The sequence below is a fragment of the Schistocerca americana genome, chromosome 5, assembly GCF_021461395.2.
Source record: "Schistocerca americana isolate TAMUIC-IGC-003095 chromosome 5, iqSchAmer2.1, whole genome shotgun sequence".
NCBI classification, from domain to species: domain Eukaryota; kingdom Metazoa; phylum Arthropoda; class Insecta; order Orthoptera; family Acrididae; genus Schistocerca; species Schistocerca americana.
Window position 1 is genome coordinate 716031089 of NC_060123.1, and position 72089 is coordinate 716103177.

Here is a 72089-nt window from a genome sequence, read left to right on the forward strand (position 1 = left end):
CAATGAAGGGCTGTGTTTTGAATATAACTCCCTAACTATAAAAATACGTGATAATGCCTACACACAGGCAAAGCTGAAGGGTGGATCAGATATCCTTTCCCCGAAATACTTTTGGAAATTGTTAAGAATGTCACATTAAATAATCGTTGCTGTTCTAATGACTTTAGTAGAATAAAGGGAATACAAAGCACTTGACAATTAACTAACCACGAAAAATAAAACTGCAACGAATAATCGTTCCAGAGGCATCCAGAATACACCCCCCCACCTTGAAATATGTTTCTTGCTGACAGTAACAACTGGCTCTGAGCACTATGGGACTTAACATCTGAGGTCATCAGTCCCCTAGAACTTAGAACTATTCTAGCCAACCTAAGGACATCACACACATTCATGCCCGAGGCAGGATTCGAACCTGCGACCGTAGCGGCCGCGCCGTTCCAGACTGTAGCGCCTAGAACCGCTCGGCCACTCCGGCCGGCGGGTCGCGCCAGAGATATGATGGTCAACTTTGTTTTTTTTTTAAATAGGATACTATAGTTTGGTACTTATTTTTTGATAGCGGCTATCGAGACGAATCCAATGATGTGTAACAATAAGGTCTTTGAAGGTCAACGAAGGTAAAAAAGGTGGCATGAAGGTGTTATACAAGGTGTTCGAAGTGATGGTTCAAATGGCTCTGAGCACTATGGGACTTAACATCTTAGGTCATCAGTCCCCTAGAACTTATAACTACTTAAACCTAACTAACCTAAGGACATCCGACACACCCATGCCCGAGGCAGGATTCGAACCTGCGACCGCAGCAGTGGCGCGATTCCGGACTGAAGCGCCTAGAACCGCTCGGCCACCACGCCCGGCGTTCGAAGTGATGACCATCGGTATCAATACAGTGCTGCAATCTTCTTATCGTGGATTAAGTGGTATTCCTTATTACTTCGGCACTTATCGAAGCACATGCTCTGACAATTCTTTCTCGTACATCCTGCAAATAGTAAATGTTCGCCGAAGACGGCGTATCCAACTAACGTGCCATTGACATGTAAACACCATTCGACGGTTTCGCAATACAACACTAATAGGAACAGTAACACTAGTATCGTCGAATCAAGTGAATTTGAATGATGTATTCCTTCGAAGAACAAGTCGATATGCTTCTCATTTACGGAGCATGTCAACGAAATTCAGTGAGAGCTGGAGACTTACACGCTGAAAGAGATCATCAACGTACTCACCCGACACGTCGTACATTTAAATATGTGTATGATAAATTGAGAACAAGTGGATATTTAACGCATCGGAAACATATGCGGCAAAAGAAAGTTACTAACGAGGAAACGGAAACTGGTACTCTTGCCACTGTGGTTCGAGATCCTTGTGTTAGACCGCGTCAAATCGCAAGGGAATCTGGCATGAGCCAGAGTAGTGTTGTTCGTGTTCTACATCGCCATGAATATCGTCCTTACCGTATCAGTCTCCTTCAAGAATTGACTGGCACGGATTGTATGCGTCGCACTGAATTCTGTCGATGGGCTCAACTTAGGATTCAGAGGGATGACACATTTATTAGTTTACTGACGAGGCTACATTCACGAACCATGGATGTTAATTCGCATAACATGAATTATTGGGGAACTGAAAATCCATGTCGGCTCCGGCAAGTTGCACACCAAAAACCGTGGTCAGTGAATGTATGGTGTGAGATTCTGGAGGACAGAATTATAGGCTCCCTATTTCATCGAAGGAAATCTTAATGGTAAGGAGTATACCACATTCCTGCAAGAAATATTAGGTCTGTTATTGGAAGAAATACTTTTAGGAACAAGGAACAGAATGTGGTATCAACACGATGGGTGTCCGGCACATTTTTTCGCTGATGGCTAAAATGAGTTGCACAGACTATTCCCAAAGTGTTGGATTGGACGCTGAGATGTGTCGTGGCCGTCTCGTTCGCCAGACTTGACGCCTCTGGGTTTTTTCTTGTGAGGATTTGTAAAAGACATTGTTGATAAAGACGTTCCAACTACTTCTGAAGATATGCGAGAGAGAATTGTCAGAGCATGTGCTTCGATAAGTGCCGATGTGATAAGGAATTCTACTCAGTCCATCATAAGAAGATTGCAGCACTGCATTGATACCAAAGGTCATCACTTTGAATACCTTCTGTAAATGGACGTTCTGTCGCCTTTGTGAACTTCGTTGACCTTACTGTTGCACATCGATAAGCGCTATCAGAAAATAAGCACCAAACTATAGAATCCCATTTAAAAAAAAAAAAAAAAAAAAAAATGATCTTATCTCTGAAGCGACCCCACCTAGCAACAAACGTCATATTGTGGCCCCTTTGCCCCGTGAAACTTTTGTCCCACAAACTTTTCAGCTCCTATCATACTTTCGGAGCTACTCTTGGTGGCAATAGTTAGTGGCTCACCCTGTATAAAGGGTACCTAGTCACCACTTTGTAGCTGAGATACCTTCTCGCACAACTGTGTTTTGATTTGTTATTCTTGGACCTACTACACGAAGCAGCGTCAAGAATTTCGTCTCGCCTGTCCTCAGAAAATTTTTGTTTGATTCCCTGTGCTCCAGCCTCAGTTCATCGTGTAATGGACTGTACATTTTCCGACGGCTGTCGTCTTAAAATCCAAGGCCTACTCTACCACTTTCTGTTAGGCTAAATTTTTCTGTCGACGTCGCCGAGATATTATTGCAGATGACTGCATAAACAGCAGCTGCCACTCTGAGTTCATCATCAGCCATTTTATAAAATAAAGTTGCGCCATCTGCAGTCATTGTGTGCACAAACGCTGCCAGCAGATGGCGTGCCAGCTCTTGGGGCAGGAAGTGGTACCGTCCTATTGCACTATTAGTGGCGCAAGATGTGTACTTGTCTGTACAGGGCTTTACGGACACTGGCAAGCAAGTCGCCGTGTTGGCGTCCCACCGAAAGACTGGCGGCGGGCCGTTGAGCCGCACGGACGGCCTAGGATGTGGGCGGGGCCGCTGGTCTTAGCGTAGCCCACTGCGCCCACACGACACGGCACGACTAGTTCATTTCAGAGTAACGATGTTATTCGCCCGCTCGCTCGCTCCACTTTGCTCTGATGTATATCCACTAATGAGTTTATATTAAGTACCTGTTGGTTAAATTCCATACAGCAAATGTTCACCTCCATTACCAAATCAAAACCGGCTTGTATACAAAAAAATTAATGCTTTCCGTCGTTTCAGACTATTTAAAACATCCAAGTGCCTTACATGTGTTTTCCACCCTATAGAAAATTGCAAACTGTGTTAAATCATCAATAAATATAGCCCCATAACTGTTTGCGTTGTACGATATGGCAGTAATATGATTTAACGACATAACTGTGGATTACTCGCTTATGTGGAAGTCTTTTATCTGTTTATCTTATATGTGGGTTGTACGAGTACAAGCCTCCGATGTCTCAGTGTCATAAACGTTCGCTCCTTCGAGGTATTTCCCAACAACCTTTTGTCCTAATTCAAAAGTCTTAACGTTTGACGCCAGATTTGAATTGCTTCATTCGGACTTTCTGACTAATTATATCGAAATTTCTCAGCAGTTGCCGAAGTTTGTTTTCCTTGTTGAACAATCACTCTATCGTTTTCGCTACCGAGCTGATACTGCAGTGTTCCCATATACAGTGAGGCGACAAAAGTCACGGGATACCAACATGCACGTACGGTATACAGGTGGCGGCAGTACCGACTGCGCAAGGTATAAAACGGCAGTGCACTGGCGGACCTGTCATTTGCAGAAAGGTTTCCGACGTGATTATGGCAGCACGACGGCAATTTTGCAGGCTGTGAATGCGGAATGGTAGTTGGAGCTAGACGCATGGGACATTCCATTTCGTAAATCGTTAGAGAATGCAATATTCCGAGATCTACAGGGTCAAGAGCGTGACGAGAGTACCAGATTTCAGGCATTACCTCTCACCGTGGACAGCGCAGTGGCCGACGGCCTTCACTAAACGACCGAGAGAAGCGGCGTTCACGTGGCGTTGTCAGTGCTAACAGACAAGCAACACTGCGTGAAAACCAGTGTGGGATGTAAGACGAACTTATCCGTTAGGGCAGTACCTGTTATTGGACCATGGCAGCAGACGACCGACGCGAGTGCCTTTGCTAACATCACGACATCGCCTGCAACGTTCTCTCCTGAGCTCGTGACCATATCGCTTGGACCTACTGTAGACGGCCGGAAACAGTGGCTCGGTCAGATGAGTTCTGATTTCAGAGCGATAACAGCTGATGGTGGGATCCACGTGTGGAAAAGGTTCCACAAAGCTATGGATCCAAGTTGTCAACAAGTCACTGTGCAAGTGGTGGCGGCTGTGTAGTGATGTGCGCTGTATGTACATGGAAAGGACAAGGACCTCTGGGCCACCTGAACTGATCAGAGATGTTGTGCCACTTAGAGATCATTTGCAGCCATTCATGGGCTTCACGTTCCCAGAGAACGATGCACCATGTCACCGGGCCACAATTCTCCGCAGTTGGCTTGAACACTATTCTGGACAATTCGAGCGACTGATCTGGCCACCCAGTACGTTTATGGTATATAATCGACGAGTCAGTTGGTGCACAACTTCCTACACTGACAACACTTCCGCAATTAAGGACGTCTGCAGAGGCGGCAGCACTCAGTACTTCTGCAGGCGACTTCCAAAGACTTGTGGAGTCTACACAACGATGGGGAGAAGAAGGTCCGACTTGATATTAGGGGCTATCGCATGGCCTTTGTCACCTCATGCTCTGTGGTATAAGTTGATTAAAATTTTAATCTTTTTCTAGTGCATTTTCAGTAGACCGTACTAGTCTGTCCTTTAATGGAATATCTTGCTCAGTACACAATTTTATAATGATCGTGTGTCTTCCCCTAGGTCACAACGACAATCATATGTAGAACAATGCAGGACTATTGCTCCTGTTTAATTCTCGTACCACTGCAAAGATAATTGACATAGTTATTTGTGTCTGTGTTGTTGTTCAATGAAATCGATAAAATCGAACCCGATGGAATCACTATCACAATCCATACCGAATTTCCGACCGAGTTTACCGCTCTTTTAATCATAATTTGCAGTAGACCACACGAGAAAAAGTGAGCAGTACTTGGAACAAAGCACAGTTCACACCCACCTACAAGAAAGGTAGCAGAAGTGGACCACATAAATAATATCCAAAAATCGTGAGAACCATTTATTGCCGAATCTTATACTTTGAGCTCAAACGAAGGGGGTATCTCGAACCAAATGACCTCCTTCACGCCAAGCAGCATTGATTTCGAAATCAACGACCATGTGAAACTCAACTCACATTCTTCTCACGTCTCATTTTGAAAGACACGGATCAGGGCACTCTAGTAGATGCAGTATTTCTTGGTTTCAGGAAACCGTTTAATTCAGTTGAGACGCCCTGCTAAATTCGCAGGACAGGACAGGTAGTTTAAGTTGTGCAAAGGGGCCAAAACAAGCGGCTGTCAGTTACACTAGAATATACAACCTTTTGTTTCATCAAACACTACAAGAGCCAAGAAAAATTAAAAAAAAACACAGTTTTACTTTTAGAACTTAATTAGTGCCTTAATGCGCCGTACAATGTCATGCCTTAAGGGTAAGACCAATTTAATTTAAAATCGGCTGAAAGCCAATAACATAAACCACAACCAAAATCAGAAATTTAAAAGGCAAAGCGTTATCTTAAAATAGTTCCTTAATTAGGCTGAAGGCCGAAGGAACCTGACACTTTAAGAGCAAAACAACTTAAATTCAAAATCGCCTGAAGGCCCAACACTTAATAACATTAATTTTAAAAATACCAAAGGCTTTACGTAAACAGTTCTTAAATTAGGCTGAAGGCCCAAACCATCTGACAGCTTAAGAGCAGAACAACTTTAATTCAGAATCGGCTCAAGGCCCAAAGAATCTGACACTTTAAGAGCAAAACAACTTAAATTCAAAATCAGCTGAAGGCCCAACACTTAATAAGATTAATTTTAAAAATACCAGAGGCTTTACGTAAAACAGTTCTTAAATTAGACTGAAGGCCCAAACCATCTGACGCCTTAAGGGCAAAACAACCTTAATCTAAAAATCAGCTATAAGCCATAAGAGTACGCACAACAAGTACAAATAAGAAAAGGCAGTACACCCAAGGGCGCTCAGAAGTGTCGGCCTGGAATTCAAATACAGGCTGTCGGCAGAAACATTGTCTATCCGACAGTAGCCCAACCGACAGACAGTCAGTCAACGGACGCACAGACAAGATAACCTCCACCTCACCCTACCAGCACACAACAGGGAGTTCAATGGAACAACGTAGAAGGTGTTGGCGCCCACAACCAATTATACATTGAGCTGTCATAATACACACCGTGCTAGACAGTGACAACATGATGAGCAAAATACATTGCCTGAACTTACGTCAACGGCCAGGACAGGTAACAGGAACGTTAATGGCCACAAGGCAGAAGATTCCGCTGGTGCACTTCAATTCAAATAACCAAGTACAGTTAAACCCCACTGGAGGGTGGCTAAAATTTGCCAACTTGAAAACACACGTTGTTACTCACAGGAATATCCCATCAGCTGACAACGACCTCCAAACGACACAATGTGAACAGTCGTGACCTGCTGGTAGATTAAGTCAAAACTCAACTTTCATGTCCACGATCAGTGAGCCACGAACCTCGTAGCAATGGGAACAGCACCACACTCTCCACCACTGCATAGAGGCCGCCAGCAGGCCTGACTAAATACGCGCCGCAGAGATTTCCTCTGTTCCACGCCAACCGACCAACTGCGCACACACAGCCCAGCCAGAAAACTATAAGTGCCAGGGCAAAGGTAGTCCAAGATGCGAATGTCAATACACATCGCTGCTGCCACCTGCGTAAAAAGAAGATAACAGCATAATCGCGACAACCGCGCGAGACGAAACACAGAACAGCAACCGAGGTTTAATCCATCGCATAACTTCACCCAGCCACAGCTCATCGGTATCACACCCACGCTTATTATCGCATGGGAAATCAAGTGCCGGCTGGTGTGGCTGAGCGGTCCTAGGCGCTTCAGTCTGGAACCGGGTGACCACTATGGTCGCAGGTTCGAATCCTGCCTCGGGCATGGATGTGTGTGGTGTTCTTAGGTTAGTTAGGTATAAGTAGTTCTAAGTTCTATGGGACTGAAGACCTCAGATGTTAAGTCCCACGCTCAGAGCCATTTTTTGGGGGAAATCAAGTGATGTTTGAGAGTAGTTGACGATTTCTTGATAAGGGGGACACAGCAGGGTACCTTGGATGGATAGTCGTGGACAGATGTGAAAGAGACTTCGGGGGTGTGTTGTAAAGGTGCGTTGGAACAATTGTTGTTCATGTTGTATATTAATGATCTTGTGGATACCCTTAATAGTGAACCCAGACTTTGGGAAGATGATGTAGTTATCCGAAATGATACGCTGTCTGCAAAAAGCTGCACAAATATTCAGTCGGATCTTGACAACATTTCAGAGTGGTGCAAAGATTGAGAACTTGTTTTAAATTTCAAGAACATAAAATTGCGCTTTGTGAAGGTATATTCTGTTTGCATTTCTCCACATGGGTCTGTCTTCTTTTATTTTTGAAACATCTTCAGTGGCGACTTCTGACGTTGTTAATCCATGTTTGTGTATTCCTGGAATTGTATGTAGTCCGTCTGCACACACGTACACATTCAGTACACAGTGAGAAGCGGAAGTGAAGTGTCAAATTAAGTGTGGTCTAAACAACGTTGAATAGCGGTTATCTGGAGTGTGTAGAAACAGTATATACATCTTCAGGACGACATACATATATTAACAAAATCAGGCATCGCTTCATAAATAATGGAAGAGAAAAAAATAAACTGCCTTTCATTTAGTAGCAAACACGCAATACATCTCCATGAATTTTAAAGCAACTAAAGAACTACAAAGAAACGTTGTACCCTATGACTAGAAAACCAAAGGGTCACGACTTAAGCAGGTCAATTCATACAAATACCTGAGTGCACCAATTTGTAGGGGTGTGAAATTGAACGATTGGATAGGCTCAGTCTTTGGTAAAGCAGATAACGGACTTGGATTCGTACCAAACAGGGCTAACAGGAGATACTGAATGTTTATATCAGACGAGAGCATGAATGGTAACATGTTTGTTTAACCTATGAGAGAGTAATACGGAGATGCTGAAGAAACTGAACTCGTAAACGCTTGAAGAGAGAGGTAATGCATGGATAGCATGCTTAGGAAGTTTGAAGAACCAGCCTTAAGCGAGGACACCAGGAGTAAAGTAAATCTCACTACATATCTGTTCTGTAGGGATTGCGAAGACAAGATCATAGTAATTACGGCACCCACTGAGGCTTTTAAGGAACCATCCTTCCCGTGTGCCATACATAAAGGCACATACACAATAGACCAAAGGAGGCCAACGAACGACAGACTCTGGAGCCCGGTTCTGTATCTTTCCGCCACTTTGCCGATCGGTTCGGTACTCGAGAGCACCGAACGGTCTTGTTTTCGAAACAGAGCCCCAACATTATTCAGTATGCATTTTGGAAGCGATGCCGAACGGTCATACCGAACCGAAACGCTGTTGTCAGTTCTTGCACTAACCAATGAAAAGCAGTATGCCTCAGATACGCGCATGCGCACTGCAGCGCCATAGCGGCACAAACTTGAAACAGCTAGTAGCCGACACAGGCATGCCAATCTTCACAGTAGCGAAAGTGTGGTTAGAGTACGTAATACTGCTCAAATGTCGCTGACCGCAGGCTTCCATGAATCCATGATAACGATGGAATATTGACTGTGTTCTGGAAACTGTCGTAAATGTCACATTATGTCATTTTATTCTGATTCACATCGATGTGTTGTTTTGGTTTTTACGTTTCGGAATATGAGTTAGGAATGGAATATAGTACCACATTATACAAATACATCCATAGAAACACCCGAAAAATTCATTTTTGTCTGTTTTCCGTCGTTCCTTAGTTGCTTCAAAATTCATGGAGCTACGTTCCTCCTATGCAACTAATTAAAGGCACTTTGTTTATTGCCATATGCGTTTCGCTTCCTTTATTCGTGATGATGCTTCACAAATAAAAGAAGCGAAACATGTATAGGAAAAAACTTCCTTCAATTAGTTGCACAGACGGAACACATCTCCACGAACCCGAAATATTATATAAGAGAGTGTCAAAGAACAAGAAGATGCATAGAATGTGGTTATATCTCACTCCTACAGATCCAAATGATGAAGTAGCCTGCTCCCCTATATGATACATCAACGATTTAGTCCATAAAAACAAAATTTAAAAAATTGCGTTTTCAAGACGTGTGGCGCGTGCAGCTATAGAAGGTCTTTGCAGTTTATAACATGCATCTGATAAACCAAAATCTTTCATATATGGTGGTATAGTCTGAAAATATTGTGGCGGGAACCTTTCATCTCTGTCTATTGTTGCCAACGATTCGATCACAGATAAATACTTGTGATAAGCTAGAGTATAAATACGATTGCTGCTAGTTTCATTTGCAGTAATTTACGTTGAGCTCTTAGATTCCTGTCTGACCACACTCTCGGAAATCGCTACATATTCCGAAAAAAAGGTGAATTATTTGTGAAAAGAAGAAGTATAAATGTCACTGTCAGTTGTTTCGCGCACAGTAATTTCGTCTTTCATTTATTGAACATATGGATGTCACGAAATTGGAGATACTGAGAACGCGCGCTCTTACCTGTAAATGACAACGAATATTTCAGAAAAATGCTTAACTTTAACAATTAACGAAGTCTCAGAATTCGTTGCAGACATGAAGGAGGAAAAGAATATTTTCGCATCCAGCGATATATGAACCTACGTTCTTTGAGACGGCATATATATATATTTTTTTAATAAATAGCCTGAGAGGTCAGGGGCAAAGAGGGCAAAAGAAGACAGGGGTCGTCTTCCGCAGTCTGGCCTTAATGTCCCGTTCCCACCCTCCCAGCGCCAAGGAAAGGAAAGGGTTCGATAGGATGTATATACACTCCTGGAAATTGAAATAAGAACACCGTGAATTCATTGTCCCAGGAAGGGGAAACTTTATTGACACATTCCTGGGGTCAGATACATCACATGATCACACTGACAGAACCACAGGCACATAGACACAGCCAACAGAGCATGCACAATGTCGGCACTAGTACAGTGTATATCCACCTTTCGCAGCAATGCAGGCTGCTATTCTCCCATGGAGACGATCGTAGAGATGCTGGATGTAGTCCTGTGGAACGGCTTGCCATGCCATTTCCACCTGGCGCCTCAGTTGGACCAGCGTTCGTGCTGGACGTGCAGACCGCGTGAGACGACGCTTCATCCAGTCCCAAACATGCTCAACGGGGGACAGATCCGGAGATCTTGCTGGTCAGGGTAGTTGACTTACACCTTCTAGAGCACGTTGGGTGGCACGGGATACATGCGGACGTGCATTGTCCTGTTGGAACAGCACGTTCCCTTGCCGGTCTAGGAATGGTAGAACGATGGGTTCGATGACGGTTTGGATGTACCGTGCACTATTCAGTGTCCCCTCGACGATCACCAGTGGTGTACGGCCAGTGTAGGAGATCGCTCCCCACACCATGATGCCGGGTGTTGGCCCTGTGTGCCTCGGTCGTATGCAGTCCTGATTGTGGCGCTCACCTGCACGGCGCCAAACACGCATACGACCATCATTGGCACCAAGGCAGAAGCGACTCTCATCGCTGAAGACGACACGTCTCCATTCGTCCCTCCATTCACGCCTGTCGCGACACCACTGGAGGCGGGCTGCACGATGTTGGGGCGTGAGCGGAAGACGGCCTAACGGTGTGCGGGACCGTAGCCCAGCTTCATGGAGACGGTTGCGAATGGTCCTCGCCGATACCCCAGGAGCAACAGTGTCCCTAATTTGCTGGTAAGTGGCGGTGCGGTCCCCTACGGCACTGCGTAGGATCCTACGGTCTTGGCGTTCATCCGTGCGTCGCTGCGGTCCGGTCCCAGGTCGACGGGCACGTGCACCTTCCGCCGACCACTGGCGACAACATCGATGTACTGTGGAGACCTCACGCCCCACGTGTTGAGCAATTCGGCGGTACGTCCACCCGGCCTCCCGCATGCCCACTATACGCCCTCACTCAAAGTCAGTCAACTGCACATACGGTTCACGTCCACGCTGTCGCGGCATGCTACCAGTATTAAACACTGCGATGGAGCTCCGTATGCCACGGCAAACTGGCTGACACTGACGGCGGCGGTGCACAAATGCTGCACAGCTAGCGCCATTCGACGGCCAACACCGCGGTTCCTGGTGTGTCCGCTGTGCCGTGCGTGTGATCATTGCTTGTACAGCCCTCTCGCAGTGTCCGGAGCAAGTATGGTGGGTCTGACACACCACTGTCAATGTGTCCTTTTTTCCATTTCCAGGAGTGTACATACATATATGTATATATATATATATATATATATATATATATATATATATATATATATATATATATATATAATTTATTTAGTTATATATATATATATATATATATATATATATATATATTTATATTTATTTATTTAATGGGATGCTACTAGTGCCACCATAAGCTTCCCAATCGTCTTAGCGTAATGAATGTAGGGGGGACTCCCTCTAAACCGTTTGCTCTGAGGATCAATCGTGTGCCGTGAATCCTTCTAAGTGTGCCTTCTAGTACTTGGAACGCCCCAATGGGCAGGAGGATCCCCGAATAAAGCGCCTAAATAGTTCGATATTCGTGTGCAGTACAATGCATGGTGGCGGAACGCCTCATGAGTCGTTGTCAGGTGGACCCACAAGTCCAGAGCGTTTTCGAGAGCGGCTTACAAAATGTAATACAGCACCATGCCCTTCAGCTAGTTGACGACAATCGTTCTTGTATTGGGAAAGTGAGCGGTATCTGGGTGTAGAAGTTCGTCCAGCGTGACAGACTCTGGCTGTCGTCGCAACCGGAGCGCCAGCATACGTTGTACAAGATCCCAGCACCTGCCTGTCACAGCACACGTCAGGCGGTGCGCGTCCGAATCGACAACGGCACAGTGTGGACACAAAGGGTCGTCGGTGAGATGGACGGAGTGGAGGCGCTGGCATGTAGCTAATTTGCCATTCACCACCACATAAAACTGGGAACGAGCTAACTTGGGCAGGCATGGGGTGTGGACGGCTCCCCACATCCTGGTCCAGCGGCTGGTTGGGTGTTGTTGGTCGATTTTGTTACAGAGTTGTCGTGCCTGATAGATGCGGTAGTAATCTCTCGTGCTCAGCGTCCTCGTCGCCGGTAGATCCTCGGTCATGAAGCTCGGTTCGACCAGTAAATCGTGGATGCGGGAAAGAGACGGAGCTATGTGGCCCACGGCGACCGTCTGTAGGTACAATGCCCACGTGCAGTTGTGGACGTGAGTCAACCCTGGCTCCCTGCCAGTGGAGGCATCGTTAAAGTAGTGTAGCAAACTTTGAATGTATGACCTGCACTCACAAATTGTCCATACGCGTCCTGGAGAGTGCGGGCCATGGCGGCTGTTAGCGGAAAAATATGTGCAAAATAATTAAGTTTGGACGCTAGGTAAGTTTTGACATAAAGAGTTTGGAGAATCATATCTATATTGCGGAATCTGCTACCACAGAGGGGTGCCCGTGTCCTTTGTAGTAGCCGGCGATATGTGGCTGTCGCAGTTCGACGAGCTGTACTGGAGAACTGCACCCTCGGTGCTTTCAGTGAGGGAACGTTTTGGAAAGGGGTCGCTGTCGGGTGTAGAAGGCCTCTCCCGACATCCATGTATGCCGTCTTGCGCCTGTTGACGATGCTGTCCGATACTGCGTCGTAGCGTCACAGCCAGTGAAGCATCGCTTAGATTTCGTCGCCCGACCGCACCAACAGCACCACGTCGTCTGCGAAGGTGTCGTCTCGAATGCTGATGCCTTCCAGTCGTTGGCGAAGGCCGTGCAGTGCAGGTTCGAAGGCCGCCGCGAATAAGACTTCTGATAAAGGACATCCCTGTCGCACCGACCGTCCAAGGGTGATGTGTTCAGTCTGGAGTCCGTTGATCATTATTCGGCAGCGCGCCCTGTGGATTAAGCGTAAGCTCACCCTTGCTGACGCCTGCGAAAGGCCCATGCGTTCGAGCACTGCGCGAAGGAAACTGTGGTCGATGCGATCAAAGGCGTTATCAAAATCAACGGCGACAACAGCGCCTCGGTGGCGCTTTCGGTGGCGTCTCTCTCTGATAACGTGATACACGGATGCCACTTCGGTAGGAATGGTATCCTGCACCCTTGCCCGGACTCGGCCTCCATCAAACTGTTCTTTGAGACGATTAGCCGCTGTCTTCCGTTCACCTGATGGCGGCTGGGTCACGATTTCTCTCAGCGCAGTGTAATAAAATTCCGACGTCTTCCGACGCAGCACGCTCTGTCACGGCTATACCCCATGAATGTCCGTCGGAAGGCCGGCTTGGCGCTTTCGTCGCCTTACCAACTTCGCTACTACAGCTTGCATGTTACTGCCTGCTACTGGCGCTTTTTTTTATGTAATACCAGTAGAGGGAGGAGCAGGATGACTTCGTTGCCGAATGATGCTGGCGTAAGCCGTAAATGCATGAAATTTTGGAAGGTTTCCTCTATCAGTCTTCACAAAATTGCTTTGCATTGTTACTTAAAAGTTTTAAACGCGTTTTAATTGTTAATAAGTAAACCATTTACGCGAAGTCACTAATAATTTCAGCTAACACTCATGTAATATACGTAAGCAGAGCTGATGTCTTGATATTTAATGATCTTTAAACTCTTAATTGTATAAAAAAAACAGGCATTTTGAGAGAACATTGACGGAAAACGTTTTTTTGGATGTTGTAATTATTCACAGTAACAACCTAACCATATTTCTAACAAAGGAAAATAGTCTATTATGAACTCCTTTCCAACGAGATGCGGCCTGGGGCGAGGCTTTAGTAACACAATCACCAAATCCAAAGATAAAATCGCTTGATATGTGTAAAATAACAAATTATGGGTGTAAATAAACCACAGATAACCGAACGACAGGGCCATACCGGAATCCAAAACCTTTCGGCACAGTTGCCAAAAAACTGACGGGAGGACCGAGCAGTAAAAGGTCTCAGAAGCTTACAGAATAGGAAACCTACTGCACCGATCAGTATGAACGATATATAATAGGGCCTCTAGTTGGTCGCCAATGCATTCGCGTTCGGCCTCTCATACTCACCAAACGAAAGGCTTGAAGCCAAGGGATTGGGCCATGTGGAATCGCGGTTGGCTCCGAAACTTACCGACGTTGCTCGTATTGTGTTATTGTTTTAAAGTAGCCTTTTAAGGGGATACGGAATCACCTATCCCCACAATGTTAATATATGCCTACTATAGGGAACATTTTCTCACAAACTACTGGAGACAGAGAGGTAAAAATTTTACTGTATGTGCATTCATATGTTACAACAATACTGAAACAACAGTTTATTGTCAAAGTATTTTCTTACAGAGATATTGTACATTTATTTTTAAGTAAATTTTTTCCATCGCTTTTTACTAGACTATCACCCCTAAGTCTTTTGTAAATCAAGTAATTAAAAAATCGTTGTTTCAGTATGTAATAGGGACCTATGTCACTACGTCATAAAAATTTCAGACTTCTAGGTTGACCAGTACCTGAGATAATGTTCCTAGATGAAGTAAAAAGTAAACTTACGGGAAACGGAAAAAGAAGATTAAAACATTCCTGATCCGTAGCTAATACCCCCTTCACAGTCTTCATAATCATCTTCAAGTCTTCTTTTGGCACCCCTCTGCACCTGTCTTGCTTTTTTCACTAATGTCTTGATTATATTATCAGCATGCCTTAGTCTGTGCTGACCTAAAAAGAACATAGCACGTACCGTACGGGAACCAACACACATACCCAACTTTTGAAGGACCTGGCATTTAGTTATATTTCCAAGATTGAAGGTTGCCACAGCATCATACACACCAAAATGTAGTGTATTAATTCCGACAAACACTGTTTTTGGGAGACGATGCCATATCACACTATTCAAGCACTCGTTGGGGTTCTGCGTTTTTCCGTGAAGACATTTCATCAGAAGACTTCTGTCAGCCAGATCTCTGAAAATGGGCTTTATTTCTGCCATGATGGCTGATGGTAGACTGTGGTGGTGAATGTATTTCTCTCCTGTTGTTAGTCCCCTATTGTATTTACACCAGCTGTTTTCACCTTTGGGGCACAAACCATGTTGTGGATGCTCATCCGTGGATGCGGTGTGGAAATATAAAGCCCATATAGCTCTCCTCATTTCTTCAAGATTGCCTGTATTTTGCCTGATTGCAAGGCCATAGCAGTTCTGAATGTGGTCTATTATGGAATCAGTCAATCTTCCTCTGCCATCCAAGGTTTTCCCATCATCTAGTTTTTTCCCTTTCATAACTGATTTTAACCTTCTCAGCCTGGCACCCATTCTCTTCTGCACATGTCCTATACATTCAAGTTTGCTTATATTTACACTGTTCCCATATGGTTTGCTTTCCAAAACTTCTTTGAATGCTTTAGAGTCACCATCTCCCAGATATTTGACATAGCGAACATTATACCACTGTGAAGAGCGATGAAAAATTTTCTTCACCCCAGCAACCTCCATGCCACCACTACTACCATAATAATTAGCAATACAGTCATCACTGTGTTCATTTTTCAGCCTGCCTGTGCACCTACAGTATTTAGACATTATTGCAACATCAATAACCTTGCCAGTATCAACACTAGTTGCTGTTACAACACCATTGTTGGAGGTGTGGCCCCTTTTCTGCCACGTGCCATCAAACGCCACTGTGAGGTCACGACTGCCGTCATTTTCTTCCACTGCTTCTTCCACAGCAACCTGCATTGACTTCTGTGCTACATCTTCAACTGCAGATCCTAGTACATAATTGTAAGCTTCAAACTTTGAAGGTGCACTTGGAAGATTTAGAACACCACATAGCATATCACCAGCTGCTTTGCCCTTACCAATTGCTCGCAATCCATAAACTAACCTAATATTTACACTATAAAGTTCAGTTTTCTTGTATAAATTATTTACAGTTACTGAAACCGAACTTGGAAACTTACAGCTGTATTTACAAACACTGCATATTAAATTAAACTGGGCAGCCAGGCCAACATGGGATTCTACTTTCAGAGAAACGTTTCCATGACATTTTTTGCAGCACAAACTGTTTTCAAGAGCTTCACACAATATATTCGTATCAATGAGTTCAAAAACTTCATTCCCTCTATCAAGTAAATTATATTTCTCTTCCAAATCTCTTAGTTTTTTATGAGAAGCACTGTTTTCATTTGGTGTAAGTTCGTTCGGCAAATCAGTAATAAGTGGATTCACATTTTCCAACAGTGATGATAATGAACTGCTTTGCTTTGCTAATGAATCATTATTTCTTTTCTTTTGCCAGTTCACACGCTTTTTAAATACTTTTGCTTTAGCTCTAGGCATTTTCACTGCGAAAAATGAAGCACTAAATACGAAATAACTCAACAACAACTACTTTCTTATATCACACTGTTTACAAAACAGTCCCGCCACAAAGTCAAAGAATAACTTGAGGAAACCAGAGAGAAACATTTTCGGGCAACTAGTGTATAAATAGTCGCTGGAAACCGGGATATTTGAATTCATGTCACTTTAAAGGTACTGCCAAAAAGTTCATGGTCAGCCACGAGAGACGTGTATAACTAAAGCGCAATACCCGATCTCACAAATATATAAAAAAAAAATAGTTATAATTGTAGTAGAGCTATGTATGATACGTCATTTTAAAGAGGAAACATGGCAGAATATAATACGCCAATAAAAAAAAAAAATTCGATTTTTTAACCCAAAATCCGATTCCGTATCCCCTTAACCCTCTAACGGTAAGGTGAACATTCCTGACATAAACGGTAAGATGGGGTTGGATCAGACCCCACCCACCAATTATCGATCTTTCGGGGTAAAATAAAAAATGAATAATGGGAAAATTTTTTATTATCAATTAAACACATATAATATTTGTTATAAAAACCTTTATTTTTATTTTTATAGTCAATTAGTAAGAATATAAAGTACTTTGGAAAAAAAACAGGAACTTAATTACAAAAAAATTACCTTAATAGAAATATTCTCTATAATATTATAGAAAACATAGTAAAAATTAATAGATTCAGTCATCAACTAGGAACTTGAGAACTTTAGAAATTCTAAAGATAGGAACTAAATGAGAAACATCTCTTACTAATTGTAGAAAATAATTATAGTGTCAGCAGTTTCGAAATATAAAGTTCTCAATAATAAATGTCTTTGTACACAAAATGTAATATGAACAAATAATAAATGTATAATGTTATCCTGGATACGATCACATACACCCCTTAAAATACATATTTGGCACAATTTATCACATCTCAGTTTCTTGACAGCCAGGGCATATAATAACTTTATGCTCCCCACATATAGAACGATTACACTTACTACAAAAAGCATTCCCCTTCCTATCTTTTGATCTGTCAAAAAAATCACATCTTCTTTTCTTTAGTGGCTGTGTTTGGGTAGACTTGTCTAATTCGATTGTTTTTTTTTCTAAAAGTTTTGCAATAGACGAACGGCGCTCACGGAGAAGATGTGTGTTATTCAACCTCTTTTCTATAAGAGATTTTGTCAAAGAGAGGGCATGATTTTTTAGAAATGATATTCTCGCGTCATTTGAAAAGCTGTCCACTTTGCTATTGCTTTTGTAAATGATAAGACTATTTATAGCAGAGATGTCTAAAATAGCATAAAAGTACCGCATGGGCCATCTTCTCGATTTTCTTTTGTGGTCCTGCTGTGGAAAAGCCCATCTAATACATGTACCCCTCCTTTAGTTAGATTGTAGAGCTCCACAATTTCAGGCTTATTTGATTTTTCATTTATCTCTCCAGAGAAGTACATAGATGATATCAGTAAAACTTTTTTATTTTTCTTTAGGGTAAATGGCACCAAAGTTTTGTCGTCCTGATACATAAATGTTGAAGAGCCTACAGGAGCGGAAAGCAGCATTGCGGTTTGTTCCTCCTCAATGTACCTACAAATGTGAGTTTCCTTTGGAGGAGGGCGTCAGTCACCTCCAGTGAGGAGAACCAGTTGTCCGCTGTAATGTTTCTATTAGAACCCCTGATAGATTCCGTCAAACGCAAAACATGCTGGGCAGGCAAAGGCAAATCTCCAGGTCTCCTCTTTAGTTGTCCTTGTCAGTGTATGGAATGCCACGCAAAAAATAGAATGTTCTTGCGTCGCATAGTGACATTATTTTCGACCCATATTTGTCGGATTTCGATGGGATATACGTTTTGAATGGACAGGCACCCCGAAAACTCAGTAGAGTCTCATCTACTGTGACATATTCAGATGGACTACAATTTTTTTCACTGTTAGATTCAAACATGTCCCACACTTCTCTGAAAGCCGCAAATTGATTTTTCTGGCGTCTCTGGTGGCTTTATCATCGAAGCGGAGGTTTTCTAGAAGAAATGCAAACCTTTTCTTGCAAATAGTGCAACGGAATATCGGAGGTCCATAGGCTGCTGAGAACATCTCATCTACACTGAGCATAGAATTTTTTAGGACACCACTCATGAAGAGAAGGCCCATCAACCCTTTTATTTCAACGCTTTCTGTTGGTGAATGGAACCACTGGACCGTATTGTACTTTTTCCTAGATTTCTCGATTTCAAGATTTGTGTACAAAACAATTTTTTCTATAATTTTCAAATCTATAAATAATAAAAATATTTCCAATTCACTAGTGTCTCCCCTTGCTTCCCCACGTGGACCAGGGAGATGAGTAATCATATTTGACGCTGGTGTCCTATAAAATTTTGAATGGATGGGTTTGTTGGTCCATATTGTCTCTAAGACTTTACCTAGTTAAAAATTTCTCTCATCATTTACATCTGACTGAGAATTATCAAACTCGACTGCTCCTGCCGCACAATGAAATACATCATCCTCGTCATTAGTATTAGATAATACATCATCCTCGGTTTCTGAACAGTTTTCCGCATCGATATTGTCGCCATCCTCTGACTCAGCCTGCTGTCGGAGAAACTCGTATATCTCCTCAGGAGTTCTAATGAGTTGATGCGCCATTTTAGTAAGATACTAGGAGAGAAAACAAAACTTAGATGTAATATAAACATCAATATGGGGTTGAATCCTCCACGCAAAAGAAACTAATAAGTGTGACGTAAACAGTAAGTTGGGGTCGGATCCAACCCGAGCGCGGGTAATGTAGGTTTCGGATAGAGAGGGTAGCTGCAGGCCACTCACCAGACTGACGTGGCCTCCTCGGCGTTCTCGGGACGACTGGCTGGCAGGGTAGCTGGAACCACAGCGCTCTCAGAAAAGGGAGTGGGGAGTTATAAACAAAACAGACTCGCTGGGGTCGGATCCAACCCCAACCATACCGTTAGAGGGTTAATTGCAATTTCACTGGCCGATATTATGAGGGAATAAGAAGATTTAGCAGTCGTAGCATGTAGTAACATTTATGTTACTGCGAGCGGCTGATCGTCAGAAAGAGAAGAAGAAGGAATGACGCTAGTGGACGACGTCTCTTTTAAAAGTAGGGAGGATTGTGGTGGTGTAAAATTAATGTCTACTCGAAAGCTGGATTGGAATACTTTTTTCGTAATGAAAGGTACAGATTTTGAATTGTTATTGAACTGTGTTCAAAATGGTTCAAATGGCTCTGAGCACTATGGGACTTAACTTCTGAGGTCATCAGTCCCCTAGAACTTAGAACTACTTAAACCTAACTAACCTAAGGACATCACACACATCCATGCCCGAGGCAGGATTTGAACCTGCGACCGTAGCGGTCTCGCGGTTCCAGGCTGTAGTGCCTAGAACCGCTCGGCGACTCCGGCCGGCATGGAATTGTGTAAGCGCTGAAATTTCCAAAGATAACATTTTTTAGGAGAGCTGTCTCTGCAGCAGAAAGCTAACAGTCACTCAATTTTTTGTTTGTTTCTCTTTGTCGTTCGCGAAGAAAAATGTCAATAAAGACACCATTTTCTTTTACACATCGTGCATATCACACTCTAATAGCTCAATCATTTGCCTCAAAACGTCTAGTCTTTTATAATCACCCAAAAGCATTCCAGTTCACGATAAAAATCTATCAGGTTTAATGCTCTCTCCATATTCCACTGTGTATGCTCCAGTATTTTTAAACACAATAAAAACATATCCTTAACGACAACAGGCATTGTCTGCAGGAGAAACAGCGACTGTTGAAATTAAGTTTTCAGGAAAGCCAGAAGTCTCAGTCATTATGTTTTATTGGCCGGATTTGATCTTTAATTCAACAACCAGCAGTTATACTTTGAACTGTAATTCTCAGAGTTTTTGACGATGCTCCTGTTAATTTAAGGAGCGCAACCGGCCAATAATACGTAGCAAGTGCGACTTGTGGCTGTCCCGAAAAACATAAATACACACCAGTTCTAGAGACCCAGCAAGTCGGTACTGAACGAGCAAACATTCAATCCGGCGTCCTCACTAGGAGAGGGGTCCACAAGTCAATCAACCGCCAACCGCCAGCAGACCCCAGCGAAACCAAGCAGACCCCAGGGAAACCAAGGCCAACGGCTTCCTTGGCTCCGATTTCCACATGTGCACACGAAGCAAACGTAGGTCAACGAAGCGGTTGGTCGTCGGTCATTGCCCTCCATTGGCCTAGTATGTTCACGCTTTAACGAGAACGGAAAGAAGCCCTAATTACTGGTGCAGTGGGACGTACCCTGAAATGTACTCCACAGTTGTTTACTAAGTATGGATGTAGACGAATAACTACTATTCAAATGGCTCTGAGCACTATGGGACTTAACATCTGAGGTCATCAGTCCCCTAGACTTAGAACTACTTAAACATAAGGACATCACACACATCCATGCCCGAGGCAGGATTCGAACCTGCGACCGTAGCGGTCACGCGGTTCCGGACTGAAGCGCCTAGAACCGCTCGGCCACAGCGGCCGGCCCAAACGCGCCATGAGGTGGCGCAGCGGGTGCAACAGGCTGCTGTCAGCCGCGTCAAAAGCTGCGCTCCCTGTCACCTGCACGATCGTGGCATAGGAACTGTGGCTTACAATAAGCAAAGGCCTTAGCGCACTGCCGTGTGACGTCAGCAGTGCAGTGTCGTGGCCTGCGCAAAACATAGGGCTAAGCGCTCGGCTTCGTGACGTCAGCAGTCATGTATCATGACTTACGTTAAATACAGGCCTAAGCGCACGGCTGTGTGACGTCAGAAATTTAGTGTTTTTGGCCATGCACGATCAGTTCTTTGACAGTGCAGTAGGGAAGCTTTTAACAAAAATCTTTGATAAAAGTTAAAGTGAAGTCATTCATTGTTTATATATCGCTTCACTTGTTTTAGTGCATTTAAGATATAAATTGACGAAGTGTATTTGGAGTATGGCTACCACCACAGTGATTGTTCCAAAGTATGAAAAATGCGAAATTCTTCATAATACAAATCTCGCTGACTACAAAAGCCGTAGTAAACCCTTGCAATCTTACAAAGAAATAGCTGCAGCAATCAGCTGCTTTCGAATTCACTGCATTTTGGATGATGTTAGGCTTACATATAAAAGTAAGGACGTGGAAGGAGATGGAGAAGTGAAAAGCCAATTGTGTTCACAGTGTACATAAGTGAATTAATTTTTTTTTATTTTTGGTCTTAATAACGTAACTTAACCTTCATAAACCCTCCAGTAGGTGATTTCACATATTTCTTAACTAATACGTAAGGTGGTACACTTTGAGATTAAAGTACTATATTTAAAGCTGCAATAGCTTTCACCCATGGCTAAAAATTTTAAATTAACTATGTGACTATTTTTATTAGAAGTAGCAATTCATGATTTACATAAAGAAACACTGGATTAGTTACGTATTTCTTCACGATTTGCACAATGATTTAGGGAGAATTTATTCTCATCGTCAAATGCAAATGTTGACATAGGTATTTTATGTGATGTTTCGGAAAATCGCCCAAAAGAAATGTCTGATTGCAGGTGACCGTAATAACTCATGAGGCTAGAGAGGCAGAGCAACACGCATACAAACACCATATGAAATACCTATGTGAATGTTTCCTTTTGATAATGAGAATAAATTCTCTAAAAGCGTAACTAGCGCAGTTTCATTGTCTCAGTCATGAATGACACAGCTGCTGTTTTTCCAAAAACATCGACTGTGGTAAACGAAATTAAGAAATGGCATTTTTTAAATGAGTACCGCGTATGCAAATATAAGGGTCTACTTTCATGACGGTAGACTGACATGTTTGTTCACCCATTCTCAAACAGTTTTCGTTGTTCCTTATGTCCTCGCACTGTAGGTCACGAGGCCAATCTAGTGAACGATGCGAGCTTCTCGTCTCGCTGTTCACGGTTTCACCCACGTTTCCATTTCTCTCTTTTCCAGCAGTGCGCTCGCCATCAGTATATGCTCTCCTTTAATTGTTTGGCATCCACTCCGAAATAACTATGAGTAAAAAATTTACAGTTCTGTAATGACTCCAGTAAATCCTTGGCAAAGCACACATTTATGTCGGCCGGCTGCCAGCACTACGTCGCTGACGTCCTTCAGACGTGCACTTAGCCCACCAGAACGATATGGCGCGTTTCAGCGACTCGATTCAGAGTTAAGCGCGAAAAGCTCGGCATTTCACGCTGTACAACGCGAAGTTCTGTTGCACTGACACCAATCAAAGTTAAACGAGGGAGCTGACCGCGGTTAAATTTTTACTGTCGCTTAAGGGAGATTTTCTCGAGATGACCGTGGTTCTATAAGCTGGTTTGATGCATCTCAGAGCAATTCTCAATTATTTGCTAGGTATATCCCAGACCTCTACAGCTCCCTCTATTACATTGGAAGTTATTCCCTGATGTCTTAACAGGTCCTCCCATCATGTCCATAATTCTTCTCAGTGTTTTCCATATATTCCTTTTCTCGCTGATTCTGCAGAGAACATCCTTATTTCTAGCTTATCATCCCACCTAATATTCAACACTCTTCTGTAGCTTCACATCTCAAATGCTTTGATACTCTTCTGTTCAGGTTTTCCGACAGTCCATGTTTCACTTCTATACAATGCTGTGGTCCAAACGTACATTCTCAGAAATTTCTTCCTCAAAGTAAGGCCTACATTTGATACTAGTAGACTCCTATAGGCTAGGAATGCCCTTTTTATCAGTGACAGTCTGCTTTTTATGATCTCCTTGCTCCGTCAGTCTTAGGGTTTTTGATGCCCAGATAGCAGATTTCCTCAACTTTGACTACTCCATGATCACCAATCCTGATGTTAAGTTTCTCGCTGTTCTCATTTCTGCTACTTTTCATTACTTTCTTCTTCCTCCTATATACTCTCACTCCAAATACTGCGCTCATTAGACTTTTCGTCCATTCAACACATCCTGTAATTCTTCTTCACTTTCACTAAACATAACAATGTCATCATATCTTTGATATCCTTTCACCCAAATTTTCGTTTCACTCTTCATACGTTCTTTTATTTTAGTCATTCCATCTTCGATGTACAGATTGAACAGTTGGGGTGAAAGTTTACATCCCCATCTTAAACCCTTCTTCATCGGAACACATCGTTCTTGTTCCTCTACTCTTTTTGTTCCCTCTTAGTTCTCGTACATATTGTATATTACCTGTTTTTCTCTATAGCGTACCACTATTGGTCTTAGAATTTTGAACATCTTGCAGATTTTACATTGTCGAGCGCTTTTTCCCGGTCGACAACTCCTATGAACGGATCTTGAGTTTTCTTTAGTCTTGCTTCCATCATCAACCGCCAAGTCAGAACTGCCTCCATTATTTCTGTACCTTTCCTAAAGCCAAACTGACCATCATCTAACACATCGTTAGTTCTCTTTTCCATTCTTCTGAGTTTTTTTTTTTTTTTGTCAGTAACTTGGTTACATGAACTATTAGCTGATTGTGCAATAATTCTAGCATTTGTTGGTTCTTGCACTCTGCAGAAATCCAGAAATGTGTGAATGATGTTTTTCCGAAAGTCAGATGGTATATCGCCAGATTCAGATCATTCTACGCACCAGTGTGAATTGAATTTTGTTGCCACTTACCCCAACGATTTTCGAAATACTTTTGGAATGTTATCTATCCCTACTGCCTTATTCTATCCTAGCTCTTCCAAAGTTTTTCCAAATTCTGATTCTATCTCTTCTCTATCAACTCTTGTTTCCCCTATTAATTCATCAAATAAGTCTTCCCCTCATATAGGCATTCAATGTAGTGTTTTCACCCTCCGCCCTCTCCATTGCATTTAACGGTGGAATTCCCATTGCACTCTTATTGTTACCACCCTTGATTTTAATTTCACGGAGGGCTGTTTTGACTTTTCCGTATGCTGAGTCAATCCTTCCGACAACCATTTCTTTTTCGATTTCCTCACGTTATTCATTCGGCCATTTCGCCTTAACTTCCCTGCACATCCGATTTGTTTCATTCCTAAGGACTTGTATTTTTGTTTCCTCAATGTTCCTGAACATTTTTGTACTTCCTTCTTTCATCGATGAACTGACGTATTTCTTCTGTTACCCATGGTTTCTTCGCTGTTTCCTTCTTTGAGCCCATATTTTTCTATCCGACTTCTGTAATTGCCCTTTTTAGAGTTGTCCGTTTCTCTTCAATTAAACTGCCTGCTGAGCTATTCATTAATGCAGTATCTATAGCCTTAGAGGACATCAAGCGTATCCCTTCATTCCTTAGCAATTCCTTATCCCACCTTCTTGCGCATCTGTTCTTACTGACTAGTCTCTTAAACTTCAGCCTACTCTTCATCACCACTAAATTATGATCTTAGTCTACATCTGCTCCTGGGTTCGCCTTGTAATCCACTGTGAGATTTTGGAATCTCTGTCTGACCATGATGTAATCTATCTGAAATCTTCCTCTACCTGCCGGTCTTTCCGAAGTATACCTCCTCCTCTTGTGATTCTTGAGCAGAGTATTCGCTATTAATAGCTAAAATTTACTGCAGAACTGAATTAGTCTTTCGCCTTTCTCATTCCTAATACCAAGCCCATATCTCCTGTAACCCTTTCTTCTAGTGCTTCACCTACATCCGCATCCAGTTCCCCCAAGTCTATTACGTTTTACCGCTATGGTCGCAGTTTCGAATCCTGCCTCTGGCATGGATGTGTGTGATGTCCTTAGGTTAGTTAGGTTTAATTAGTTCTAAGTTCTAGACGACTGATGACCTCAGACGTTAAGTCTCATAGTGCTCAGAGCCATTTGAACCATTTTTCTATTACATTTTCATCTCCATTTAGATACTGTATTACCCTTTCAATATCCTCATACACTTTCTCTATCTCTTCATCTTCAGCTTGCGACGTCGGCATGTATACCTGAACTATCGTTGTCGGTGTTGGTCTGCTGTCGATTCTGATGAGAACAACCCAATCATTGAAGTGTTCACAGTAACTCGCTTTCCGTTCTACCTTCCTATTCATAGCGAATCCTACTCCTGTTATTCCATTTTTACCTGCCGTGGTGGTCGATCGGTTCTAGGGGCTTCAGTCCGGAACTGCGCGACCGCTACGGTCGCCGGTTCGAATCCTGCCTCGGGCATGGATGTGTGTGATGTCCTTAGGTTAGTTAGGTGTAAGTAGTTCTAAGTTCTAGGGGACTGATGACCTGAGATGTTAAGTCCCATAGTGCTCAGAGCCATCTGAACCATTTTATTCGATTTTCTGGCACCGTTGATATTACCCTATACTCATGTGAGCAGAAATCCTTGTCTTCTTTCCTTTTCACTCCACTGATTCCCAGTATATCTAGATTGAGCTTTAGCATTTCCCTTTTCAGATATTCTAGCTTTCCTACCACGTTCAGACTTCTGACATTCCACGCACCGACATGTAGAACGTTATCCTTCCGTTCTTTATTCAGTCTTTTTCTCATGGTCACCTTCCACTTGGCAGTCCCCTCCCGGAGATTCGATTGGGAATGTTTCGCCAATGGAGAGATCATCAAGAGAGTTTTTCAACTGCTGGCCGCATGTCCTGTGGATACACGTTATGTGTTCTTAATGCAGTCGTTTTCATTGCATTCTGCATCCTCATGCCGTTGATCATTGCTGATTCTTCCTTGTTTAGGGGCATTTTCGTACCCCAAGGACAAGAGGATGCCCTGAACCTCTGTCCGCTCCTCCACCCTCTTTGGCCGCCATTTCCGATAATTTCAATTCAGAATTTAAGCGGCGGCGTGGCTCGATCAGGGGACCGACGACGCTTTGCTTTGCACCCGTGGAGTATATGTAGCGTCTTTGATTAGTAATCAAAACGTCCTCGTATATAGTACCCTATACGTAAGATGAACCTAGAAAATATTAGTTTATGAACCAAACTTACGGGGAGTAGAAATAAATTGTGCCTTCACACGTGACCAAATTGCCTGTTTTTCTCTAACAAAGGGACGTCTCAGCTTCTAAGTGTTTCGGAGTTATTTAATATGCTACGATCAGGTAGACCGTTTCTTTTCTCTAAGCGGTGTGGCTCTGTGGTAGCGTGCATGGTCCCTTTGTGGATAGTGCGGGTTGGATTGTAGGTAGATTAAAATTTTTAACCGAAGGTGTATGTTCTGTGAGCATTTATAAGGGGTGTAAAATGCAAAGAGATGGAAAAAATGTAATATGTAGTTTTTTAGTTACATAATGTTGATTAACAAACTTCTACAAAAGACTGGTAGGTAACAAGTTCTGTTTCTCACGAAAATTGGAATTTTGTATGCAGTACATAGTTAGAAATAAGAAGTCGTGCTTGTTTCTTAAAAGCGACAGATGTTTTATTTCGCATGTAATTCATGAATTTTATATTTAAATGATGTAGGTATTCGAGCTGAACGGAAAAAATTGAAAAAAAAGATAATGACCAAAACTAAACTCTGTACGTTTCTTCTCTTATATTGAAGCCGTCATTTGTTTTATTTTGAAGAACTGTTGCATTTGAACCGACCATTTCGTGAAATACATCCATCTCGTACTTCGAAAAAATTAGCCTTTCTTCATCCTACATTCCCCCAAACGTAAACTAACGGATTAATTACGAGGTACAAATACTCTACTGCTTTAAAATGGATTAAAAACAGTGTTGACCGCAATAAATTATTTATTTACAATGTTTACCGGTTTGGGTCAGAATCTGATCATCTTCAGTCCGTTTATACTGAAATATAAATGCAGGGTGGATTTAGAGGGAAATTGATAATAGTAGTAACGTGTAAAGAAACGTGATATACTCTAAGGATTAAAAGAAGAAATTATACCCGTAGTGGTAGGCGCTGTCGGTGGACGGACCAAGTGTTGTCACTCGACGAAAGCCAACTACTAACAAGAGCAACGTAGTTATGGCTTAAATGTGCGATGCTCCGCCCACCGTATCCGTACATCTGCTATTACGTACGCCTGTTTTATCGAATGTCATACAATATTCATTACTGTAAACGGATACGGCCGCAGTACGTTTTAAATTTTCATCCGCTATACTTCCCCTTTTATGTTTTGTCTATTTTTATGGTTCCATGATATTTTGTTTCGTAGTGTTTCTTTGATGTGACGTATCGGATATTACATACGCCTATTTTACTTGTTATCTTGTTGTTTACTTGGTCGCTGTATTGTGGGGGATCAACGTACGGTGCTACAGCTGTCTCATTTGCGTGCAAGCTTGCTGGCGCTGCAAGTCGCTGTCGCAGCTTTGTAACAGTTTTTGTGGAAACGCGTGCATTCCAAACACTGTTCTGGGAATTAAATTTTTATTACGCAAAATAAATCTCTTTGTGATACTTAATTTGTTTATAATTTAGCAGTGAATGATACATTTCATTCGCTTAACATTTTTTTTTTTTTTTTTTTTTTTTTTTTTTTGTAGCTATTGAGCACGGAGATTGATCACTAACTTTATTGATTTACGCTGACCAGCCAAGACATTGCGACCACCTGCCTAATAGCTTTTTGGGCTATTTCTGGAACGCAATACATCACCGAATCTACGTATCATGGATCCGGCAGAATGTTGGTAGCTTGTGGAGATATGTGGCATCAAATTTCTACAGATAAGTCACGTAATTTCTGTACACAACGGCTGCTGATTTGTGGAGCCCATAGCGTCCCAGATTAGTTTCATTGAATTCCCATCAGGCAAATTTGGTGGCCAAGATATGAACGTGATTTCACTATCATGTTCCTGAAGCCACTGTAACACTTTTCTGGCTTCTGATCAAAGATGACATCACCGTCGTGGAAGACATGAAGCACAAAGCGGCGCAGGTTGTCTGCAGTGTCAGTGCGTCTTCGATTACTGCCACAGATGTCATGCTAGCGCAGGAGAACGTTTCGCTCAGCGTAACACCGCTCCCAGCAGCCTGTCTCGTTGGCGCTGTACGTCTCGAGCCGCGGTTCACCTCGATGACGGCGTCTGTGGAGACGACCAGTGGAGCTGTTGTAACAGAATCGTGACTCATCCGACGGGGCGACACGTTTACATTGATCCACGGTCCATTCTCGACGATCCGGTTTCCACTGCAGTCGTGACGGCGCCTTTGGGCCGACATGTGAACGCATGGGGGTGGTCAGGGCGGAGCCCCATGTCCAACAATGTAAGCTGAACGCTGTGCTGTGAAGCAACACTTGTGCGCGTGCACCAGCATCGAGCTCTTTCGGCAGAGATGCCACAGATCATCACCTACCCTCCTTCACAGAGCAGGCAAGCCTCCGAATCCCACGTTCTGTGAAGAGTGGTGAACGTCCAAACGCTTACCACCTACTGGTAGTTTCACTGTTGTTCTACCACTTTCCATAGTGTTCCCTACAGCAGCACGTGAACATTCGACCAGCTACGCCGTTTTCGAGATATTACGCACGGAAAGTAAAGCAGTGATCAATCAGAAGACTGTATTGAACACCACAGTGCTTCACTTGGCACAGCCCTGTTGAAGCTGGTATGCAGCTGGCTTCCTCCGACTTTTGAACTGGTTCACTCTGCCAGTCATACCGGGACCTGCAGTCTTACATAGAGTCTGAACCACAGGCCAACTCGGCATTTTCCACATCAACAAGTATTGCCAAGGTGAAAGGAGGGATAAGTGACAGATAAAAGTCCTAGGATTGACTCAGCATTGAACACGAGAACTTTGAATTTGTAGTCTGGCACTTTACCAACCTTAGTATTAGGAAAACAGTTTTAATCGCGTTTATGTGGCAGGAAACTCGATGTACGTGACGCCACCAGCAGCCAACCAGCGGTATGTTCGCCCTGAAGATGGCCCCTGCGATAGGCTGAAACCGGTTGGCACTAAATAAATAAAAAACGCGATTAATACTGTTTTCCTAATACCAAGTTAATGTTATATCAATCGTTGTTACTCCACAACCATGTTGTCCAAACTTTACCAACCTGTTTTTACAAACTTTTCTTTCTCCCTCGCTTTCCTGATTGTAAAAGACCCGGCAAGAAAAAAAGTCTTCTTGCCATCGCCAATTTGACCCTAAAAACAATATCTGTACCAGTTCAGCCGTTGAACCCTAACTACATCTGTCGCAGTAGTTTTATCTAAACTAAAAAGGAGGAAAGGGTTGGGGAGATAGAGAATCATACGTATGTAATAAAAAAAAGGAAAGAAAACCTCTGGAGTGAAGTTCGTGAAGCAGCTCGTGGAGAAATGTATACATATATTCTCGAAAATAATGGGGAACGCCGTTGGCGATCACTATATCAAAAAGTCAAAAAGGTACATCAGATCAGATCAACTTGTCATTGCAAGGGCATTACAACTACGCAGCGGGTCGTAGAAAGCACTCCTAACGAAGATAGAAAAGAATCGCCCGTATTTCGGATTACGGACGATGGCGCAATGTCATTCGTTCGCTTAGGTCCAAAAGTCAAGAAAACTCGTCTCGCCAGTGACAAAAAACTGTCAACCTGCAAAGCTGCGGAACCAGTTCATAAAGTGAATCTTCATCTGCGGGTAATACGCGTTGTCCGGGAACAACATCATATGCTTCATTATTCGGTCAGGAGTGGCACGAGGTAGGAAGACCAGAATTCGCTGAACCAAGAGTCAGACATCTACTACTGGGCCCTAAATGAAGCGATGACCATCCGGCAACCCACATGCAACGCAAAGTAGAGAGTCGATTTGATTCTTTCCCATTCACGGTTACATACCATGCGGAGCGTGCGTTAGAACCAAGAAAGGAGCGTTCACTGCCCACCGTGTATTGCGCCATCTGTAGTGCAGGTACTTCTGTTCTGCCATATCGGGGTCACGATCTGGTTGCATCTCAGTGCAGACAGCCTTCGTCGACAAAGACGCAGAAGATAGTTGCGTTCCAGGAAAGAGAGTCCGATGTGGTATCCGACAACGTCACCGGTGGGGCCAACGAGGCCAGGGCAACTGCATCCAGCAGCAAGCTGTTCAGAACCGTTGCGCAACGCCGCCACATCGTCGACTCTGGACTAAAAAAGGGAGCACAAGCTCCAACCAGTGCATGGTAAAGACCCACACACCCTCGAGCCTAGGAAAGGGTGAGGGACTCATAGCTAACTTTGAAGATCATCCCCTGGTTAACAAAAGAACTCATTACAGTTAACATGCACCGAGCCAGAGCGTGTGGGACCAGAAGAGTTTGCGCCGCATGAGGGATCCAAGAAACTATGTGGGGCCGGCCGAAGTGGCCGTGCGGTTAAAGGCGCTGCAGTCTGGAACCGCAGGACCGCTACGGTCGCAGGTTCGAATCCTGCCTCGGGCATGGATGTTTGTGATGTCCTTAGGTTAGTTAGGTTTAACTAGTTCTAAGTTCTAGGGGACTAATGACCTCAGCAGTTGAGTCCCATAGTGCTCAGAGCCAAACTATGTGGGTGTTGACAAAGTCCATAGGTTGAAGGAGGTCCGCTGCAGCAGTCGTCTCCACTTAAGGGCTGCAGATCATCCATAAAATCGATGGCAAGACATCTTAAGGTATTGGCCACGTTTAACTGATCAACACTCCCATCAGGCAGGCCTTTACCAATTAGTCATAACTCGCTATTTACGTACACTAAGGGAGATGCCCGACGCCTAGCCTTATGTCGCCACACACCAAGTTCTGCCTCGGTATCACTGGCTCTTCGAAGTGATAGGACCAAATCTCCATATAGGCGGTGCAGCAAAACGTGCTTCTGCCTATCGACATCTCCCTCAGTCGTTGTCAGAGGTCAAAGAACAATGGTTCTAGGGTGAAAGTGTATTGTAGCGCTGACAAGGGGCAAACCTATTGCACCGAGCACCTAATTAGTTGTGCGAGCCTACCATTATACAGTACTCATGATGTCGCATTCTGGGTATCCTATACGACGGAGGACAGCCATAAGAAGAATTAAACGCCTGACTGAAGTTTGCAGGCAAATGTTGATCTCCAGTGAGGGCAGTCAGATTCCTGAAGTCGCAGAGCATTATCTGCATATTGCACGCTCTGCCTAGCGATGCTGATCATAGGTCATGACGTCATTGGGACTGACCGTCCTCCTAGTTCACACAGCAAAAAGATGGGTAAAGACACTTATGTCGCTATTTAGCAGGGTCAAGGAGCGATAATCACTGATGTGCAGACCCATGTGGGGTTCGTGAATAGTTATAATGAGTTCCTCTAGAACGAGGTCTGGGTCCCGCACTCTAGGGGGCATCAGTTCTCCACAGATAAAACGCTAGTTGACTTGTTAGCACCTTCTTCTCAGATAGCATCAGTGACTTCATCTTCTTAAACATCTTCGACATTTCGCGGCTCTGTCAGCAACAGTATAAATATTAATTTTAATTTTAATAATCAACAGGCTCAGTTGCACCGTTTACCTAGAATTTACCTAGGTTTCAGTCGGGATAACCCAACCTTCTTCAGAATAAAAGTAACTACCGTTTGTACATAGTGGACACCGTCAAGCTTAAACTACAAATCCATAAATTATCGTCAGACTGTAAAAACTTATCGGAAACTGCCTCCTCCCCACTTCGCGACCACGATGCGGCAGCCACGAGGGCTGTACTGGAACTGACCGTAGCGTCATGAGGCCCGCCTAGGCGGACACAATACCTTGCGCCTGCGCATAAACTGTGTAATAGTTACTTCTTGGGACAAGACGCGAACTTAACTCCTGACCTTGAATTTACTAGTAAAGTGAGATAAAAGGTATAGCTGAGGACAGGGCGTATATGTTGTCCTGTGCAGAACGTTTAGACCGACTGTCTTAACATTTATAATGTATTCATTGGTCATGATATGGGGAAGACATCATGTGCTTACAAGGTATGGCCTATCTAGGAAAATTTTTGTACTTAATCACGAAGTTTAATCACCTATAGAGAACTTAGGAGTGGGAAGGATAATATAAAGCCAACATTGTCATTATTATGACTAGGTCTAGAAACTTTTAAGACGTAATTGTTAAGCACTTTCTTAGCTATGGTTACAACGCATGAACATCCTATTGACTTAGGACACAAATGGTCATGATTGAAATGTACAAGTCTATATCTAATCTGTAACATCCGGCCATACAAGCCATATAAAACAGATGGTCATTATTCAAGATTAGTATATTTGACCTGAAATGGTCTAGAACCAAGTCAAAAACTAATGCACGTGCCTGATTGAGCTTCTTGGCGAAGTTATGGTTATGAGTTACAGAAAACACTAAAGTAGGGGATAAGGTGGCGGCAATGGGGTACTCAGTTTGCCTTCATGGCAGTGATCCATACACATACTGTAAGAACTGTGTGTGGTGCACTGACATCATAATTCGGGCCTGGTGACCACTGCCATTGAACTTAGGGAATGACAGCGGATTTATGTTTAAAGCGGAAGTGTGACATGGCGAAAATCGCTCCAGTCAACACACTTAAAAACTATTGCCCGACATAGGTCAATTATGCTCAAACCTGAAGTGTGACTTGGCCAACATCGCTCCGGTCAACATACTTAAAATAATTGACCGACATAGGTCAATATGTACTTAAAGAACTAGTCTAAATTATGGGAGGATGACGGGAAATGGTTAAATTGTGATTTGATGAGCAACGTTCCAAGGACACCTTTAAACGTCATTGAGTAAGATAAATTCAAACTGATCCGGCTAGTCTGACCCAAACCTTCGCATCCAGAAGATTGTGGCAAGGTGACGTTACCCTCTCGTGATACTTACATGGATATGACTGCCATTAATTATGTTAATAAAAAGTTGGTATGACTAGGTGATGGCATCACTGCTATCATATACACATAGTATTGACCACAATCGGTCATATTGAAGGATTATGTGGTAGCACCAATAATCTGTAATGGTCTAGCGACTAGGTGATCGTCAATCCGGTTACAACACGTACATGCTGTTGGCCGACGAAATTATTATCTTCTAATTAAATGAAGTGTTGAAACGGTTCTTAACTCTAGAATGTGCATACCGAATATCGGTTGACAATTGTGTGCATGTTCAAGGTGGTGATTTATCCCACCCTCCACCCCAAAGATTAGCTGCCGCGTCATTCACCTTCTACAGAGCCGTGATTGTCAACTGCATATGGCCGGTGCAGAAAGCATAAGATGATCGAAGCTGTGCCATTCACAGTGATGAGGTAGTGGGGGTACATCCGGTGGAAAGCGGCCAACCACGGTTTTTACAGGCCATTCTGATTCCCCCTCATCATCCGCCCAGGAAACAGAAGTAGCACCAGTGCACTGTCCAGAGGTGTAATCACCCGGACGCCACTGCATATTGCTTGTTATCAGAGGGTCTAGGAACTGGAGGGGAAATCGTCACAGGCTGTGGAGGTCAAACTGCTGAGGTAGGCGGGAAGGCAACAGCAGGCCTTTCGCTATCGATGCGTCGTCTGAGAGCGGTTCGCCGTCCCATGCGGCCATCCTAAGGAGACTGTCGTCAGATGGCGTATGACTACGTTTCCTGTGCTTCTTCCACGACCTCTGTTTCCGAACATATTGTTCCGTATCGGAGTAGGATCGGCTGCCATACGATGCCGCCTCAACTGGGAGGAAATCAGAGGTTGGTACGACGCTCGAGATGTGCATCGCTACTGTAACATCGGTTCTCGGGTGCTAATGGGAGTCCGAGGGAGTCGTTTTCGGTGGAGGTGATTAGAGGGAATCTGAAGAGACGTCATCGCGTCAGGGTTCTCGCAACGATGACGGATCGGAGGCAATCTGGGCTGGTGCGTCCAACACCTCGCAACAGCGGCATAGGTGGCACAGGGCACTGTACATGTCACAGGTAGTGCAACGTATCCTACCGACGTCTAAATTAGGCGTCTGTCGAGGCAGTCCGGCCGGACGTGGCCCTCCTGGCCGCAGCCCGCTCAGGTTCGCGGCTGACGATCGCTCCATGCCGCCATTCATCAAATAAGAAGGCATGTGTTTCGTGAGTTCAGGTCCCAAATGATGTCTGTGATGAGACCGACGACGTTTCAAAGGTCGAAAGACAGAGATGGCTCCGTCTTGCGGTTTCTCAAAAAGATTTCGAAAACAGGCAGGGTACAGAGGCCGAACTCTGGGTGATCTACCGAAACATCTCTTACGTGGGCACCAGGGTGTTTAAATTTCAGGCTCCGGGTAAAACGTCCCACAATATCAGCGCAAATGTCTTCGGTCCGCAGTTCGATGTACACGAGGCTGCTCACGATGAAGAAGTGAATTCCTTCAACATCTTGAGGTACACGCGCTCGACGTCGTGCATGTTCCACTCGAAAGGAGATCTGTGCGGTCGAACTGCGCTACGGTACTGCAGATCGAGACGTGACACTGCACGCTAACGAGTAGGCGGCAGCACGCCCGCGGACCGCTGCGCCTCGCGTCACGGCTGTCAGCCGACTGCTCGCTCAGCCAGCGAGCCACACATCCAAGTTACAAAGAGTGTTGTTACCGGAGCGCATCTGATTCGAAGCAGGCGGCCAAACCCCTCACGCGTTAGAGCCGTTGCTCAGATTTTCTCAGTGTCTGGAGTGGGGACCTATCTGCGTCACCCCAAGCTGTATCTGGCGTAGGTAGGAATCTTAGCTCTCAGTAAAATTAGTATAATTTCTTGTGTGGTTGTGGAATCAGTCCCAACGCAATGAGCATACCATGGCGTTTCCTTGGGCACGACGAACTACTCCTGGTATTCTTTTGTTAAGGATTAGGCAGCGGGCACTAAATTCGACAAAGGACATATTCACATACCGCATCCGCCTCCGCGCCAGTTTCTTATATTAGTTTTGGGACGTGTACCAGCTTTTCCCAAAATTAAACACTAACCTGAATATAGCTGAATGGTTGTCAGTCGGAATAGCGTGGGAAGATGACTCCATCCGGCTGCAATCTCAAAACCTCGTGGAATAGCTTGATTTCTTCTCTGTGTATGGGACTTGCAACAGGTCAGAGCGGTCCTGATAGAAAATTAATGGAAGTCATCAAGCGGAGAATGTTCATAAGTGAACGCTCTTGGATATGATCATCAGACACCATGCCTAAAAACCCTCGTCCTCTACTCCCGACACTTACCAACACGAAATCAGATTGTATGGTGAAATGGAAGTTTCTGTAGCGGTATATTTTAAGTGCGTTGTATCTAACAAGGAAGCCCTTGAGTGTGCGGCCGCAAAAGGGCAATGACGTTTCCGGCATTCGACGCTCCATATATTTTCTACCATACAACCACAATATGGGCTGCCAATGGCAACAAGGGGCGGGACAGGAAGTATCCAATGGCGAGCACAGCACGTGGCTGTGGAGCTTAGTTGAACTGCTTAGTCGACGAATAACTCACAGCAGTGCTGCAGTGCTAGTGGCGTTGATAGAAAGTAGTGCCATGGCAACGCTAAGCAAAGCAAACTCTGCATTATATCTGCAACAACAGCTGCCGAAGGTGACATTTCGTCAGAAAGGAACCCAAGGAATTTCGCAAATAAGATAGAAGTGACAGATGAAATATTAGCGTTTCTGCAAGATGAGTCAGTGGAATGTGTGGTGTAGTATTTGCTCGACTGTGCGGGCAATGAAGACGGTGAGCACATTGAGACTATGCCTGCTTCACAGGTAAAAGTGATACTGAAACAGATGTCTAGCCATATAGTTCATCATCGTTGTCGGACAGGGAGGCACAAGTCTAGTGAAACGTAGTGAAGTACAATCCTCGTCCAAGGAGTGGGTGCTAAACGTAGTTATGAACAAGGACGATCATCAGTAGCACAGTAAAAGAAAATATTATGAACAGATTTATAATAAGTCCGCAGTAATATGACAGTTTAATACAGACGAGTATTCAAGGGAGAACGAGGCACGTTGTTACAAAAACTGGTGTTTGCGCGTTTCAAGGATTCTCTTTATAATTTACAGGGTGTGCACGATAGAGACCTACTACGTTATGCATATCAAATTGCGAGGGCGCAGATTGCAATCGTTTCAAGGGAAGTGGTGGATGGTTGCATGACTACAGAATTGGAAGGCGGAAGATAACAAAATTTTAAACAAAGCGTCAACCTGACGATGCACTGTAAACTGCGGATTCGACCCCAAAATTTGTAGATGAGATAAACAAATTTATTCCATTGTTCAGTAAGGAATTTGTTATCAACTCCGACCAATCGGAATTTGAAGAGGAAATGCATATGACAGAAATTCTGGAACTTGGAGGTATCAAGAGAGTTGTATCAAGATCAACTGACATCAATGCCTTAACTCAATCGTATATAATTGTGCCGACTGTAAATCTGCATGGCGCGTTGGCTTGAAATGCATTTACTGAGCTGCGAGAAGTTTGAGTGCTCTGTCCTCTACAATTCTTTCTCTTGTGCGTAATCTAGCAAGAGCAGTAGGGAATATTTACGTCACAGCAAGCAAGAGTGAGAAAATGGGTGTAAGAGAACTACAAGTATGGTATGGGCGCTGCTTTTGGCCAATAGCTGGTCAAGATAACTTGCTTTTGCTTGATTCCTGGATTGCGTATAAAAACCGTACTCCTTTAGAGCAAACTATCCCTCCTGAAAAGTGTGCGACATTGCAGTTCATACCACACGGAATCTCTGGACAAAATCAGCCTCTGAGTGTTCTTATTTTCCGTTTCTGTATGACATATAATCGCACTATCTGCAGCTATACCTTAAAGGATAAGCTCCACGACAGACTGTTTCACATTCGGTTGCACGACATCACATTCCATCAGTTGTCATCACCCCGTTACACCGATGGATTCCTTAAACATAGGTATCTAGTTGAACGGCATGCTCGGTTTGTGACTCCCAAGGAGTTCGCCTTCGGTCCTGGTGATGCGAACCTTTGTGATCACTATGGCGCAACAGTTTTCATTCGGTGTTCATGACTAAAATTAATGGTTTGTTTTCAACATTTCTTGAATGTTGACAACGTCCATTTTGTCAAGTGTAATACATACAGCCCAAAGAAGGTTCATCTCTGTACCTCCCGGACACTCTTATTCTGTCGCCCTCATGATACACATGGTGAGTCATTAGCAGTTAATATTTTTCCTGTCACCATTGTTAAACCAACACTTTCAAATAAGTCTTACTAAACACCTCGCACTCAGGGGCTGCCTTGTAAATAATAATTGAAGAGTGTGGATCTGAAAATGTGTAAATATAATCATTCGACATGCGTTACCACGTTGTACTGCATCTCGTACACAAGTAATAAAATTTGAAATGGAGAGGTACTGCATAAAAAGTTGATAAGGGATTAAATTTGTGACTAGTCCTTGCCAGAATAACAGATTTGATTGGTGATACACTTATTAACATATCCTAGCCAAATAGGTGAGAAAATTTAGGCTGTACACTAATATTCTAATATGTACCATATATGAGGTAGAGGACATTTCTTTTAAGATTTTTGTTCTGATTTGGCGATATCTCTACCAGTTGCTCCTGGCAGCAGCGTAAAATCAAAGTGTATTAAAGCCACTGTTGGGTGTGAGCTGTACGAGCAAACAAACTTTGAGTTCCGTCTCCGGATATTTGCGGCACAAGCTCGCAGACCTCGGCAGGCGTGTGGAGAATGCCGTTGTCTTCGTGTTTCGGCCGGCACAGCGAATTACAGTACGTGCCGATTATTGCGGCAGCCACACGTTTGACCACTGCTGGCCACTACTTTCTACCATCTTCTGGGCAGCATATGAATTCCATCGCGGAAGATCTGGGCATCTTTTAAGAATATGCATAAATCGATCCAGTTTTGCAATTGCACGTCAGCCAGGACGTGTGCCACTGATCGAAGAAGTTATGGTCGCAAGTATGTACTGACATGTTTTGCAACATGATGTAGAGCATTGTCATTCATGGCGCTATTCACGCCTGTCATTGCATTGTGGCCGTTTATCTTTGAGTTATCGACTCAAACGCTCAATTTATTTCGAATAACGATCTTCTGTGCGTGTTCCGTCGGTTTCATTAGCTTCGAGAACATTTTCCCTTCCACCGTCATGCCGGTCTCCGGCGTCAAAAATCACGGTTATTCAAGCGTTGAAATCATTCTCTGCACGTTCTTTCACTAATAGGTCTCTCAGCATAGGTCTCATCCAGCATTCTATGAGAATCAAGTTAAGACTCCTGCAAATGAATTGGATTCGTAAACTGATATACTCAATGGAGAATAACTAAATGATGCAATCACAAATAAGCTAATATTTTCATGGCTCAAGATTATTCTGTGACACTTACCACCTACCGCCTACCATCTACCACCTGCACCAGCACTTACCGCTATAGCCATCTATTGTAAAACGAGGGAAGTAAAGTTGCATAACCAATAGGTCTATGAGTTTCCACTGGACGTAATGATACACCAAAAAGTTATATCACTCTGATAAATCACTTGAAATCAGTCATGCGTCATGTAAAACCCTGGAACTTACTTGAAAATGCCTTTAAATTACATAAATGTAGTCAGTAATGCCTGCTTCACAACTGACTATATTGAGTTCCTAGTAATGCTCCATGTCATAAAATTGATTTATCCACAGATTCCACTTTTGTCTGAAATGAAAAATCGTTTCCGCCGTATCTTTAAATACTGAGAAGTTTAAGCAATTCACATACACTGAAGCGACAAAGAAGCTGGTATAGGCATGCGTATTCAAATACAGAAATATCTAAACAGGCAGAATACGCCGCTGCTGTCGGCAACGCCTGTATAAGACAAGTACCTGGCACAGTTGTTAGATCAGTTACTGCTGCTGCAATGGTAGATTATCAAGATTTCAGTGGTGTTGAAGTGGTGTTCTAATCGGAGCACGAGTGATGGGACACTGCATCCCCGAGGTAGCAATGAAGTGGGGATTATCTCGTACGACCATTTCACGAATATGCCGTGAATATCAGAAATCCGGTAAAACATCAAATCTACGACACCGCTGTGGCCGAAGAAAGATCCTGGAAGAACGGGACCAACAACGATTGAAGGGAATCGTTCAACATGTGCAACCCTTCTGTAAATTTTCTGGGCTATCAACAAGTGTCAGAATGCGAACCATTCAACAAGACATCATCCATATGAGCTTTCGGAGCCGGAAACCCACTCATGTACCCTTGCTGACTGCATGACAAAAGCTTTACACCCGCCTGGGCCCATCAACACTGTCATTGGACTGTTGATAACTGGAAACATGTTGCCTGGTCGGACGAGTCTCACTTCTATTTGTGTTGAGAGGATGGAGGTGTACGGGTATGGAGAGACCACCTTGAATCTATGGACCCTGCATGTAAGCAGGGGACTGCTCAAGCTGGAGGAGACTCTGTAATGATGTAGGGAGTGTGCAGTTTTAGTGCTATGGGATCCCTGATTCGTCTAGATACGACTCTGACAGGTGACACGTATGCAAGCATCATGCCTGACCACCTGCATCCATTCATGTCTATTGTGCATTCCGACGCACGTGGGCAATTTCAGCAGGACAATGCGACACCCCACATGTCCAGAATTGCTACAGAGTAGCTCCAGGAACACTTTTCTGAGTTAAAACACTTCCTCTGGCCACCAAACTCCACAGATACGAGCATTATTGAGCATATTTGGGACGCCTTGCAACGTGTTGTTCACAAGAGATCTCCAGCCCCTCGTACTCTTACGGATTTATGGACAGCCCTGCAGGATTCATGGTGTCAGTTCCTTCGAGTATCTCGTCAGTGGAACATCGCTTCTTAGCGGTTGGTGATTTAACTGTGCTCCAATGATTTGTCTTTCGGTGAAATGTAGTGTAGAGTCATGTCAAGCACTTTAGGCGCCCTTCAATCGTCACGAAAAAGTAAAGCAGCTTTCGATCGACATTGAAAGATTTTGCTTATCTACATTTCCAATTTTTGAACGAGTGCGAAGACGACATATAACTACAATGGCAGAACATGTACTTCACATGAAACAACTAGAGACATCGTCTATTAATCGTAGGGGTCGGCAGATCACGTAGCATAACCATGTAAACATGACGGGTGTCATATTAGCTAACATTAGAACAGAGTAAGATACGAATGGAGGTTAGTCAGAATGTTCAAATGAAACTGGGCAATTACTATTTCGTCCCTCCATTGTTAATAAAAATACTATGGCAAACAGGCACCACAATAAAAAAAATGGGAAATTTGAAGTACTGTTAGTAACTAATGTGTGACGTCTAAAGCACAACTGTGAAGTCCCTAAATAAATGCCACGATGCTTATTGCACTTCTAAATTGTTTTATGACTGCACAATATATATGTAACAAGCAGCTGATATTTCACTCCCAGATGAGAGTATAAATAAGGTAAACCTGAACAAATACCACTTTAGAGAGGAAGGGAGAAGATAATAACACACCCACAGCCACACAGACGCAGACATAAACACGCACACGCACATGTTGTTTACATAAAGTGTCACAATATTAGTTTCGCGTTTAAAATGTAGATTAAAATATGCAGAAGGTGGAAATGCAATATTTCTGTGTCTAAAACGTATATCATAAAATGTTGCAAGATTTTCAGTAATATACCACCTTACCAAGCATTATTTCAGGGAGGAAGGAGATAATATATCATCCTCTTCGCCAGAAAAATATAATTGAATATACGCTGGTTAATACTGCCCTTTATTGCATTTAATCTAGGCCTTGTCGAGGTCATGTACAAAAACAAAAAAACAAAAAAATTCCGAGGAAGGCGGCACCATTTACTTATCGGAGCTATGGTGCCCATGCCCCCTAAAACGATTATAGACTTTTTTGCGTAGGCAGCTACGTACTAAATAATACCAAAATCTAATCGTAATGCTCCGAAATACGAGATGTAGAAACACACAACATAGTCAAATAGAAATAACTTATCAAGTACAATTTTACAAGGGAAGAAGATATGTTGATGAGATCTTGATTGTGTTGTAACAATTAAACTATATATTTTCGTAATACGCAAATATAAGTTGATAATGCTCGGAATACGAGATATAAACAAGACGAAAGACAATTCCACAAAAGTTTCCACATACAGAGAGAAACTTCGATATGTACACTCCTGGAAATGGAAAAAAGAACACATTGACACCGGTGTGTCAGACCCACCATACTTGCTCCGGACACTGCGAGAGGGCTGTACAAGCAATGATCACACGCACGGCACAGCGGACACACCAGGAACAGCGGTGTTGGCCGTCGAATGGCGCTAGCTGCGCAGCATTTGTGCACCGCCGCCGTCAGTGTCAGCCAGTTTGCCGTGGCATACGGAGCTCCATCGCAGTCTTTAACACTGGTAGCATGCCGCGACAGCGTGGACGTGAACCGTATGTGCAGTTGACGGACTTTGAGCGAGGGCGTATAGTGGGCATGCGGGAGGCCGGGTGGACGTACCGCCGAATTGCTCAACACGTGGGGCGTGAGGTCTCCACAGTACATCGATGTTGTCGCCAGTGGTCGGCGGAAGGTGCACGTGCCCGTCGACCTGGGACCGGACCGCAGCGACGCACGGATGCACGCCAAGACCGTAGGATCCTACGCAGTGCCGTAGGGGACCGCACCGCCACTTCCCAGCAAATTAGGGACACTGTTGCTCCTGGGGTATCGGCGAGGACCATTCGCAACCGTCTCCATGAAGCTGGGCAACGGTCCCGCACACCGTTACGCCGTCTTCCGCTCACGCCCCAACATCGTGCAGCCCGCCTCCAGTGGTGTCGCGACAGGCGTGAATGGAGGGACGAATGGAGACGTGTCGTCTTCAGCGATGAGAGTCGCTTCTGCCTTGGTGCCAATGATGGTCGTATGCGTGTTTGGCGCCGTGCAGGTGAGCGCCACAATCAGGACTGCATACGACCGAGGCACACAGGGCCAACACCCGGCATCATGGTGTGGGGAGCGATCTCCTACACTGGCCGTACACCACTGGTGATCGTCGAGGGGACACTGAATAGTGCACGGTACATCCAAACCGTCATCGAACACATCGTTCTACCATTCCTAGACCGGCAAGGGAACTTGCTGTTCCAACAGGACAATGCACGTCCGCATGTATCCCGTGCCACCCAACGTGCTCTAGAAGGTGTAAGTCAACTACCCTGGCCAGCAAGATCTCCGGATCTGTCCCCCATTGAGCATGTTTGGGACTGGATGAAGCGTCGTCTCACGCGGTCTGCACGTCCAGCACGAACGCTGGTCCAACTGAGGCGCCAGGTGGAAATGGCATGGCAAGCCGTTCCACAGGACTACATCCAGCATCTCTACGATCGTCTCCATGGGAGAATAGCATCCTGCATCGCTGCGAAAGGTGGATATGCACTGTACTACTGCCGACATTGTGCATGCTCTGTTGCCTGTGTCTATGTGCCTGTGGTTCTGTCAGTGTGATCATGTGATGTATCTGACCCCAGGAATGAGTCAATAAAGTTTCCCCTTCCTGGGACAATGAATTCACGGTGTTCTTATTTCAATTTCCAGGAGCGTATTTGCATGCAGATCTCTCATCAAGAAGGTCTATTCGATCGTTGCACCAAAATAGAGTTATTTAACAAAAAGGAAATGATTTTCAGTACATAAAAGCACACATGCTGTCTATCGGAATACGCAAATACAATTACAATTATAGATCTCAAACCACAACTGAAAATGCTAACTTTGCTCCAAAATAAGTCTATATTATATCTTAAAATATGTAAATTTTTATGAAAAAAACATATGTTCCACTACTATCATAACTTAATTGTCCTATCAGATTTTTTTTTAAATAGAATGCCTTTATGCTGGCACTTGTAATAAAAACTTGTAAATTAAGTATATAAAACTTATAAATTAAGTATAACCAGAGCTTGGCATGTGTACCTCATTCTGTAAGGGATAACGGATCTTCGGATTAAAGGTTTCCATTATCAAAACTGTCTGCATTGCTAATCAAAATAAACATAGTTTGCTTATTGTCACTACTGATACAGCTTATAGGTTATTCAGTCTTTGAACCATGCGATAAAGAAACCAAAATACATAAAAATTTCTTCTATAACATTACAGAGCACACATGGGTGTATAAGTACTGAGCTAATGTGTCGACGAAAATTACTAAAGGTTGTTCCTCCCTGCATCTGGTCAGTGGATTTTGTTGAGATATAACGTGTTACGAGCTTCCCTGTGGCCTTTAGTGTTTGGTCAGAGGAGTCCATTCCTAACCAAAAAATGATTTTGGCCGGTTATGTTTCTACCTGATGTTGTGACCTTTATCGATCAAGAGTGAGGGCAGCTGTTCGAGCTTCTTGAATAGCTCCACAAAGATCTCGAGATGCAGTGCACTGTGCACGTTCATTGTGTGCGTATATAGTGGAGCATTTCTGAATAGACCTTTTTTCCGTCTGCATACCTTAAACAAAAAAAAAACACACACACACAATAAAAGCAGTAAGTTCGAAACTGAGCAACTGCGAAATCTGACTCTGACACTGGACACCATCCAGTAAGTGTTTCACTGCCACTGGTCGTGGGTGGTGACGTGCCGATATCCTGGCTAGCTGTCCACGGACGATCGAGTTGTCGGGTGGTGAGAACACAAAAACGATTCCACGGTTTTTGTAAGTGGCTCTTGTCAGGACTGTGTATTTACACTGCGCTGATGATGCCCAGTCGCAACAGAGACTGTAACTTTGGTATACAAAACGAACAGGAAGACGCAGTCACATATTAAGTACGTCTACTGAAGATAAAGATGGCCGTGGAGGCGAACAACGGCTATTTGTCGGTATGGCTTTGACTCCGTGTTGTACTCGTAAGCTCGTACGCGACGCAGCCCAGATGCCTTCAGTAACCAGCAGGTGACCCACAACCGCGCCGTCTCCTGTATTCGACGAAAGCCTCGCCACTTGCAGGTCCCACCGTATCGACTGTTAGTATCGCGTAAAGCGGCGCAGCGCTCCGTGTACTTTTACCAGCGGCACAGGGGAGGTTCCTGTGGAAACAGTGGACGACAACACGGCAGCCACGTACACACACAGCCACCAGCAGCTTCGCTCTGCCACTCTGGGACACAACACAGTGCAAACAGAGCTGCCCGCCCAGCCGTAGGGCGGGGGCAGCGAGCCCCCCCCCCTCCCTTTGTTTGCCCTCTCCATAAAATCGAGCACACAACCGCCGCAGGTAGCCACATTTCATCAGCCGCCATGACGCACACACGCCTCACCACACGCCCAGGGCTGCTTGCAGACCCAAACAAATTTTATTCCAGAGGTACACTAGTATTTTGTATTTTATGTTCCTTATACATTCAGGAGTCCTGACGAAAGGAAACTCGTTACTATTATTAAAACAGTTATTTTGTTAAGCAAACATTTCAATCAATAATGTGAGTGCCGGCCGGAGTGGCCGAGTGGTTCTAGGCGCTACAGTCTGGAACCGCGCGATCGCTACGGTCGCGGGTTCGAATCCTGCCTCGGGCATGGATGTGTGCGATGTCCCTAGGTTAGTTAGGTTTAAGTAATTCTAAGTTCTGATGGACTGATGACCTCAGAAGTTAAATTCCGTAGTGCTGAGAGCCATTTGAACCATTTTTTGCGTAATGTGTGTGTGTCAACAGGTGTACAGCAGACATAATAAAAGGACACATCGAAGTTCACATGCTTCTACACAGATAACAACAAGAAGTGTGTACTTTTACTAATTGCCAATTCAAAAATAGAAGACTCTCTTATAAAATGTTTTATCGTATGTAATGTTACGAAATCGACGTTTCGCATGGCGATCTTCCTCTCATTTTGAATATTTGACAATCGCGAAAGACATGACAAGAGAATGCATAACTTAAATGCCGAATACAAAGATGGTTACGTTATTTAATAAAGAAGAAAGAAGTTGTCCTACACAGTGTAAACATTAATAGAACCAACAAACTGCAGGAACGGATTCCTGACCGGAAGTGGAGAAAAAAACATCATGTGAACATGTGTCCGAAAATGCATCGTTGCCACGGTAAATGGCGCTGACCACGTCCCGTGTATTGCTTGTTTGTTGCAGGCTGTGTGAGTGACGCGACGTACTGTAGGCAGTAGAATGGTCAGGTATTTACGTCGAGAAGAAGCCGAGATGGCGTTTGTGTGAGGCCAAGTAAATGGAAATGGTCGAGGGGCAGCACGGTTATATCAAAATGTACACTCACAGACTCCACACCACATCACAAAACATTTCAACCCCTTTTGGTGAAGGACAGCAAACACTCGTCCTTTCCTTTCAGGCTTTATTAAAGCAAATCTGGAGTTCGGATAGTACCTAGCCATTATAATGCCAAAAAATACAAGAAGTACATAGTCAGGCGATAGTATAAAAATTTACAACTCGTGGCACAACATATCGCTTCTACACTGGATGTTGTTTGCTCTTCTATCAGAGTTCATTCAAGAGTACTTAACAATGAAGGTAGGCTTCGCGGAGAACACATCGGTTGGCTATATGGCGCCCTCTATAAAAACTACATAATACGTAACATTCATAGAAAATCAGTTGTGGTCAAATTTGCATAGAAATAACACAAAATGATATACTAGTAAAATTATTTACTTTGCTGTCTGACTTACTGCCACATTTAACAGTAAACACAGAAGATGTAAAATATGACAGAAGCACTCGTTGTGACCCAATTGTTTTGTTATTCTTGAAAACAAATAGGTAACTTCAGACTGCTAAAAATTAAAAAAAAGCGTAAAACCGTAGGAGGTACATGATGTATGCTGCGACTATTAGAACTGAGTTAATTTAAATATTTTATCTTTTGCACTACTTTTCCGTTTACATAGTCATCGCGACAAAGTATGTGATTCATTTTATTTACTGGAAAGTTCATAGATGGTTCCAAATGTCAGCAAGATGGACAGTTAGTGTGACTTCCCGTTTCGTTTCGGTTGTAGAGATTACTATCTCCGTGTCATTTCAAACAGACTGTAATTATAAATACAACAAAGTCAATTACTGAATTGGTCTTATTAACAGTTTACATGCATCTACACCAATGTAACATGGAAAAGCCCTGTAGGTTCAATATCACATCCATCCTACTCGTACAGTATTATGTTAATGGCTGCTACATGTTGGCGAGAAGGCAGGAGTTTTTTGGGGCGTTTGTGTCCTTTCAGACAGACTGACGTGTAGGGAGGCAGAGGACTGCGAGTACACCACATCTGGAGGACTAGGTTCTACACGATATTGAGAGAAAACATTGTAAAGGCTCCAGGCAACTGGCCCGTCAACGTGTTGTAAGCCAAAGCACGATTATGCGTATCCTGAAATAAAACCGCTACTATCCCTGTCACCTGCGACGGGTGCAAGGATTATCAGCAGCGGATTTCCCTCTACGGGAAGGATTTTGTCGACGGCTTTTGCACCAGACCATCACAGCTATGGGATTTCTGTCCTAAGTCCTCTTCACCGACGGGCAAACTTTACCAGAATTGGCATCATCAATCTGCATAATCGTCGTCCATGGGTTGCAGACAATCCTCAGAAAATGGTTGAGGCGTCTCATCAGCATCGGTTTAGTATCATTGTGTGGCCCGTGATTCCTAACGACCACATACTTGGACCGGTTGTTATCCCACAACGCCTTGACAGAGGAACATACGTGGTGTAAGTAGCGTGAATAAAAGGACGCTATGTGCAAGAAGCATGAAGCGCCCTTTGAATGTATCCTGATAGTTAAAAGAGCCACGCGCACTTTGAATAAGAATATGCTATTTGACACTGAAATCAATATAAAAGATAGGGTCGCCACCAACTCTAGCCACACGACAAAGAAGAGGTAGCACTGAGTCGGAAAATTACTTAATTTATTAATAAGAAAAACTCACAAAGGAACATTCATTGTAAAGTCATTGATAAAGAATGGGATGTAGTTATTAATATGATCCAGGCATTCTTCCCGTGAATCAAATATTGAGTAAAGTAAATAGGGCGTGAACACCATGTGTAAGTGCAGCCTACAACAAGATTCGTGAAAACACGATCTATTCCAGAGCATTTGTTTCAGATAAAAAAAGGGACACTAATCACTACACCTGTGCATATGGAAACGCTATAGGTGGGCCAACAAGGAAAACTACAAGGTAAATGGCGAAGGTAACGGCGACGTAACATCGGTACACAAGATACGATTGAAGGCAAAATTATTTATTCCTTAAAACATTGATGTAGTGCATCTATAGACTGCTGTTGCATGCTAACTATGTACAATTGCTTGTGAAATACTATACGTTTCATAACAGACTCGCGTGCCCACTCTGTCCGCGGAGACAATTTCTATGGACCGTGACCAAATTTTAATCACATGAGACAAAGAAAATTCACAAATACACAAAAATTACCCAGATCCGGAAAAGATTAGAAGCATACACACACAGTTGTAGGCACATAAACATTCACACTGAACCGAGGGCACTTCAACATATGCAACTCCTTTGTGCTGTGTTCCTCTCACGGATCAAAGTCAAGACTGCATTGGGAATCAAACTGAAAGTCTACAAAAGCCTTGCATTCCCTGCTGCAACCCAGCAAGTAAATCTTTATAAGACGAAATTCGAGACCAAAAGCTAAAGGCTCCCCTCTCTATGTGACAACGCTCCACGCGGTCAGTCCAACTCACCCTTCTTCGACTGGAGCACAGCTGTGTACCCTTCCCGTACCGGCGGCAGGCTGCCTCCCGCTTCTCCAGCCTCTTCCACGCTCCACGTGGACCGGAAAACCCCAGGATGCCATTTCCGCCACCAACCTAACGCAGGTGGATTTCTCACAAGTAGCGGAAACCTCTTTGCCGACTTGACCACTACGAGAGTTGGCAATGAAAGGTGGCTACAGGACCCTTTCAGTGGATATCCTGCAGAATAACTTGCCTGGCTGCTCGATAACGTGCCTTAGACAGCACGAGAGATTACGTGATTTCTGCATGACGGAGCACCACCACACTTCCGCCTTACAGTTCGCCGACACCTCAACAACATCTTCCACGGACGTTGTATAGGATGCAGAGAGCCCGTAGCATGGCCTGCTAGACCACCTTCTGGTTTTTTACCTCTGAGGCCACCAGAAAAGCGTTGTGCATGCTGTGCAAGTTTCTTCTGTGCAGACTCTTCAAGAGCATGTTCACGACGCCTGCGACGCTATTCGCAGAGAGACAGGAACGTGCGAAAGAGTATGCAATCCATGAAGCGACCTGTGAGGCCACTTTGAATGTTTGTTGTGATATGGATGCGATACAGCTCCGTAGTGTGTTCCGAAAAAATTTCCTGTCGTTGCACGCATACCGTTCATTTCCGGACACATATTCATGGAAGGTTTTTTCTTCCATTTCGAGTCCCTGCAGTTTTTCTTTTTTGTTAATGTTCACCCTATATAAATGGCCAGTAATGCCTCCGAACGATGTGTGTGAAATTCTTCCTGTCTACATACACTGGTGCCCAAAATTAAAGCAACAAACCGGAATTTTGGAAGGCTACGTTTATTTTGCCACAAAACACTATAAACAGGTGATAGCAAAGTAGAAACAATGTAAAGAATATAGAACGTAAACAGCAATATACATAACGGTACACAAAGATATTCTATTTGCAGACACATTTCTGTAACTGGTTAATGTGCTCAGTGTGGAGTGTGACTACCTTTGGCAGCAATACCGGCCTGAAAACGACGGGGCAATCCGTGAACGATATTGTCAACACCATGTTGAGGCAATAACGCCCATTCTTCCCGGAGAGGTGCTCGAAAGTCTTGGAGAGTTATTGGTTCGTGCTGACATGATGCAACCTATCTCCCTAGTGCATCCCAGACAAGCTCTATGGGATTCAAATCGGGCCACGTCGGCAACGTCGTGCGTGCAATATCTGCGATTTCCAAGAAAACATCAACCGCTCTTGCTCTATGAGGTCGATCATTATCGTCCATCAACACGAAGCCTGGGCCCACACCACCTAGAGACAACCGCACATAGACGTTCCCTTCTGTGAAGACGCATCAGAGGTACACATAACAGCAGGTCTGCAACAATAAAGGCCAGACTGCCAAAGCATTTTGTACAACGTTTGTCTCGGTACAACACGTCCAGTGGATGCTGCGAGGTCAGATGCCAGGTGTCGTGCAGTACTAAGGAGGTACTGCCGTGCCTTTACATCTAAATAAAGCACTCTTTCTGATGTCACACGTGGTCGGTTCTGCCCTGCTCTTTGCGGTACTGTTTCGGTCTCTGCAAACTGTTATCACTTCCGAGAAACAACAGAACGATTCACATTAAACCTCGCCAGTTTGCTACTGTTCTGCTTCCATTCTTCTTACCGCGCTGCACCGCAGAGAGTGCCGTGGACGTCTTGTTTGTACCAGACTGCACTGCCGGTGCCTGTATGAAGAGTGATTGTGGATGTGAGACTACCCGGCAAACACTACCACGTTTGATAGATGCCCTTACGTCATCGTTCATGTTGTTGCCCGTTTGCTGGAATGCCATTTTCCGTGCAGAACACGGTCCTACGAACTTCTGTTGACAGTTTGTGTAATTGTACGGTAAATTAGACACAGAACGGGGAAATAGTGGTTCGTTGCTTTAATTTTGGACACCACTGTATTTGCAGCACTCTGCCGCTAGAGGGGTCCGAATAGTAGCGTGTAACATGGCAGGGTGTGACGTAACTAACTTAGTGCGAGAGAAACAAAGTTTTTAAGTCGAAAAGTTGGTCCACGCACGGAGCGCTCTGCTGTTCTCACAAGACAATGCCAGATGACACACGATCGTTGCGACATCTGCAACATCCGGACACCTTGCGTGTTCACTGTCACACAGTCCCGACTAGGCCCATCCGATCTTCATTCGTTTCCAAAACTTGAAGAGCACGTGCAACGACTTCACTTTGATAGTGATGAAGATGTGCACGCAAAGGCGACGTTGTGGCTCCATCCACGATGTCAGACTTTCTACACTGAGGGTTATCAACAAACTGGTCTCCTTCTAACGTTCTGCGTGGTGTCTGTTTGTTCTATATCGCGACTCCCTACCACTTTCGCGCAACGACGCTCTGAGCGTGTTTTTTAGGGAACTGACTAGTTTGAACCTGGGACCTGTTGCTGGTAAGGAGACGTCAGACCACACATGACATGTAGAATTCAGAAGAGTTCAGTGAGACTAGCGATGATATAACCAAATACTTAATGATTTCAGCGTCAGCTCCACTGCACTCCCTGTAAAAGAATCTTAATACTAACTAAATTTAGTGGAAGGGGTTCAAGGCTTTCCTATTTTTAGTTAGCTGGTAAAATAACGTCGAAAAAGCAGTTAAGTTTACCATTGGAAATTTTATTCTACTCACAAAACCTTGTTTATAAATTGCACTATTGATAAAAAGGCCGGCCGAAGTGGCCGTGCGGTTAAAGGCGCTGCAGTCTGGAACCGCAAGACCGCTACGGTCGCAGGTTCGAATCCTGCCTCGGGCATGGATGTTTGTGATGTCCTTAGGTTAGTTAGGTTTAACTAGTTCTAAGTTCTAGGGGACTAATGACCTCAGCAGTTGAGTCCCATAGTGCTCAGAGCCATTTGAACCATTTGATAAAAGGAAATGTTTTATTACCGGATGGTAAAAACCAACTGCGTTCAACAAAAATGTGAACGAATATTCCCTGAATGGGTTTCCAAGTTCTACAATGGATCGAAGGATGACCTATGCCATATCACATCTATAATCTAGGTTTAAATTAAGTTTCACAAAAGAGAAAACTATCGAAATGGTCTACAGTCACCCTCAATTATCTTTAATTACTTATCTAACTTGTCGTAAATTACAGTGGCTGATGTGACTTCTCAATAACTATATAACAGAAAAATCATCGCGTTTCAGATTTTTACTTCAAGTGGCAAATGTGAACACCATGAGCTTTAATTGACGATCGACACTACTATTACGCAAAAAGGGGTGTAACAGATGAGACTTCTGCTGTTCTGAGTGAAGCTTTATGCGCTGTTATGCGGCATCGCGTGCGTTCATTACCTTGTCGGTGTTCGTCAGGGGGCGGCGGCCGGCGCAGCTCCGCTCACCTCGCCGTCTCGGAAGCAACTCTCTCCTAACTTCTCCTTACTACAATTTACCAAAGTTAGTGTAAAAAAAAACTATCTGGCTGTGTTTTCATCTGTCCAATCAGGGTCTCAATGTTAACCTTAAGCTCCGCCTACAAAAATTCTGTCTTTCCAATGAGAAACGTTATACTTTTCGTGGTGGGGCAATGTTTTTTAAAGTTTGCAACGTAACAGAGACACGAAAAAGTCTCACACTAAAACTTGCAGCTGGTGTGGTCTTTTTAGCGTTATCATAAGATCTATACTGTTCTTATGGAGGGCTCTATCTTTTAAAATGGGCTGGGGGGTGGTCCTGACGTAACATAGGCGCGAGAAAGTCTCACGCTAAAACTTGCGGGTGGTGTAGCCATTTTTGTGTTATCGCAAGATCTATACTGTTCTTCTGGAGGGCTCTAGCTTTTAACATTGGCTGGGGCGTGTTCCTGACGTAACAGAGACGCAAAAAAGTCTCACACTAAAACTTGCGGGTGGTGTAGTCCTAGCGGTTAGCTGGCAACGTGGGTGTCCGTCCGTCCCTTATCATTGGGCCTTCCAGCTTAACACGGTTCTGCTCTCGGCTTCTGTTCTCGTTTCTCCCCTCGGAACTGCGTCTGTCTCACGGTGGGAAGGTATGACATGCATTTAGGCATTCTTGTGTTAGTCTGTGGTATTCCATTTGCTCACTCGTTACTTGTATTACTTTGGTTAATTTAATGTCACAACTCATTTGGAGCTATGTGACATACTACTGGATTTGCTTATCATGTCAGGGTTTTCATGGAAGGTGTTGGATTTGCCTGACACCTTACCTATCACCACCCTTCGAACTTAATTTTTGTACTGAAGTTAGGCAATAATTGAATTGTTGCCTAAGCCAGTCAAAAATTATTCCGTTATCTAAATTTTGTTGCTTACTGTTCAGCCACGTTATTCTGGTTCTATGCTAGTTTGTGTAACTAATTTATATTTTTATATTCTTCCACATTATTCTCAAAAATGACAAGAGAAGAATAATTTTATACTATTATTAATTTTTAATTATTATCTTCCTTTGTTTAAGTATGAAGTTTGTTTTTTAAGAAGTTTGTGATCGATAATGAGGAGTCTTTCACATCGATTTTCTTAGAAATATATTTTTTTATAAATGTAGTAATTAAGTATGACCTATTCCTAACGCGTTTTCTAAATCTCATGTACAAGTAAGATGTTTTTGTTTCTAGACACTCATTTCAACATTGTTACACTAAAAAATAGGAATTATTTCCAAGAATTGCTTTTACAAAGAAATATACATACACAAGTATTGATGTATTATCCTAACAAATGGTACAAATGTTAAAACAAAGGGAAAACAACCAACAAGATAATTTTTTATTCTTTGTTTTTATAAGAAGAATATAAGTAAAATATAGTTATTCTTTTATTTTTATCAGGAGAAAAGAGGTGGCATATAATTTTAGTGTTTATTATGCCTTACTTTTGTTCTTTATATACTGTCTATTTCAGAACTAATGACTTATTTTTATCGATAGTCTATTTATTACTTAAGTCCATAGTCAATGACTATTGTTTTGTAGTTTATTAGCTGTCTGGTGTGCTTAACTTATTTAGTTTTTCACACGTTTCTTTTGCACAATTCCTACATCACGTAATTTGATTTCACACATTCACACAATCCTATGAATGTTTAAGCATGAGGTTGGTGAATGTTTTTGCACGAAGGTGATGGACTTGACCGAGATGGATGTGGACAAGTATTTGATGCACAGCTTCGTTTGTCGTTCCTTGTTGGTTTTGCAAGTGTGTGTTGCTGTTGTGGAGGTCCCATAATGGAATGGAACTGTGAGTGCAAAATCTCGTGGTTTACTGGCTTTGTATGCATGAAAGTCATCGTTATGTGTCGCTGAAAGCGGTCGTTTTTCGTTTTAATACTTCACAGACGACTAGTTTACAATAGGAAAGGGATTTGGGAAGGTATGTTGTCTATTCTTCACCCATCTTCTTTCTTGGTCTTAATCTTGCGAATCTTCAACTTCTGTTCTTCCTGCTTTTTCTCTGCTTCTTACTTGATTCTTGGTTCTTCTCTGGGCAGGATACGGAAATATTTATTGATAACTAGTCGCTTTGAAGTTCTCCTCCTAGTAACAGTTTGATAAATGGTTTGGACATGTCGTTTCTACTTTGCGGACGTTTTCTTCAGTTTTGCGCATCAGCGTGCTGTTTAATAGCAGTAGTGTGACTTTTACACATTTTTTTTTTTTGCCAGTCGTGGCTTGCCCAAGCAGTCTTCTCGTCACGCCGTTTTTTGCTCGCTCCATTCATTCGGGGCGCTCAGAGACCCTTCCGGCATTCGGCGTCCCGTCGCGTCTCTGCAGGGCTCTGCCTGTGTGCGGCTCTGTGTTCCATCCCAGCAGGGTTCTGCCTAGCGGGCAGATTTATTGCCCACTCTACGAGGGCCCTCTGTTGGTCTCGCTGTCCTTTCCCTTCTCTCGATGCTTCTGCCTTGTAGTAATCGTGTCTTGCTAATTACATCCATTTCTTTCTTCATATTTCTCACGTTGCAACTTGTGGGTCATTGCATATGGTCTTTGCTGGAGTTTTTACAATGGTTCTTACAAAAAGTTTTACTTCTATTCATCTAACAGATGCCTAGTACCTACATTGTTTTACGCCTTCTTAAAAAGCTTTACAAATTTCGGCGCCCTTTCCATGTTACAATTCTAAGATATTTTGAGTCTTAACTTCTAAAAGAATCCTCAAATTCGTTTTTTGTTTTTGTGTAGTGTCGTGGTGTATAGCAGTTTAGTATTTCATGCTGTTAGACTATCTACACTTTAGCCCTTCACCTTAATCCATGGTACTATTGGTGTTTTTTTGTTTTTGTTTTTATTGAAACTACTTTCTTTTTCCCACCTTCCTCTCTTCATTCTTCTTTCTCCTGACAATCTTATCTGCAACATAATCTTGAAATATTGTGCTGATTATTTACCAGTAATAAAATTAATCTTCAAACTTTTTGATATGGCTCACATGGTGAAGTCATAAGGTTTTGCCTGTTTTTGGGCTCATTAGTTCCACAGCATTATCATGAGCAATTCGGCTAATTGTGACAGCTCCTTTGTATGAAGCATAAAACTTACATATTTTGTGTTCCTGTTTGCTGGAGAGATGGTGTGTTTTTACAAATACTTTCTGGCCTACTGAGAATGTTCTTTTAATTGCTGTTCTGTCTCCTCTTTCTTTTCTTTTAATGGCTGCCTTTCTGATGTTGGAGAGTGCTGTTGCTATGACTTGTTTGTGCTGTCTACGTGGTACAATAGGAAATCTAACATTTTCTCTTGTTATGTTTGGGGGTTCAATATTTTTAAGTACAGTAACTGGAGGTAGTAGTGTAGTGCTATGTGGCATTTCATTCATTACTTCTTGAAAATCTTTAAGGTATATATCGCAAGTGTTGTGTCTTTTGCATGCATATAATCAGCATAAAGTGCCTATGTCCTTAATAGATCGTTCTGCTGGATTTACGCTAGGTTCGTACTTAGATATGTAGATGGGTTTTATTTTGTGTTGTTTTAACGTGTTCTGCCATTGCACTGATTTGTATTGTGGGCCATTATCCGAAATTATTCGTTCCACTCGACCTACTTGTCTGAGAAAATCTTGTCTGAATGCTTTACTTATAGTAAGACCTGTTGCCCGTTTTAAAGGTGTCAAGGTGACATATTTAGAAGTAAGTTCCAAACCGACAAATATGAAAATATATCCATTTTTGTGCGTGGGAGGGGCCCCATCAAATCTGTTGCATCTATTTGTTTTAATCTTTTAGTGATTATTGGAAACATAGGTGGTTTGGTTTGGAAAGTGACGTGTTTAGCCCTCATACATTTTATGCATTTGACTAATACTGTTCTAATTTGTCTTTCCATATTAGGAAAATTGCTTGTTTGTTTTATTTTTAAAAAGCATTTCTTTGGTCCAAAGTGGCCATTACTTAAATGTGTATACCATATGTACTTATTAATTAGTTCATCTGGGATATAAATTAACCATTCATTCGTTGCAATATTTCGTCTAAAAAATAAAACATTGTTTTTTACGAGGTAGTGCTGTCGAATGTCTGGAAAATCCTTACTTCTCCACTTGTATTTGATTCCTAGTATTTCGGGATCCTTGTCGTATTCTTTGCCTATGTTTTTCAATGCTGTCGTAATGTAGTTTTCGAAAGATACTTGTTTCATATAGTACATTGCAAACTGGTCTTCTGCTGCTTCCAAACCTATGTTATTGGATGCACCCTGTGGACATCGTGATAAAGCATCTGTTAATACATTCCCTGGTCCTGGTATGTGTGTAATAGTGAAGTCAAATTCTTGTAGTATTAACAGCCATCTGGCAAACCTCCCATGAGTTAGTTTGGTGGATAACAGAAATTCTGATGCTTTGTGGTCAGTGTGTACTTTTGTTTTTCTTCCGAACAGGAAGTATCGAAAACGTTGGAAGCCCCATACAATGGCCAATGCTTCCAGCTCCGTGAATGAATAGTTTTTCTCGCTTTTTGTGAGCACCCGACTGGCAAATGCAATTGTTCTATATGATCTTAGCCCTGCCTGTTCGTATTCTTGGAATAAAACAACTCCTAAACCTGTTTTCGCGCTATCAGTGGCCATACAAAAATTTTGTGTTAGATCAGGATATGCTAAAATCGGAGCTGTTGTTAGTGCGTTTTTCACTTTTAAAAATTCTTCATTGGCTTGTTGATCCCATACCCATGGCGTGTTTTTCCCAGTCAATGCACATAGGCGTGGTGTTGCGAGAGAGTCGATCCAAATAAATTTTTTATAGAATCCGGTGAGACCTTATTACATGGAGTACAGAATTCTTTGATTGCCGTTAGTTTTTCTGGCTCGGGCATTACCTCTTTCTCGGAAATTATGTGTCCTACAAATTTGACCTCTCGCCTTCCAAATTTGGATTTTGTTATATTTACTGTGACCCCATGCTCTTTCATGATCTGTAAAAACTGATTTAATGTGTCGTTGTCATGTTCCCAAGAGGGTTCTGCTATAATCACGTAATCAACATAACAAGTAATTTTTTGTAAAATTTCAGGACTGAGCATAGTATTAAATCCCCTAATAAACGCTGCTGATGATATGTTTAAACCAAATGGCAATCATTTAAACTAGTAACATCTACCGAATACGATAAATGCTGTAAATTTTCTACGTTCTGGGGCCAATTCTATTTGCCAGAAACTACTCCGTAAATCAATTGATGAAAATATTTCAGCACTGTGGAAGTTTTGTATCAATTCCTCTCATTTTTCTGGGCGATCTGTCTCAGTGATTATGATTGTGTTTATCTGTCTGGAATCAAGCACTAACCTGATGCTCCCATCTCGTTTTTGTACAATATGGAGCGGGCTGTTACATGTGGAGGTAGCTGGTTCAATAATATCGTCATCTAACATTTTAGATATCTCCTGGAATACTTTATTCCTGTAGCTTAATGGGATTGTATAGGGTGGCACTCTAAATGGTTTGTGCTGTTTTACTTCAAACTTGTACTGAAAGTGTTTAATACTGCCAGTCTTAGGTAAAAATACCTCTGCTTTTATCTCGTAAAATACCCTCTAATTCTCTTTTACTGTGTTCCGAAATACCTTGAATTTTTTTCAATTTTTCGTCGATTTCTTTATGGACTTCTAACATGAGTTGAGGCGATTCCTCCTTTTGTGCGTACCATTCTAATTCTTCATCCTCTTTATCTCGCATCATTCTTAATTGTTTGTTTACAACTGGTATTTCTTCTAATTTTAGCTTTTGCTCAAAGAGAAGTGTGACATTCCCGAATGTTACGCTACCTTTCCCCATATCTATTATCGCTCGTCTGTCATTTAAAAAATCTGCACCTATAAACAAATCTACAGTTGGTTTAGGTATAATCACGAAGTTGGCTTCGATCTTTTTACCTTGACACGAAAGAACTATCCTTGTTTGTCTCGTAACTTCCGCAGCATTGTTTCTAATAGGACCTCTTACTTTAATCTTTCGTGTTTTCAGAACTGGCAATTCCTCATTGGCCCTACACAGCATGAATAAATTTTCTGAGATCGCAGTTAGTTCACTTCCGGTATCAATTACAATATTGTTCTTCTTTTTCTTGCATCAACGAATCCTCCACTGAATTATACATGAGTCTTTTTAGGAATTTCCCTTGTGAATTTGAACTTCCTGTGGGATAAGCTTCGACTGCTGCTTCTCTCTCTTTTATTTCCTCTTCTCTATTTCTTCCTTCATTTACGCTTTCTTCAACATCCTCTACTTTTTCCTCATCCTCGTCTATCTTCTCCTTCTTCGTCGCTACTTCCAGATAATCGCATCTAAATGCTCTAATTATCGCTTCATAACTTCCTTCATTATATACGTTGGGCTGTGTGCCCACTCGTAACTTATTTTCAACTTCTGTCGACTGCGCATTATCCTCATTGAATTCGCTTTCCCTGGTTTCCATCTCAAATAGCTCTGCAATACTCATTACTTCGTCCTTTCCTCCCACATTCGTTGTGCATGCCTCTGGTAATTCATCTTCCTCGTCAGTATTCTCCCAATTAATTTCGTCCCAACACGATATTGTTATTTTCTTGTCTTCGTTTTCATCTGGTCCCTGCGGATTTGTTTCTTCCTTCTTATCTTCTCCTGATAAGATTTTTACTTCTCTGTTCAAGGTGCTGCAATTGTCCTGGGTCGGTGCGTCATTCTCTTTGGCATGGGCGCTTAGCTGTCAACTCGAACGTTTATCGGCGTTTGGTGGTCTTACCTCCACCTCTTCTATCTGTATTCTCTTTTCTTGTTCAGCTTGTTGATAGTGGTTTCTTTGTTGATAATTTGTCGGTCTATTGGTTCTCCAGTACCCGTTCCGGTTGTCGTTATTCCCTCTGTAGTAGTTGTTGCCGTTCCTGGGTGAATTATAGTTATTGCCATATTCTCTTCTAAATCCATAATCGGTTCTTTGTTGAAATCTATTGTCGTTTCTTGGTGCGAAGTTATCACATGGTTCGTAATTATTGTTTCTTCGTACTGTGTCTTGTGGATTCCACTGCTTTTTGCTTTCGTTTTCACGTGCGCGTCGTCTTTTTCTTGCGTCATCTTCCGAAAATATGAACTCTAGTTCCCTTAGAATACCTTTAAATGCTTCGACGTCATTGCCTCCGCGACCTACTAATGATTGCTGGTATTTCAATGGTAGCTTCATCGCGCATAATTTAATCAACTCTCCGTCACTGTATGGTACATCTAAGCATTGATTTTTCTTTGCCATTAATTCGAAAAATTTCACGGGACTCTTCTCTCCTGAATTTTCAAAATATGGGTTCTGTAATAATTCGTACTTCACTCTGTTCTGTGCTTCGCTGGACCAATATCGTGAGAGAAGCTTCTTTCTGAAATCTTCGTACGATCGGCATGTCGCTGCAACATTCTGCATGGTTTCTGCGACTGTTCCTGACATGTGTGCACATATAGAGTCTAATTTGTGTGCTAGCGTCCAGTGTTCTGGTAATCCTACTCGGAATTGATCAATAAAAGTTCGTGGATGTAATGAGTTTCCTTCTCGAAAGTGTTGAAATTTTCTGACTGTGAGGAAATGATCGTCGTCGTACTTCGTCATAGTTCCACATGAAATTCGCGATTCTTCGCCACTTTTGTTTCTGATCATTTCTCCCGTCGTTCTTTCCGGTTGTGGTAGATCCATTGGATACTCTCCACTGTAACTTTCGCCTACCCTTGCGTAGTATCATCGGAGTGGTACGCAATAATTTTCTTCCATCGGTTGTGAACGTGTAGTTGAATGCATTGCACTGTACTCTTCGCGACCTGGCTTTCCATTGTCACGTATTAGTTCGGAATCTTGTCTGGCTAACCTTGCTGCTTCATTGCACGATCAAAACTGTCTTGAAACATACATTTGTGGTTCCGCATGTGTTTGTGATGACGTTTCTTCATCAAGAATTTCGAAACGTGTTTGTTCCTGTGCAGGCTGTCTGATTTCACGTATGTTACTTTCCGCCTGTGATTGGAATCGCAAATGCGTAACATCTTCGTTAATTGCTTGTTTTTCCGGTGCTGTTACAGATACGGATGTGGTTGCAGACTCTGTGCTTGTTCGATCCTGTTCACTACGCTCTTCAATGGTTTGCAACAACTCTGTTCGCAATTTCTGAAATTGTCGCTTTGTTTGCGCTTCTATTTTGACTATGCGGTTATCATATCTTTTCAGCGCTGCTTTTGTGATACGTTTGTGTAACACACTGTTTTCAACAACTTTACGCGCTGTACCGGCTGCTTGTCTACTAATTACGTTTATCCGTTTCTCTAGTTTCTTGACTTCTCCCTGGGTGTTGTTACGTAATGTTTTGATCTCGTCCTGTATGTCATTACGCAATGTTTGTACGTCCGCTTGTACCTTGTCAATGTCTGTTCTCAATTGATTGTGACCTGTTATTAAGTTTCCTATCGCTTCTCGAGATTCTTTTGCCTCGTCTTCAATATGACTTAGGTGTAACTGAATTTTTTTGTTTTGTTCTTTAATCTCACGCATTTGTCTTGTGGTTTCTGCATTCTGAATTTGAATTTGGATCGCTATTTCTTTATTTTGCCTTGTCATGGTTTCCGTAATTTGTTGTAATAATTCTGCCAGATTGGTGGGTCCTATTGCGTTTTCTTCCGACGTCCTACGCTCTGTGTTTTCGCCCAAGTGTTGGTTTGCAACCGATTGCATTGAACTGTGCGGTGACACGTTTCTGCATGAATTCCTTGTACTCTGTGGTGAGGGAGCTCTGATTACTTGTACTATGGGTTCTACGTATTCAAGACGCAAGTTAGAATCCTCATCGACTGTCTCTCTACTTTCCTGCTCCTCTGTCGTATGCTGACTTACGTTTTCTGTGCCGTCAAGGCATAGAAAACGTAAGTCAGCATTATCCTCGTTATGGTGCGTTATATGTCCTATTTCTCACGATACTGCATCGTCTGTTGTACTGTCCTCTATTCTCTGTCCATTTTCATGCTGGGTCTCTACCTCAATTCGGTCAAGGTCTCGATCTGCCATTGCTAATCTTTCCGAATCCCTTATTTTCTGTTTTAAAAGCAATTCACGTGCCCTACTTCGAGTCAACATGCGCTCGTACGATCTCACGCGTTTCATAAACTTTTTGCACACACGACTTGACAATCAATTCACTTACTTGTTGGGTCAGAACCAACTTGTCAACGATGTATCCGCCACCTGTGCGCATGCATTGGGGAGAAAACTTAAATCTAACAATTTTTAAAATTCATAACTTAATTATGCTATTGTCTCTTCTAGAATGTCTCTATTGAATACTTTCTTACTATCTATCGCTGCAGCTACTGTTTTCGTCTATTTATAACGTTCAAATAAAAATTTTTTATTACGAAAATTTTTCAACACGATAATTTTCTGACCTAGTTAGGCATATGGTCGACCTTCAATCATGGTATTTTACCATCCTGGCAGGGTCGCCATTTTCTAACATTCTGCGTGGTGTCTGTTTGTTCTACATCGTGACTCCCTACCACTTTCACGCAACGACACTCTGAGCATGTTTTTTAGGGAATTGACTAGTTTGAACCTGGGACCTGTTGCTGGTAAGGTGACGTCAGACCACACATGACATGTAGAATTCAGAAGAGTTCAGTGAGACTAGCGATGATATAACCAAATACTTAATGATTTCAGTGTCAGCTCCACTGCACTCCCTGTAAAAGAATCTTAATACTAACTAAATTTAGTGGAAGGGGTTCAAGGCTTTCCCATTTTTAGTTAGCTGGTAAAATAACGTCGAAAAAGCAGTTAAGTTTACCATTGGAAATTTTATTCTACTCATAAAACCTTGTTTATAAATTGCACTATTGATAAAAGGAAATGTCTTAATACAGGATGGTAAAAACCAACTGCGTTCAACAAAAATGTGAACGAATATTCCCTGAATGGGTTTCCAAGTTCTACAATGGATCGAAGGATGACCTATGCCATATCACATCTACAATCTAGGTTTAAATTAAGTTTTACAAAAGAGAAAACTATCAAAATGGTCTACAGTCACCCTCAATTATCTTTAATTACTTATCTAACTTGTCGTAAATTACAGTGGCTGATGTGGCTTCTCAGTAACTATATAACAGAAAAATCATCGCGTTTCAGATTTTTACTTAAAGTGGCAAATGTGAACACCATGAGCTTTAATTGACGATAGACACTAGTATTACGCAAAAAGGGGGTGTAACAGATGAGACTCCTGCAGTTCTGAGTGAAGCTTTATGCACTGTTATGCGGCATCGCGTGCGTTCATTACCTTGTCGGTGTTCGTCAGGGGGCGGCGGCCGGCGCAGCTCCGCTCACCTCGCCGTCTCGGAAGCAACTCTCTCCTAACATCTCCTTACTACAATTTTCCGAAGTTCGTTTAAAAAAAACTATCTGGCTGCGTTTTCATCTGCCCAGTCAGGGTCTCAATGTTAACCTTAAGATCCGCCTACAAAAATTCTGTCTTTCCAATGAGAAGCGTTATACTTTTCGTGGTGGGGCAATGTTTTTTAAAGTTTGCAACGTAACAGAGACACGAAAAAGTCTCACACTAAAACTTGCAGCTGGTGTGGTCTTTTTAGCGTTATCATATGATCTATACTGTTCTTATGGAGGGCTCTACCTTTTAAAATGGGCTGGGGGGGTGGTCCTGACGTAACAGAGGCGCGAGAAAGTCTCACGCTATAACTTGCAGGTGGTGTAGCCCTTTCTATGTTATCGTAAGATCTATACTGTTCTTCTGGAGGGCTCTAGCTTTTAACATTGGCTGGGGGGTGTTCCTGACGTAACAGAGACGCAAAAAAGTCTCACACTAAAACTTGCGGGTGGTGTGGTCCTAGCGTTTAGCTGGCGACGTGGGTGTCCGTCCGTCCCTTATCGTAGGGCCTTCCAGCTTAACACGGTTCTGCTCTCGGCTTCTGTTCTCGTTTCCCGCCTCGGAACTGCGTCTGTCTCACGGTGGGAAGGTATGACATGCATTTAGGCACTCTTGTGTTAGTCTGTGGTATTCCATTTGCTCACTCGTTACTCGTATTACTTTGGTTAATTTAATGTCACGATTTATTCGGAGCTATGTGACATACTACTGGATTTGCTTAACATGTCAGGGTTTTCATGGAAGGTGTTGGACTTGCCTGACACCTTACATCCTTCTCGGAGGAATGTGTTCGTCGACAGGATGACAAGTTGAGAAAGGGATATGTACACATGACGAATACAGATCTATAACGTTAATGACGTTTGTTTTATTAAGAAAGCCTTAACAGTTTTCACATAAAAGCTGCGGCAGGAGGCGATACTGTTCAGCATGCTGTGATAGCTGGACTCTGGTTTCGGCTGCGGATTGTGCAGACATGGGACTCAGTACTTTTATTATCACTGTACGTACCACACAAACGACCAATTTAACAAGACACAAAACACTACTGTAAAAACAGAGATACTTTGTGGTCCAAAAAACGTGCAAAGGACTTGAAAAACACAAAAATCTTCTTGCAGTAATAACAATAAATAATATAAAACAATTCAATGTGGCCCCAAACTGGCAAACCAAATAACGACGCAACACATTGTAATATACTGCCTTTGATCTTCAATAGTTATTACTTACTATACCAGAAAATATTCTCTTATCTATAGCATACGACTAGGTAAAATGGCTACCAGCCACTGCTGGCTACCCCCAATCACCAACACATCAACTATCAATGTACTACTCGACTACCCAACCGAGTGGTCTCAGGCGCTGCAGTCTTGGACTGTGCGGCTGGTCCCGGCGGAGGTTCGAGTCCTCCCTCGGGCATGGGTGTATGTGTTTGTCCGTAGGATAATTTAGGTTAAGTAGTGTGTAAGCTTTGGGACTGATGACCTTAGCAGTTAAGTCCCATAAGATTTCACACACATTTGAACATTTGACTATCGAAGCTAGTATGTCAACAATACACCAGCCGCATGAAAAAAAGAACGCCTCGACTCAAGTGACTGAGACGTGTCATACGTGCGACCGGACTCTGAGAGAGTGCGCTGTGGACAACCCAGGGACCGCGCTGTCAGCACTGCAGTGCTGCAAGCTTCGCAACAGCAGTTCACCTCCAGAGGCAGTAGCAGACAGTTTGCCGAGTTATTCGGAGCTCCGTTAGTGTCTGCAACATTGTTTGCATACTGCGACGGCGCGGACGTGAACCGCTCGTGCAACTGACGGAGTTTGAGCGAGGACCTATTGTAGGTCTGCGGGAGGCTGGGAGAATTGGGCCACACGTGTGGGAGAGGTCTCCACACTGCATCGATGCCGTCGCCAGCGGTCTGCGGTCAGCATGAGGTGCAAGTACCCCTCAGCCTGCGTCCGCGAAGCGGCGATGCACGGATCTACACTACGACCGCCCCTTTTTACGAAATACCGTAACGGATCCCGCGGCGATTTCACAACAAATTAGAGACACTGCTTCTCCGGTAAGCACGGCTTGAGTGTGCGTGACGTCAGAGCGTGTTCCACTCGCGCTCCAACATCGAGCAGCCTGCCTCCAGTATTGTCGCTTATACAAGGACGAATGGAGACGTGTCGTCTTCATTGGTGAGAGCCGCTTCTGCTTTGGTGCCAATGACAGCCGTACACGTGTGGCGTGTCGTGCAGGCCAACGCCAACGTCTGGAGTGCATACGACAGAGGCAGGCAGAGCTGACACCCAGAAGCACAGTGTAGGGAGCTGCATTTTACAGTCGCTGTTCTCTTCTGCTCATCCTAGAGAGAACATTGGACACTGCACGCTACATCCAAAACACCATGCAATACCTCGTGCTACCGTTCGTGCACCAACAAGACAACTGACGCCGACATGTATTCTGTGCACCAGACTTGCTCTGCAAGCTGTACGTCAACCGCCCTGGCCAGCACAGTCTCCACATCCGTCTCCCATTGAACATGCTTGAGACTGAATGAAACGTCACCTCGTATGGTCTGCAAGTGTACATGAAACAGGTCGAAATACTGTTACAGAAACAGCAAAAAGAACAAGCATGACAAGTTTTTGCCGACCGGTGTGGCCGAGCGGTTCTAGGCGCTTCAGTCTGGAACCGCGCGACAGCTACGGTCGCAGGTTCGAATCCTGCCTCGGGCATGGATGTGTGTGATGTCCTTAGGCTAGTTAGGTTTAAGTAGTTGTAAGTTCTAGGGGACTGATGACCTCAGAAGTTAAATCCCATAGTGCTCAGAGCCGTTTGAACCATTTGAACCATGACAAGTTTATAAGAATACAAAATCTCTGAGATTGGTGAATGTTTTCATGAGCTAGAAATTAATCGCAGATTTGAGTGCTAAATGATTTTAATAGTTTCCGCAAAGAAACTCTGTAAAGAAATGTGACCTAAAATCCTAAGAGAATCTGGTCGCATGTGAAGTACAGTGGCGGGAAGACACAACCACTGAACAACGACTGCTCTGGTCATGTTGCCGATGACAGCGCCACTAAATCAACGTTGCTGAATTTTGTGACCAGCGGAAACTACTTTTGCCCAGCCACAACTGCGGGTTCTTTGATTGCTCGGTCAGGTGGCACATCAAACTAAAACACATGAAATATTAGTTCATTTTATTACATTAATGAATGAAAGGCTTAGTTACCTTTGATACACATCTTTGCCACAATAGTACTGAATAATCTGCAACAATCATGGTCTCTCAAAGCGTCATTTGATGCATTAAGTAAGAAAACGTTCTGTTGTGGTACAGTGTTCAACTTAAGTTAATGTGAAACTGCAACTGCTCGTTGGACCTAGAACATGAAGCTGACTGCTGCAGCTGAGGTCTCGGACTGGGCTGAGATGTCGCTAGCTCGACACTGTACCGGCCTCAGTGTGAGGGCGCTGCTGTACCAAGAGGGTGGGTGTGGTCTCGAGCACCGCCTCCCTCACGTCGCTGCGGACTGCAGCGAGCCCTCGCTAATGTCTGAGGTACCAATTCACGTTGCCAAATTTTGTGTGATAACGGCATCTCTTCTATACGATCCCACTCCCCCTCAGAATTAGTGGTAAAATGGCTCCAAAACTGAACGCAGATCAGGCATACCAACAGGAAGAAGGTGTACTGAGCAGTGAAAAAAAATTTAAAGCAGCAAAATAGAAACACATAACTGTCTAAGCTCAAGATCTGCAACATCGTGCGACTTCCAATAACCTCGGCATCGTGATAGAGTGGGCCGGCACGGTAACTCAGCGTGTTGGGTCAGAGGGTTAGCTGCCCTCTTTAATAAAAAACTGAGTTAATGGATCGACGATGAACTTAAACAAGCATCATGGGATGTCCGCTCCGAACAAATACAACGACCAATAACAAACAAAATTAGATGAACAAGAAAAAAGAAAAAAAATGTTGTCACCGTGTTGGACTGCAAAGCAGGAGATCCATGTTAACATCTGCCTCGTGTCCAATTTTTTTCCCACAAAATTATGAACTTTCCTTCCAGTCTGTTCTCCTTATATAGTTATGGCAACTGTCGTAGTACACATTGGTTATAGAATATGAGTCATGTAGTGAGAATATATTGGAAGCTGTCGATTGCTATAATCATAAATATATGTCTTGGTCACGCTAAATGTTATTCATTCTATGTCAAGAAAAGTATAATCTTCTTAATAAGCTTCAAATCGTGAGATACACTCTTAATTTTTACATATGAATTAGCGAATTTACTGGTGGCACTTATGTTGCTTATGCTTGTCCTCGCTTTCAAAACTCAAATTAATAAACAATTGATTTAATTAGATTGAACCTTAAATTCTGGTGTACCTATGCACCACCATGATAAATTAAGAACAGTGAATAGTTGAGGAAGTATGATGAGAACAGTGGCATATTTAAGTTTACAAAACAACGGCAAGTTTTATTAATCCTTTCGTAACTACAACTATCTGATAAAGCTTACACAAAAATCACAAACACAAATCATAAAAGAAACGCTGTTTGATTGGCAAAGCCTATATTCGGGTGGAAGCTATACAAATTCTCCAATGGATTAATCCCTGCTACAATGCGGTCTTAATGCACCGTGCGGCCCGACTCTATTCAAATGGAGTCATCTTCGGACAAGCGTGCTACATATTGCGGTTCACCTGAGAACAGAAAGGTGTGAATATAATTTAACAACCCTCTACCGGAGCAGCAATATCTTCCCTTCCATCTTGAATCACGCGGCAGCAGAAAATCATAACACAAATACGAACTGTTTGTAGTTGAAACCCTAAAATATGATTAATGTAGAAAAAAATACGTGCCTTACTATTTTCCTTGATTTAAACAATGTTACTACTAAGGTTGTTTTGAAAAATATGTCAGTATCATAGATAATTAATCGCTCATCTAAAAGACATGAACTAATCATTTTACAGTGGTGAAGCCGTATTGTTGTGCTGTATATCAGTGTTTCGTTAGTTTCCCAACACCACTCATGCACCTTAATGAACTAAGCCGGCGCAGCCTGCACATTGACACTTAAAGCTCTCACACCATGTAACACTTTCTTCTAATTTTATTCTACCCATTACCAAGTCCAGCTACCTCTAACTCTTTCTACTTTATACTAATCTGGGCTTAGATACTTCTACCGATGCCAAATTGTTGGATGGTGGCACTGGTGTAGATGTATGGCGCAGAATCTGTGTCGAATGCCGCCCACTGCCATCTGTACACTTCTTACTGTGCAGTCAGGATAGATCAGACACCGGCATGAATTCACTTTTCTCTCTGAAACCGACCAATACCTCTCAAAAATGGAAGTACAGGCATCATCAAATAACAGCTGCTGCAAATACTTAAAGTTACCATTTGTTAATAATTTGTAGTGCTTAATGATTTGTGGTTAGCCTTTTTTCTGGTCTCATTCGCCATTTCCTTCCTGTTCATCTAAAAACGTACTACCACGTGCTCACGCCATGGAACACAAAACTTCGGCGATGACGCGCCTCTGGCGCTGGTGATCCACGGTCGACATACCACGCACTACTGGCAATAATCCATAAGGGATAACCACAGACGAAAAAGTACCACCAACGAAAAATATCACATGACAGGCGATTATCGAAAAGTGTCACCACACTCGAAAATCACCAACGAGAACATCTCGCTCCACTGCCGATAATGCTAATGGAACCACAGCGAAAAAAAAAAAAAAAAAAAAACATATTCTAACGTCAATAAGCCTCTGGCGTGGGCAACCCATGTCCATCTCGCAAGATGGTATTCGTGGCATGATCAAAATCACACCAAGATCCACTATCGGATCGCAAATCGACTTCTGTGGCAGCACTATCGCCACCACGCTCCGAATGGTGGAACAGACCGTGCATACGCCCCAATAGCAATGCACACAATATAGACGGAATAAACCAAACCATTACTACATTCCGAGACGAATTCTGAGAAGAATTGTGCCTCCAAGACTGGTGCAATTATTTCTGAACCAAAAATGCAACTTTCACGTTGTTCCAACACATACATTTGCTGTGGTGTGACGAGCTACTAATACAGCAATGTTCAAGTGTTGAACCAAACAGTTTTATGATAAACACAGAGGTTTCCGCTGAGGAATCGGCACATTCCTATCCAAGAAATAAATTTTTATCTGTGAAACATGAGATGATAGCAGTATGTCTCAAAGATGCGATAAATTATCAAAGTGCAAATGCTGTACAGAAAACTACAGATGTCTGAGGAGAAGGTCTTATCCTCTAATTATAATAATAAATCATCCAAAAAGTGAAAGTGCGAAGAAATAAAGAACAATATGTACGACTACGTAAATGAACTGGAAACAAATGGTTCTTAACACTAACTTGATGATACAACGGGGCCGCAGCGGCGGACTGTCAGTTCCTGCGCGCACTTCTCCAGCTGTTTCTGTTTGACGGGTGTTGCATGATCTGACTTTCAACACTTCATTCTGGCGATCATGTTGCGGATTTCTCCTACCAATCCTTCCATTATTCCTCTTTTGCCCTGAGTTCCAGACTGGCTGCATGAAGTGATTATAATTTTGCATTTCCCTACCGTTGCTATTTCTGTTTTCGTGAAAGTTACCACCGTATGTCCCCTGTCTGCTTCTATTATTCCACTGGGGCTCATTGCTGAATCTTTGGCCTTGATATTGGTTTCTTGTCACCCTGTTCCTGTTTGTGTTTTACCCGTAATTATTTCCACCAGATGCACCTTGCGAACTTCGTTCATTATGTTTCATTCAGTGCCTCACGTTTTGTGCTTCTTTGACAAAATCTAACTCTCATAGAGCGCTTTTGAGTGACCCTGTTGTGTCATTACATTTGCCAATGAGCAGTTCCTGGTTCCCACATAGGGACTTTCATAAATCAGTTTCACATTAATACCTTATCCCTATACGATTGGTCCAGGTAACGGTTCTTGTTGACAAAGTCGTGGAAAACTTTGCTGTATTACGACACCCCGAAGCTTCGTAGTTCTTCCGTAAAGTATTCTCCTGTTTAATTCTTTGCTGGGTGTCCTGTGACCAGTAGGTCTTTAGGAAAGAATCTCTGAATTTGTCGTAGCAGCGGCAATTTGCTGCAACGCTATGCATGTGTGCATGTGATCTGATTTGTAACCTTCCAGATATCCACAGACAAATTCCAATTTGCATAGTAGTGGCCATGACTCGGGTAGTAACCTACCATACTCATCAATTTATGAAATGAGATGTAATGCATTGTGGTTCTCTGTGTAAACCAGAAAATTTTAAATTGAGAAAAAATGTTTTAAGTCTAAATATTCATAATTTTGCAGCTCTGGTCTTTCTCCGACTTCTACCGCTCGTGCGCCCAAGATTTCGTGGCCACCCGAACCCTGAATGCTGTTGTACCCTCGTCTCGTGTCATCAGAGTCATGCAGCAATGTTTCCGTACGTCTGAGTCGCGCGCAGTTGTGGTTCGGCTCGGTGCTCTGTGCAGTTCGCGCCGCTGGCTGCGCGCTCTCGGCCGAGCGCCGTACCCCGTTAAGCGGGCGCTCCTGCCGTATATCGCCCTGTGCCGGGGATGTGGCTCCAGGCCGGGTTCCACTATTTTGTCTCAGACACTCCTGGTGACCAAAGAACTCACGACTAAGTGCTGTTGTGTGTGTGTGTGTGTGTGTGTTGGGGTTTATGGGGACTAAGTGCTGTTGCTTCTCCCTACATTTCTACACGAGTTACCCGGTCGCACGTTTGTCTCATCTCATCAGCCAACTCATTCTGTTGGGTAACGAGACGTGTTTGCTCGTCTTTGATTTCTAACATTTCTTCCGGTGTCTTTCCAGCTACTTTCCGGTCCTGTTTTTTAAGGGCAGTAATAGCCTTCTTGGTTGCTCTCACTTCGACTTTGCAAGCGCTGCCTGATCTCGAGAAGTTTGGGCATTTTTCCGCGCATCTCACCCTGCTAATCTGGCTGTCCCAGCCTCACGTTTGGAGTCTATCGCTACTTCTTAACTTTACTCCTGACCTTATTTACGTTTTAGACAAACTCATCAGCCCTCTTTTGAATTTCCTTAATTTTTTTCATGATTTCGTCCTGTCTCTTTTCCTTCTAGTCTTATCGCTTCTTAATTTACCTAATTTCCTTAACGAGGATCTCCTATCTTTGATCTTCTTCCTGCCGCCTCTTTTCTCTCTCCTTCCTCTGTTTTTCCTCCTCCCGTCGTCTTTTCTCTGCCTCTTGCATAAACAGACTCATGGATTCTAACTGCGTGCTTCCAGTAACGTACCCTGGACTCGACGCACGCGACGCATCTGCTGTATGACGCGTTGACCGCAAAATCGGACTGTTACTTGCCCTTACTAACCTCTTTCTGTATCTACAGAACCTACACGACCTGCCACCTCGGCATAGTTGTCAGCTTCACATCCTGGGTGAGCTGAACCCTCATCATCGGAGTACTCTGCATTTGAAGTCTGTGCCCTGTTTGCAGACTGACTTAAATGAATTACTTCCTCCCTTGTATCTTGTTCTCCATCAATGGCTGGCCCGTGTTCCATTTTGTTGGACATTAGCGTGCAGCCTTTCTCACTATACAAATGAGCTTTGCTCCTCGTAAGCATACAAATCTATTGCTTCCTCCGCAGGTATCCGATTCTAACGCATCACTGGCCGCAACTCATATCTGACCTTTTCTAAATAATGCACACATTTATGCCAAAGCCTGTGAAACAAAACCTTCTCTAAAATATCGTACAAATCCCCATAATCAAATTTGTTCCACAAAAGCTGGTACAATGTCGTTAGCAACGACGCAACATCGGACAAGAAGTGATGCAGAAGTCACTAACAAGACACAATAAGAAACAAACAAAAAAATCAATTACCAGTCAACACATACTCTGAAATACACAGAAGCGCCAAAGAAATTGGTATACGCACGCGTATTCAAATACGGAGATGTCTGAACAGGCAGAATATGTCGCTGCGGTCAGCGACGCCTGTATAAGGCAACAAGTGTCTGGCGTTTAGATTGGTTACTGCTGCTACAATGGCAGGTTATCAAGATGCAGGTGAGATTGAGCGTCGTGTTATAGTCGGCGCACGGGCGATAGGACACAACATCTCCGAGGCAGCGATGAGGCGGGGATTTTCCCGTACGACCATTGCAGAGTGTACCGTGAATATCAGAAATCCGGCAAAACGTCAATCTCAGACACCGCTGCGGCCGGAAAAAGGTCCTGCTAGAACGGGACGAAGGACGACTGAAGAGAATCGTTCAACGTGACAGAAGAGCAACCCTTCCGCAATTCTGCAGATTTCGATAATGGGCCATCAGCAAGTGTCAGCGCGCGAACCATTCAACGAAACATCATCTACATGGACTTTCGGAACCGAAGGCCCACTCGTGTACCCGTGATAACTGAACAACACGAAGCTTTACCCCTCGCCTGGGCCCATCAACAAATGGTTCAAATGGCTCTAAGCACTATGGGACTTAACACCTGAGGTCATCAGTCTCCCAGACATAGAACTACTTAAACCTAACTAATCTAAGGACATCACACACATCCATGCCCGAGGCAGGATTCGAACATGCAGCAGTAGCAGCCGCTTGGTTCCGGACTGAAGCGCCTAGAACCACTCGACCACAGCCGCCGGCGCCCGTCAACACCGACATTGGACTGTTGATGACTGGAAACATGTTGCCTGGTCGTTCGAGTCTCGTTTCAAATTGTATCGAGCGGATGGATGTGTGCGGGTATGGAGGCAACCTCATGAATCCATGGAC